Genomic DNA, 72,089 nt, shown 5'->3' on the forward strand with positions numbered 1-72,089 from the left:
TGCCATGTTGTATGATTCTATGACTCTAATTCTGGCACAGGCACCAATAAACTCGAGGAATTTGGGAGTTGCGTCACTCAAGGCAACTGCAGAGAGGATTAGTATCTATTTTACCTCTGTATTGGTCAGCATGTTTACCAATTCAACAGTCTTATAAAGAGCATGACATTTATGTATTTGTGCAATCATGGAACATCGAACATAGAACAGTACAGCACAGGAAAAGGCCCTTTGGTCCACAATGCCTATGCCCAATATGATGTTCAGACCAAATCTTATCCCTCCATATCCATATCCCTCCATTCCATTCCCTGCATATCCATGTGCCTATCCAAAAGCCTCTTAAATGCCACTATTATATCTGCCTCAACCACAATCCCTGGCAGCGTGTTCCACACACTCACCACCCTCTGTGTAAAAAACTTGCCCCCGCACATCTCCTTTCACCTTAAAGCTATACCCTTTAGTATTTGATTTGTCTATCCTGGGAAAATGTTTCTGATTATATATCCTATCTATGCCTTATACAATTTTATACACAAGGTGTGTTACAGGAGGAGCTGATAAGGATAGAATTTTTGTAGGTTTCTTGGACTAAACAGCTTGGACTGATTAAGAGTAAATAAAACTAAATAAGATTGCAAATTAACTGTTCACATTATGAATCAGCCAGTTGTTTATCACTTTTGACCATTCACATTTAATTTACATCTTGCAAATATTGACCCATCCAATTAATGGTGAGTATTAATGATTGGAGATAATATAGATATTAAACCCTTAACTACCACAGGTCATTCGACAGAAGAGATAACAGGAACATTCAGGACTGAATTTTTTTTAAAGCAAGGAATGTCAGCTTTATTGAATTAAGGTAGATGTGGCCAAAAAAAAGTCACAAATAAGCATCCAACTACATCAATCTTTTCCTGAACTGGACTGTTTGTAACATTGTTGCTAGCTCCAAACCTGATGTGAAATTTAGACCCTATCGGTTTTTTATTAAAAGTACGGCACATTTCCTTTTCTTAATATCACACACCTGCATACTGCCTCATATATTTAGGTAACTTCTAGATCTGATTATTTCAATACTCCTGGTCGGCCTCTGATCTCTGCATTAACTTAAGCAGAGGTGCTGTCCACATTGTACTGTGCATCCTTGAGTGTTTTATTCACTCAGCAACACATGAGTTCCTTCACCCACTTTAGCTCCTGGTCCAGAAGTACATTGCTCTTAAAAATGAGCTCATGTTCAAATTCCACCAGAGCCTCATCATTGACCAGGTTTCATCACTGCAATTTTCTGAGAACTCCACTTTCCCCCAACATTGGTCTCGTACCTCTACTTTCTTCGCTACTTTGGGGGTCTTAAAGCTATAATTTCCACTCTAAACGACTCAATTATTTTAAAGATCTTTCTGTGTTAGAGATGTTGGCTAAAACCTTTGGATCAAGCATTTGTCAAGCAATTTACTTATTTATCTAATTATACTATACATTGTGGTGTTTCCTTATGTTAAACGTGCTACATAAATGAAAATTGTTTGTAAAATAAACTGAACAATAACCAACAGATGATAGCTAACTGCTAATAATTGACTCAATTGGGATTTTTAGTCCACTGGTTTTAAATGTTTTACAGAGAGTTTTGTTTTATTTGTTGTCATATCCTTGCTTCCCAAAACCACTAGGCATTTTCATCAGGTGTAATACATTTTTGTAACAATATCCATGTTTGAAGTTATCTGTAATTGAGTGAATTGTCAGTTATCTACTTTTGTAATTACTGGTTCTACAACTTCATCAGTAACTGTTTTTTTGCTTGGCTGAGGAGTATCAAGGGATTTTTCTGTTTCTCCATCTGAAGGGTTTACTTCCTCTTCATCAAAGTTATTATAGTTAAGTGGTTGTACTTTATTTGATTTGTCCGTTGTAGGCTCTTCAACAAAGTTTTTAAGAAAGTCCAGCTTTGGAGGCAACATTCCATTATTGAAAAGATATGTGGTCAAATACGAAACGCTTAAGTTCATCAGCAAGGATGACAACATCGACAGTGTTTTGAATGGAAATCTTTGAACATAAATTGGCCCACCTGGAAACTGAATATCCAAATAACACCCGGCATAACAGATAAAGGGTTCTAGGCGCAGGTATGGCTCACCGCCACCAACACGCAGGAGCAGACCAAAGATGTAACCAGAGACGCAGCCATATGAATTACATCCCTTGATGAAGAGTACGGCCAACAGTTGTGGGAAAAGAAGAACAAAGATAAGATCCGAGCTCAGATACCACATTCCGTAGACGGAATTAGACAACCACGTCATTCCTGCCGCTATTCCTCCGAACAAAATGATAGCTCCTCTCATGACCCACACAAGTTCCTTATCCGTGGCCTGTAACACACATAATTAGGGAAAGAAAAGACGCTGATTAACAGTTCTTAATGAGTAAACATGAGAATGTTAAATTATATGATGTGATCATGATTGCTGAGTTGCTTCTACAAGGAAACAATTTCTACTCTGCTCCTCTGAGTTCCCTTCCATCCTCTAATCATAGAACTAGTCCCCTGGTTTAGAGATGTAACCTTTGGTAATATGATTCACAAAAGTGTCAGAAAACAATCTCCCACGTATTGAGGTTTCAATCCATCAAATAGAACTTATTTTAAAACATTTGCAACATTTTGTATGATTGAAAGTGTTCAAGGTAAATGAACAGGATACTTTAACTCTGAATGTTTTTGCTCATGAGATGTGGACAGCTGTACCAAGAGACAGTCCTGAAGAATAGACACTGCATGTTTTCATTTCTATGACTTGCCAGAATTGATTGGTCTCTGACCCAACCTAACATTAATTATTGCCAATGGACACTAGGAACTGCAGATGCTGCATTACCAAAAACGACACAAAGTGCTGGATTAACTCAGCGGGACAGACAACATCGCTGGAGAGAAGGAATGGGTGAAGTTTCAGGTCATGACCCTTCCTCCGACTGATGTCAGAGGAGTGGGCGATGCATAGATAAGGAAGTGTATAGATAAGGAAATGTAAGGTGTGAAAACAGGTCAAAGGGAATGGAGGTCAAGGAAAATGTAGAATAGATCATTGTTAGTTGGGAGAAGGTGACAACAAAGCAAACAGAGATAAAATGTAGATTAGTTTATTTATTAGATTAGATAATTCGATTATGGATTAGTTTGGTTTAGTTTTCTGTCACTTGTATCAGGGTACAGTCAATAGCTTTTTTGTTGCGAGCTATCCAGTCAGCAGAAAGACTGTACATGATTACAATCAAGTCGTCCACTGGGTACAGACACAAGATAAAGGGAATAATGTTTAGTGCAAGTTTAAATCCAAATAAGCTCTGAGCTGCATAGACTATTGCACTATTATTGTTTGTTTGTGTTTCATGTGTACGTGTGTGTGTATTTATAGATATGCATGTATATATATATATATATATATATTTCCACACACACTGACATTTTTTTTCATGTTTATTATATTGTTTACAGTGTAGTATGTTTACATATTCTGTTGTGCTGCTGCAAGTAAGAATTTCATTGTACTATCTGGGACATGTGACAATAAAACACTCTTGATTCTTGTCCAGTACAGTCCGATTAATGACAGTCCAAAGGTCTCCAATGAGGTGGATAGTAGTTCAGGCCCACTCTCTAGTTGGTAATAGGATGGTTCAGTTGCCCGATAACAGTTGGGAAGAAAACCTCCCTGAACCTGGAGGTGTGCATTTTCACATTTCTGTACCTCTCGCTAGATGGAAAAGGGGAGACGAGGGATTGTCTGGGGTGAGACTTATCCTTGATTATGCTGGTGGCCTTGCCGAGGCAGTGTGAAGAAGGGTGTCAATGGAAGGGTGGTTGGCTTACGTGATGGTTTGGGCGACATTTCGGGTCATGTTCTCCAGAGGTGCTGCCTGGCCCACTGACTTACTCCAACATTTTGTATCTTTTTCATTGATCGTTGCCAGCATGATCACTATTAATATTACCTTGGGTTCCAAGGAACAAATTGACTGGTGTTCAGTCTCAAGATGCTGACCAATTGAGAATTTAATTTGACATTAAACAAAATAATATATATTGAAACAGTTCAGCGACCTTCAATCATAATAATTAATACATTTGAAAGTTAACATGATTGAATAAGTTGAATTAATTTCCCGTATTCCGAACTGAACAATCATTGCAAACTTAATGAAAATGTATTACTTTGTGAAATATATGAAACATCATGAAATAAAATAAATAAGTGCAATACATAAATTTGAAGACTTGTAGGTTAAGGCATGCTCACTTCAAGCCGAAATGCAAATTGATAAATATTCCGAGTAAACATGGAACTTGCTGATAGGATGGAAGAATCAGCTGATGACATCACCGCAGCAGAGATGGCTCCGAGGCCAAAATATCCAATATAACTTGGACAAAGGTACCGTAGAATTAAAGGCAATATCATCTGAGTCTGATTCCTGCCTGTTGGGTCTGGAAGACCATAGGAAGTCTTATTCCAATCTGCATTAATGTATTTAAAAAAAAGAATTTAATTTAGCAATTTACATTGCTAATAAGTATAATCCTCCATTTAGTAGTATCATAAGTGCTTGATATTCAAAATTTTATAAATTTAAACTTGTTTAGTTTAGTTTTATTTTAGTTTTAGTTTTGTTTAGTTTCGTGATACAGTGTGGAAACAGGGCCTTCGGCCCACTAAGTCCGAGCTGACCAGCAAACACCTGTACACTAGCTTAATCCTACATATATAGGGACTATTTTATAGAAGCCAATTAACCTACAAACTTGCACGTCTTTAGAATGTGGATGGAAACTGGAGCACCCGGAGAAACCCATGTGATCACAGGGAGAACATACAAACTCTGTACAGACAGCACCCATAGTCAGGATCAAACTGGGGTCTGGCGCTGTGAGGCAGCAACTCTACCTCCGTGCCACTATGCACGATGTCATTTGTGTACAAAATCATGAGAGGTATAGATAGGGTGAATGCACAGTCTTTTATCCAGAGTAGGGGAATCAAAAACAAGAGGACATATGTTTAAGGTGAGAGGAGCAAGATTTAATACAAACCTTAGGGACAACTTTATCAGTCAGAGGGTGGTGAGTATTCGGAACACACTGCCAGAGGAAGTAGTTGAGGCAGATGCTATAACAGCATTTAAAAGTCAATGGGACAGGGGGATGGATGGGAAAGATTTAGAAGGTTATGGGCTGAATGTGAGCAAATGGGACTTGTTTAGATGGGGAACCCCCTTGGTCAGCATGTTTCTGTGCTGAATGATTTTATGGTTTTATTCCCAGCTTCAATATTTTAAGACAAAGACAGTAGGCTAGTGTCTATCTTCGGTTTAAACTAGTATCTGCAGTTCCTTCCTATGCAGGCTAGTTCCTACTGAAATTGGCCCATGAAATAAACATAGCTGCACTATTCTGATGTAAATGCAGAGGGCTGCTGGCTCTTCATAGCTAAAAGTCATCGTGCCAAGCGGATTGGGGTGCAATGGATCCAAAAGCCACTCCCTTAGGACAGGGCCGTTTTTACAGCATTATGGGCCCCCGGGCAAAGCAGTGTACTGGGTCCCTACCGTTACTCTCCCCCACCCCCCTTTCCCTACCAGCCCCCCCCCTGTCGTGCCGGCGAAAAGCACTTACCGAAAAGCACTTAGCGATGGACTTAGGGTGCTAGATTGTTGCGACAAGCACTTACAGATCGCTGTGAGGAGCACTTAGTGACCGAAAATGTTGCGAAAAAAGCACTTATTGAACCTACATTTTTAAAGTAGTATTTATTTATTGCAAGTCACTTAACATACACAGATCAGCATGGGGCCCCTATGCTCGTGGGCCCCCGGGCAAGTGCCCATCAGGCCCATGCGTTAAGATGGCCCTGCCTTAGGACCCCCTGGCAGCTAGCTGTTGTCAAAGGCTTTCTGAACATGGTGAAATAATTAAAAAATATTTTAAGATGAGTTTAACTAAAAATACCTGAGTTTCATGAAAAAAATATAAAAAAAATATAGAGTAGTTCAGTTTAGTTTAGTTTAGCTTAAGAATACAGTATGGAAACAGGCCCTTTGACCATCGAGTCTGTGCTGTAGTCTATGACTATGACTCTATAACTTTAAATTAATGAACGCGAGTCCTTTGTTAGTTTTCTGGTCTATAAATGTATATAAAACAAATCTAGGTGTATATGCCATTAAAAAAAGTATACCTGTACATTAAAAAAATCATATTACCAGTTGATACTCCTACGGCACCAAAGATTACAGATGGAATCGCTAGTCCTACTGTGCAGATAGAAGCCGAGATGGACATTACTTGTGCTTGCGCAGCAGTGGAGGCAGACAATACTCTCTGAAAATATGCTTGCCAAGGGATTCCTCCTAAGATCTAGATGTGGAAAAAAACAACAATTTAGGATTAATTTGATATCTTGCTTTTTATTAAATTGTTGACTTTTGGTACATAAATCTCTCATGCTTGACCAGAGAAATAATTTTAAGAAGGACATAACGTTTAAAGTTCCAACATTTAACTTTGACTCAAAAAGCAACTTTTGGTTGTATTTTAACACATTACATGTTTGTAGTTTTATTGTACGCCATACAATGTTATTGTACCCTAAATGAACAATGGCAGATTGAGAATGTATGTCTTTAGTTTGGTTTAGTTTTGGAGATACAGCGTGGAAACAGGCCCTTTGGCCCACCAAGTCTGTGCCGACTGACCATCATCCCATACACTAGTTCTATCCTACATTCTAGGACAATTTACAGAAGCCAATTAACCTACAACCCCACACGTTTTTGAAAGGTGTGAAGAAACCAGAGCACCAGGAGAAAACCCACCCGGTCACAGGAAAAATATGCAAATCCATACAGACAGCATCCATAGTCAGGATCTAACCCGGGTCTTTGGCGCTGTAAGGCAGCAACACTACCACTGCGCCACTATGACGCCCATCTGCTGTCATTACAGTGAAAATCTAAGCTTGTAAAAGTTCTAGACTACATAGATTCTTACTGTGCAAAAATTGCTAATTTCAAACGAACTGAGTCAAAACCAGCATTTCTGCCACCAAAGAAATAATATTTCTGCCACAACCTACTTCATCTAACTTGAACAAAACATGTTCCTTTCTCCCTTATCTTGCATTCTCTTCAATGCATTTTTGTTGGTCATCACTATTAATGCATCTAATTGAGAGTTCTATGTCCTTGCTATTTTCTGAATAAGAATTTCTTAATTTATTGTTTTCTCAGGATTTGGGTGTTGCTGTCAGGTTATAGAATTATTAAGCATCCCTCATTCCCTTTAGAAGATTATGGTGAACTGCCTCCTTGAACCCCTACTGTTCTTTTAGTGAAGGTAATTGCGTCATGTTGGGTAGAGGATACATCTAGTGATGATGAAGTATCTCCCATATTTCTGTTTGTGATTATGTTACAATTGAAATCTAAATTTTAGTTTTCTCCCCGAAAAAATAATGTTTCTTCTCTATCTCTAGTCCTCACTAATCCACTGATAATTTTAAAGAACTCCTTTGAACCATCTCTTTTCTGGCACACACCTTTCACTCTTTTGTGTAAGAAAATAACTGCAGATGCTGGTACAAATCGAAGGTATTTATTCACAAAATGCTGGAGTTACTCAGCAGGTCAGGCAGCATCTCAGGAGAGAAGGAATGGGCGACGTTTGGGGTCGAGACCCTTCTTCAGACTTTTAGTAACTTCTCACAATGGATAGTTTATTTTCATCTTTTCCAGTGCCTTTCTATCCTTCTTGTCATATTGTGACAGGAACTGTATTTTAACTGTAAAGAGAGGCGTATTTTTAAAAGTTTGCACTATTTCTAGAAAGGATAGAAACTAACTTGAAAACACTGCAGTCTGAATAAGAGTCCTGACCTGAAATGTCACCTATTCATGCCCTCCAGAGATGCCGCCTAACCCCCTAAGTAATTCCAGCACTTTTGATTTTTTTTGTTGTGGAAACTAACCTATCATCATATAATAAAAAAGCTGCAAAGTGCTGGAGTAACTCAGCAGGTCAGGCAGCTTCTCTGGAAAACGAACGGGTGATGTTCCAGGTCGGGACCTTTCTACAAACTCTTCTCAAGGTTCAAGGTTTCAAGGTCAAGGTCAGTTTATTGTCACATGTACCAATTAAGGCACAGTGAAATTTGAGTTACCATACGGTCATACTAAGTGAAAAGCAACGAGACACACAGCCACATAAAAGTTAACATAAACATCCATCACAATGGGGATTCCACATTCCTTACTCTGATGGAAGGCAATAAAGCTCAATCCACTTCCTCTTGTTCTTCCGCAGTCGGGGCAGTCAAACCAGCTGCAGTTGGAGCGATTAAAGCCCCCGCAGCCGACGATCGAATACTATCATATAATATGAATTGAGAGGCACCTGACTATTCTCTGACATGAATTGGGTGCATCTGGCTTCCTGGTCTCTTTTAGACTTTAGTGAGCAACACTTTGATGAGAATGCTTCACTAAAGAGGAAATTGCACTTAACACTGCCCAAATATTTGTGGTCAAGAACATCTGCCCAGAGGACCTCACCTCCAGCTTTTAGGATTGTGACTGTACTCGATTATTATGGCATGAGATTATTTAAAGCAATTAATAGGAATCTTGACTGCAACAGACAGGGCAGGTAACTGACATACTTCCTGGGAACATGTGAGACAGGGTGAGGAACGACTAAGGTGGATAGAGATAGAGCAGACATATCCTCTTGTGGAGAAGATTAAAGCAAGGGTCATGGCTGTGAGATATATCACTGTTCCTTCATGGTTGCTGGATCTAAATCCTGGGATTAATTTTCAAACTTATCTGTAAACACAAGAGAGCTGCCAATCCTGGAATGACAGCCAAGTGAGGTCACTCAATGAGTGGCGTCAAGCATGACCTGGGATGGATTAAAGCCGTTTAGATGAATGGATGTGAAAAAGTTCCATGTCTGCTCATCCAAGGGTATCTTAAAGAGGTATTAGGTCTTGATTAACATATTTAAAGGACCCAACACTAAATTATGGACACTGAATTTAACAGTGACATTGATATCTGTATAGATTGACTCTGGCATTCATCCTACGGTTTTTATATGTATTTATCCATTGCAAACTTTAAGAACATGCACAGTGTATACCATTTTCCATGTTTGTGTACTGTATAAAGTCTATAATCCAAAATGGCCTAGAAATGGAGATTCCTGGAAATACACAGAAAATGCTGGAGTAACAGCGGACAAGGCAACATATCTGGAATTATTGGAATTACCAATTCATTTTCTCTAGAGATGCTGCCTGACCCGTTGGGTTACTGCAGCATTTTGTGTCTATCTTCAGTGCAAACCAACATCTGCAGTTCCTTCATAAACATACCTGAAAATACAGCCTTTTACTGGCAACGGGAAGCTTTAGGATGACAATTATCCCAAATTGAGTGGCAGATGCGAAGACTATCAGAATATTAAAGATGTCCCTTCAATGTTTAGCTTTCATACCAATGTCCCTACATCTTTGTAATAAAAAGGAACTGCTGGTTTAAACCAAAGATAGACCCAAAATGATGGAGAAACTCAACTCTGCTTCCCCAGGCAGCATCTGGACAAAATGGATAGGTGACGTTTCGGGTCGGAACCCTTCTTCAGATTATCTTTATTTCCTTGTACACCTATACTGCCCTAGCATTCCACATGGATACACTCTTTTAAACCTATTCTCAAGCCCTTTAACAGAACCCTGCTTATGCTCGCCAGTAATGATTATTCAAAAGAATATGCCAGTTTGGGGGAATACTCTTCTCACCACATTGAGGCCAACATGGTGTGGGTAATGGATTGGATTGACTGTGATCCAGCCCATTATCTCATTGCAATATTATGTTCCCTTCAAACCACTTACAATGTAGGCTATCTCCCGTGCCAACAGCAAACTTGATAAAGCCATTTTCTATACCAAATATTGAATCAGGTAAAGAATGGCAGGCTGGAATTGGAGAAGCCCAGCCCTCTCAAGAGGGTTATAGAAGTGGCAGAGATTAGCGAAGCCCTGAAAAGAAATTAATACAATGAACAGAATTTTAAGATGGGATAGTGTTAGACTGAAAAGCTCGCAATTAACAGGGGCAAATCTGAGGTGCGGATCACGGCATTAGGGTAAAAATTAATGCTGTGCGTGAAAAAGCAAGTAATTGTCGGAGAGGAAGACAGAATAACATGACAGCCTAATCCAGGACCAGTTTTATTGGAAATCTCTGGAGTTAAGACACTGCACAGGAAAACTTGCACTCATGCATCAGGCAAGTGGGGATGTTTGTTAGAGAATAACATGGTTAAAGTCCATGCTGAAAATAAAAATGCTCAAAATAAAGTGAAAAGTGAACCCAAGAGGCAATCCTTTTAGTGGAAACAGTTTCACATACTTGGTTGACATTGGCAATCTTACTTGTATGCTTCAGGACCATCCATGTCACATTTAAAAATAATAGGGAAACTACAAAATTACTTTAAACCACCATCTTTGTGTATTGTGGAGAGTTATAAATTGTAATCTGCAGTTGAATGTCATGTCAATTGTTCTAGAAAAACTGCCACGACATTGGCCTGTTTTTAGATTGCATAATGTAATTTATGTAAGACCAAATCACAAGCACAGCCAGTCCGTGTTACAAGGCATTCTAGATCTAAACATCAAACAGTCGAGGAAGATAGCTACATCTATTGGAATGGCCTTTAAAATCATGAAGGGATTCCAGCCAGCACTGAACATTATGTTCCTGAAGTACACTGATCGATAGCAGTTGTTCTGACATTGAGTCCAGTCACATAAGCCTGAAAGGCATGTGATATTTTTATCAGAAACAATTGTGCTGTCACCAGTATCTTTCTTTACGTGTAGACTTTAGACATAAAGTGCGGAAACAGGACCTTGGGCCATCGCGTCTGGCCAAGCAGCAATCACCCCGTACAATAGTTTTAGTTTTGTTTTTTAATTTTAATTTTGTTTATTGTCCCGTCTCCCGAGGTACAGTGAAAAGCTTTTGTTGCGTGCTAACCAGTCAGCATTAAGACTGTACGTGATTACAATCGAGCCATCTGAAGTGCACAGATACATGATAAAGGGAATAACGTTTAGTGCAAGATAAACTCCAGTAAAGTCCAATTAAAGATAGTCTGACGATCTCCAGTGCGGTAGATAGTAGCTAGCACTATCCAACACACTAGGAGCATTTTTCAATCTTTACCGAAGCCAATTAACCTACAAACCTGCATGTCTTTAGAGTGTCGGAAGAAACCAGAGCACCTGGGAAAACCCACGCGGTCACAGGGAGAACGTACCAACTCCGTACAGACAGCATCCGTAGTCAGAATCGAATCAGAGTCTCTGGCGCTGTAAGGCAGCAACTCTACCACTGCACCACTGTGCTACCTCTGACCTCTAACCACAGATTACAACTTAAAACTCTCCACAGTACCTAACGCTGCTCCCTTCTCAATGGCAATAGTTTAGCAAAAGTGAGCTAATCAGAGTACCATATCCCCTATGTGTAGAGGCAAAATGTTCATCGCAAGACGAGGGGGTGGCAGTGAAATAGTGCTCCGCACAGGTGGAGAGCCAGAGAAGAAATATATATATAACAGGACTGAAGGATGAGCAATGCAAGGTGCACAGAAAAGCGCACATACACCGTCATAGAGACTGAGAACAGAAATGTCAACATTGCACTTTCATGATCCAGATATCAACTGATCTTGCTGCTGCTGCTGCTGCTGCTACACCAATCAATTATGGGAAGGGATTATATAGTACATTGTCATTATTAAGAAGCAGATGAATACCTATTCTGCTGCAATGCCGAGTCTATTAGGACAAATTAATGTGCAGTAATCTCAGGAGTTGTAGAGTCATACAGCACGGGAACAGGACCTTCACCCCAACTCATCCACGCCTACCAAGGTGCCCCATCCAAGCTTGTCCCATTTGCCCACACCTGTCCCATATCCCTCTAAACCTCGATTATGGGCAAACATTGGGTCTTCTGGTAATAGTGGCTGATTATATGAATGATTCAACCCTACTCGGAAGAGTTTGGATGAAAGTGTTGAGGATGGAATAAATCAATGTATTTGGCTTTAATAAACCATGACCACATTTAAACAAAATCTGTAACAATATGAGGAGATATTCAAACATTCATACATGGGCACTAAAGTTGGGTTTAGTTTATTGTCACATACACCAACGTACAGTGAAAAGCTTTTTTTGTTGCATGCTATCCAGTCAGCGGAAAGACTATACACAATTACAATCAAGCCACCCTCAGTGTACAGATACAGTATAAAGGGAATAACGTTTAATGCAAGATAAAGTCCAGGAAAGTTAAATTATTAATAGTCTGAGGGTCTCCAATGAGGTAGATGGGAGGTCAGGAACGCTCTCATGGTTGGTGATAGGATTGTTCGGTTGCCTGATAACAGCTGGGAAGAAACTATCCCTGAATCTGGTGTTATGCATTTTCACACTTTTGTATCTCTTGCCTGATGGGAGAGGGGAGAAGAGGGAGAGTCCTTTGTGAGACTCATCCTTGATTATGTTGGTGGCCTTGCTGAGGCTGCGTGAAATGTGGATGGAGGCAATGGACACTAAAGTGGGTGAGTAAGAAAGGAGAAGCAGTAGGAGTGGGACAGGAATAGGCCACTTGGCTTCTGATGCCTGTCCCACCAAACAATATGATTATGGCTGATAGAAACATAATGCTGGAGTATCTCAGCGGGTCAGGCAGCATCTCTGGTGAAAAGGAATAGGAGGCGTTTTGGGTCAAGACCCTTCTTCAGACGCCTTCTAAAGTGATCTGAAGATGCCAGTCTGAAGAAGGGTCTCGACTCGAAACGTCACCTGTTCCTTTTCTCTAGAGATGCTGCCTGACCAGCTGAGTTACTCCAGCATTTTGTATCTATCTTTGGTGTAAATCAGCATCTGCAGTTCCTTCCTACACATATGATCATGGCTGATCTACGCCGACCTCAGCTCCTCCTCTGTGCCAGTTCCCTTAATCTCCCGATCTTTCAAAAAAATTATATACCTGCATCATAAATAGTACCCACGATCTCACCTCCACAACCCTCTGGCATAGAGAATACCAGAGTTTCATCACCCTCTGCGAAAGGAAAATTCTACTACTTTTATTTTAAATGGCCTATTTTCAGAAAACAAAAGCCAAATGCATGAGTGTGTGCTTAAAGTCATATATAGGTCAGTGTAGAAAAAAACATACTTAGAACTTATTTGTCCCGCATACTATACTATAGTATTTGAATAGTATAGTCTCTTCCACATACTATACTCGACATACTCGAGGCCATAGTCTCAGAATTAAAGAACGTTCTTTTAGGAAGGAGATGAGGAGAAATTTCTTTAGTCAGAGGGTGGTGAATCTGTGGAATTCTTTGCCACAGGCCATCAGTGGATATTTTTAAGGCAGAGATAGATTCTTGATTAGTACAGGTGTCAGGGTTTATGGAGAGAAGGCAGGAGAATGGGGTTAGGAGGAAGAGATAGGTCAGCCTTGATTGAATGGTGAAGTAGAGTTGATGGGCTAAAGGGCCCAATTCTACTCCTATCACTTTTGACCTTATGACCTTATTTTAAATGAAGCTAACGGGATGCTGCAATAATTTGGAAGTTTCTGAATGGTACTAACCTTTTTAAATTCCACATTAGGTAATTAATTGTCTGAATTTAAGTCCCCCCACAAGTGTTGCCGCCCCAGATAATTAGTTCAGCCTCTGCATTATTATTCCAGTAACGTAACCATCCACGCTGCCCATGTCTACGTGAAATATATATAGCCAGTAATTACCCTATAGGTTACCATTGACTGTGATGAAAAACAGTTTCATACTTAACTGTTCATTTGCAGTTTGCCTCCCTATATCGTGTTGAGAAATGTAGAACAATTTGGAGTCATTTGGAAACTAAATTATTTTACTGATAAATAAAATTGGTTCCTAAAAAAGGTATTAATAAAATATTCTTAAATCTTGAAACATAAATTAAATAATTATGCGGCACATAGTGGTACAGCTGGTAGAGCTGCCGACTGACCGTGCCAAAGAATCGAATTTGATTCTGACCTTGGGTGCTGTCTGTGTGGATTTAAACGTTTACCCTGTGACTGCATGGGTTTCCTCCCACATCCCAAAGATGTGCAGGTTTGTCGTTAATTGGCTTCCCTAAAATTGTCCCTAGTGTGCAAGGTGGATGATAAAGTGCGATAGAACTAATGTGAATGGGCGATTGATGTTCAGCATGGACATGTTGGGCTGAAGGGTCTGTTTACATGCTGTATCGCTAAACTAAACTCTAACACATTAACTAAAATAAATTCAGAGCCTGCTGTTTTGATTTGTGCTCAGGCAGCATCTCTGGATAGGTGATACTTCGGGTTGAGACCTTTCTTCAGACTGGATAGTTGACATTTTGGATTGAGACCCTTCTTCGACCCAAAACGTCACCTATCCAGAGATACTGCCGGACCTGTTGAGTTACTCCAGCACTTTGTGTCCATTTGTAGATTAATTGGCCACTGTAAATTTCCCCCTAATGCGTAATTGAGCAGTAAAATTTGGCCGGTTGGGGAGGGGTGAGGATGTGATACGGAGAGAATAAAGATGAGATTAGTGTAGGATTATTATAAATGGGTATTTGATTTTCTGCATGGATTCAGTGGATCTGTTTACATGCTGGATGACTCTATGACTCATAACATTGGTAGCCCAGTTTTCATGGGAATAAGGCTCAAGGTTGGTTGTAGGCAGTTGTTTGCTCCGTAGAAGTTAGAGGTTATTGTGGTTAATTGTGGCAGTAATGTTACCAACCCTGTCTGCTACTTTTGTCTGCAACCCTGTCTTATACCTTCGATTTGTACCAGCATCTGCAATTATTTTCTTACACTACCTGTCTGCTACTTTCCTACATAAACAAATTTCTCAAGTGAGAATCAGCTCCATATTGTTGTTTTAGCCATTCAAGATGGGTCTGTGAAGGTAGGAGATAGTGTTAGCACCACAGCCAGGAATTAGTGTCAAGTGTGGTCGACAGGAAAATTGAGGGCAGGAGGAATTTAGTGCAAAATGTAGCGAATGCTTGCTCTTGCTCAGTTTTTCAATATACATGCACCAAATTTGCACCTGTGCAGTTGTTTTTCTGTTCTCAAAATGTACCTTATTATGTCATTCAGAAAATGTGGGTAATGCACCACAGACCAGTCAATATCTGTAAGAGAAAGATAGGTTAACATTTTGGATGTAATTAACCTGAGAAAGAGTTTACGTATGAACCATTAACTCATCTTACAGATTCTGACTGAGCTGTAGTGGATTTATGCTCCTTTTTATTTTACCTCTGAATCATTTTGGTATAATTTTAGTGTAAAAGTTTTGCAAACCATAAGCTTTAAGGGCATTGCCTTCAAACTCTTGCGTAAATGAGATAAGGAGATCTGGGATTGAGGATCTCTAATCTGCCAATTCAGAGAATGGGCTGAGGTTGGCAGAGGGAGGGAAGGAGAGAGGAAGTCAGGGGAAGAAGGGGAAAGGGAGAGAGGAAATGGGGAGAGGGCAGCAGGAGAGAAGGGGAGGAAGAAAGGGGCAGAAGAGAGAAAAGGAGAGAGGAGAGAGGGAGATGAAAGGAAGGAGGGACAGAGAGGGAAATGAGTTGGAAATCTTGAAGATAGAAGTAGTTGGGATGGGAAGACAATGAACTTACTATTTTGTTTCCGGGTTTCCCTAGTGTCAGCCGACTGAGGTGGCTGCCTTGTGGTAAACAAATGTTGTATGGGGAAATCAAATAAAATTTGAGCCATTGCATTGCATCCACAAACAGACCTGTGCCCTCTGGTTATAGGCACCTCTGCTAAGTGGAGTATGTCTTATTATGCCCCTCATAAATTTGTATTTGTAAACTAGCTCCTGCATCATGCCTTGTTGACCACTTTATCCAGCTTGCTGCTGTGTTCAGAGATCACCTGCATTCAGTGCTCCCTTGGGTATCATCTTTCATTCTCTATACCTTAGTATTATTAATCCTCCCAAAATACACCAATGTATATTTTACAATTTATGTCTCAGCTGCTTATCTTATCAATTCATCAATATTGCGCAAAACACAAGACATTAGTGCAAAAACATAATTAGAAAAAAACAAGTAGAGTGCAAGTTTGAATACTTGTGTCGTGGCTGGGAGTATAAACATATAAGATAATTAGGGGATTGGACACATTAGAGGCAGGAAACATGTTCCCAATGTTGGGGGAGTCCAGAACAAGGGGCCACAGTTTAAGAATAAGGGGTAGGCCATTTAGAACGGAGATGAGGAAGAACTTTTTCAGTCAGAGAGTGGTGAAGGTGTGGAATTCTCTGCCTCAGAAGGCAGTGGAGGTCAGTTCGTTGGATGCTTTCAAGAGAGAGCTGGATAGAGCTCTTAAGGATAGCGGAGTGAGGGGGTATGGGGAGAAGGCAGGAACGGGGTACTGATTGAGAGTGATCAGCCATGATCGCATTGAATGGCAGTGCTGGCTCGAAGGGCTGAATGGCCTACTCCTGCACCTATTGTCTATTGTCTATTGTCTATTGTCTATTGTCTACCTCCTTTACTCCCAGCCACGACACAAGTATTCAAACTTGCACTCTACTTGTTTTTTTCTAATTATGTTTTTGCACTAATGTCTTGTGTTTTGCGCAGTTTTCTTCCTTTAACAATTTTATGTGTAATTCATGTATAATCTACGTATAATTTATGTTTGTGTGGTTGTCTGAGTCTGTGGCTGTGATGCTGCTGCAGGCAATATTTTCATTGTATCTGCACTTCACCATACACATGCATATGACGATAAACGTGAGCTTAAACTCATTCAGAATGCCTTCCATTTTCAGATGCAGATTGTTTTGTATATAGCAGATAGGCAAGGCTCCACCACAGATCCATGCAGTATATGGAGACACATGAAACTGCAATGCTGGACTCTTCAGAAAAACAGTGTGCTGGAAGAGGTCAATGGATCAATGGAGGGAATGGACAGATGGTGTTTCAGCTTCGGACCTTTCCTCAGACTCAGTATTTTACAGGTCAAAGGCCTCCAATTGCAGTGGTCAATGAAAAGAGAACAAAGTTTGCAGAGCATCATTGACCTAAGCAATGCTGCAGTGCAAATCAAGGTGGGGGAAAAAGGAATAGATCAGTCTCCAATGTCTGGATAGACCTTGCGAACAGGGCGCAGGTGTGGGCAACACAGGGGCTAGTCTGAAGAGGAGCCCAAATACTTACACCAAATTTGGTAGACCATACTGAACCTTTGCTCACCTGGAAGTGTTGTTTTTGATCCCTGGATGGTGGTGAAGGGGATGGTGAGGAGACAGGGGATGGTGAGGGGGCAGCGCGGTGGCACAACAGGTAGAGCTGCAGCCTTACAGCGCCAGAGACTCGGTTCCAATCCGAACTATGGGTGCTGTCTGTATGGAGTTTCTCCTGCTGACCGAGTGGGTTTTTTCTGGGTGCTCCAGTTTCCTCCCACTCCAAAGACATGCGGATTTATAGGTTAATTGGCTTTGGTAAAATTGTAAATTGTCCCTTTTGTGTTGGATAGTGCTAATGTATGGGGATCGCTTGTTGGCATGGAGTTAGTGGGCTGAAGGGCCTGTTTCCACATTGTATCTCCAAAATAAACTGCGCTATACCTCCTTTGGTTGTGGTGGAATGTGCCAGGGGTTAGGGTGGGATGAGAGGGGAGGGATGGTGCTACCTGGATTCATAGAGCTACACAGAACAGAAACAGGCCCTTCAGCAAAAGCAATGATGGCGCAGCCAGCGCTGCCTGTGTGAAGTTTGCACGTTCCATTTGTTTTTCTCCCACCTCTCATCTTGTAGGTTAATTGGCTTCTGTAAGTTGCTCCCCCGGTGTGTAGGGAGTGAATGAAAAAGTGAATAACATAGAACTAGCGTGAACGGGTAATCGATGGTCTGCATGGACTCGGCTGGCCCAAGGGCCTGTTTCCATGCTGTATCTCTAAACTAAACTAAACTAAACTAAACTAAACTAAACTAAACTAAACTAAACTAAACTAAACTAAACTAAACTAAACTAATCTAAACTGTATGAAATATGTGCATACTGCTGTTGCTTGATGTCGTTAGCAAACACAATGCCTGAATACATTAGTCCCATTTGCTTATGTTTGATCCATTTCATTCTTAACACCTTTCCTATTGACGCATCTCTCCAAATGTCTTTTAAATGTTAAAATGTCCTATTTCCCATATACTCATCATGGGCTGTGTAAAAACCTTGTCACTCAGGTCCCTTTTAAAACTCTCCGCCTCCCCAGCTTTTCCAGTCTCTTCTTATAACTCAGTGCTCCAGTGCAGGCATAATTCCTGTGAATCTTTTTTGAATCCTCTTTAACTAATGCTTCCTATGTCATGCCAGTCTGAGCTGCACACAATATGACAGGAGTAACCTAACCAACAATTTGTACAACTATACCATGATGTCCTAACTCCTATACTCAGCGCCTTGTTCGAAGAAGGCAAGCATACAATATGAATCCTTCATTACTTTTTCTATCGCGGTCACCACTTTCAGGGAACTATGAACTTGTTCGTGCAACTGAATCATCCTAATACAACCAGAGAACAGTCCTGAACTACTATCTACCTCATTGGAGACCCTCGGACTATCTTTGATCGGACCTTACTGGCTTTATCTTGCACTAAACGTTTTCACGTCATTCCCTTCATCACGTATCTGTACACTGTGAATAACTCGATTATAATCATGTGATAGACACAAAAAGCTGGAGTAACTCAGTGGGACAGGCGGCATCTCTAGAGAGAAAAAATAGGTGACGTTTCAAATCGAGACCCTTCTTCACTGACTGATTAGAGACTGAAAGACCCTTCTTTCCACTGGCTGATTAGCACGCAACAAACGCTTTTCACTGTAGCTTGGTACACGTGACAATAAACTAAACTAAACTAAACACTTAATATCATTCCCCAGGGACCCACTGTGTAGTGACACTGACTGGATTAACTTCCCAAAAGACATCAAGGTATGCACGTGTCCGAGTTAAATCCCATTAGGCATTCCCTTTCCCACTTTCTCAATTGATCTACATCCTATTGTCACCTTCTTCTCTGTCCTCTATACCACCAATTTAGGTGTGGGCTGCAAATTTACTAATCACGCCAACTACATTATCTTCCAAATCATTAGTATTTATGGCAAACAATAAAGGGCCCTGCACTGATTCCTGCAACATATCACTAATTACAGGTCTCCAATCTGAAAATCAACCCTCTACTACCAACCTCTCTGCCCCTTACCACCAAGCCAATTCTGTATCCAGTTTGCTGTCTTATCCCGGATCCCTAGTATTTAAACCTTCTAGACCAGACTACAATGCAGGATTTTGTCCAAGGCCAAATAGATAACATCCACCATCCTTGCCATGCCAATGCTCTTGGTCACATCCTCCTAGGAATTAATTCTATCTGGGGATTGCCATAGCAGTGACTACTGGACTTTCTTTTGTTCTACATAACCAAAACCAAATTGGCATGGAGCAGAACAAGGGGAAGGAAGATATACGGAGATTTTTACCATTGGTATTCAACCTAATCCTCAGATATGCCATAATTTACTCTTTCACTGCCACTCTTACAGGGTAAAACTACTTGATAATTGCAGAGTTTTTGTTTTCAGTGAGCAAGCCACAATTCACAAGGTTCTCGAGCAGTAAAGGTGAGAGCAGAGAACAAAATTCATCAGGCAGCACAAATATAACCTTTGAGCTTAGAAAGGATGATAAATTTCATAAGTTCATAAGTCATTGGAGCAGAAAGAGTCCATTCAGCCTATCGAGTCCACTCCACCATTCAATCATGGCTGATCTATCTTTCCCTCTCAACCCCATTCTCCTACTTTCTCCCCATAATCCCTGTCATCCACAGGGAAGTGGCGGCGCTGCGCAAGCAGCTGCGGCTCACCTGCAGTCCGTTTGTCTTTTGTGTTTTTTGTTTTTTTTTGGTCTTAATTGTAGTTTTTAGATGTGATGTAGTGTTTTTTGTGGTTGTGTACTATGTGTGGGGGGGGGGGGGACTGTAAAATTGTCTCTTCCAAACGGAGACCGACCTTTTTTCTGGGTTGTGTCTCCGTTCCCGCTGCGGCCTACCATCAGCCAAACACCTGGAGCTGGCGGCCTCCTGCTGGGACCACCTGGGGCTCTGGTTCGCAGAGTCCGCGGACCGGACTTACCATCTGCGGAGCTGGCTGCCTTCGGAGGCTGTGGTGGCGCTGCGAGTGCGGCTGCGACTCGCCTTCGGAGGCTTTGGCGCGGGCCGCGTGGATACCGGAAGCTCGCAGGCCCCTGGGTGGGAGCCGACATCGGGAGCTCCGGCAGCGTCAGCATCTTCGCCCGCCCCGAATCGCAGGGCTTAGCTCGGCCCACTGCGGACCTTTCACCATCCGGCGCGGCATGGAACAGGCCACGGGATTTTCTCCATCCGGGGGGGCTTCAATGCCGGGAGTCCCGACCGCCGCGACGTGGCAACTTTAACAGCCTGACCGCGGGAGAAGACGGCAAGAGAAGAGAAAAGACATTCTGGCCTTCCATCACAGTGAGGAGGTGACTGGAGGAGACTCACTGTGATGGATGTTTCTTTTTTTTGTTTTTTGTTGGTTTGTGATTGTGTGTGTTATTGCTTATTTTTATTGCTCTTATTGTTGGACTGTGGGTAATGGAATTTCGTCCAAAAGACTTGTTTTTTTGGATGACATTAAAGGGTATTCTGATTCTGATTGTATTCTGATTCTAATCAAGAATCTGTCAATCTCCGCCTTAAAAATATCCAGTGACTTGGCCTCCACAGCCGTCAGTGGCAATGAATTCCACAGATTCACCACCCCTTGACTAAAGAAATTCCTCCTCATCTCCTTTCAAGGAGTGTGTCCTTTTATTCTGAGGCTCTGCCCTCTGGTCCCAGACTCTCCCACTAGTGGAAACCTACTTTCCACAACCACTCCATCCCGGCCTTTCACTGTTCGGTAAATTTCAATGAGGTCCCCCCTCATCCGTATAAACTCCAGCGAGTACACGCCCAGTGATGTCAAACACTCATCATATGTTAACCCATTCATCCCCGGGATCATTCCTGTAAACGTCTTCTGGACCCTCTCAAAAGGCAGCACATCCTTCCTCAGATATGGGACCCAAGGAGTTCAGTGGGGGGAAGAAATGGCAATTGTAATTTGTTGCAAAATGAAATTAATTTTGCATTTGAAGTTCAATATTCGTTTGTGTGTGTTCTTCAGTTTTGCATCTCAGAGGGTGCTCAGTGTTGAGTTTGCAGCATACCACACGTAACATTATTGAATCTTTTCCTTTTCGATCTGTAACCTTAGTGTTAACTGGGAACCTGAAATCAGAATCCACGAAACATGCGCATCTTGACAAACAATTCTTTGTGCCTTTCCCCTCTGGGAGCAGTGAGGAATATGCTCACATTGTAAGCATTTATATGTGTCCACACTGGCTGGACACCCAGCAAAATCGGAAGGGGAAATCACAACTCAGTCTCCGATTTGCAACATAGAAACGTTAAGTTTAGGTTTAAGATACCCTAATCTAAGCTCATAGCATCAACTGGCCTTTGCCAGGATGCCAATGGACATCTATCCATTTCTGGAAGTTCCCTGCTAAACTGCATGTTCCTCCAGAAATATTTTTTACACAGATCCTTGGAGGAAGTAGGTTGTGTCTACCTTCGATTTGAACCAGTATCTGCAGTTATTTTCCTGGAGGAAGTAGCAACTTTCATTTACTTTACATTGATATAATAATTGATGTTGTATACATACCATTAGGCAATAGTTGTCGATCCAAATCCAGACCCTTTTAGTGTGGATTTGTCCAACCCAAGGCTCACGGTAAACGTAATGGGTAGAGGTGGTACTGATATCTGTCACAGCAGGATGTGTAAGGGCAAAAGGCAAGCTTACATACTGAATGGAGAACCAAAGAAACAAGTTTCAATCTACCACTAAATGTTTTGTATATGTAAAATTTTTAATTTTACAAATAACTTAAAAACTTCAAAGCCTCACCATTCCGAAAAAGATGCAGATAAGCTGAACCATATCTGTGTATGCAACAGAGTATAATCCTCCAATCAAAGTATACAAAATTGATATCAAGGCAGAGATAATAATTGATAAGTTAACATTGATGTCAAAAATCACAGTCAGGGATGAACCTAGAGGAGAAAATATCTATTAGTATCAACTTGGATGTAATGTGTGCCAATAAAGTAATATCTTAGTTTATTCAACTTTAAGCAACTATGGGATAAAATATCAATTGATATTTAGGATACTATTTTTCATGCTAGGTAAAAGATTAAGAGTACAGTAATTTCAGTCAACAGCAATTTTGCAAGTCATTTCCTGGAGAAACATATAGAACATAGAACAGTACAGCACAGTAACGGGCCCTTTGGCTCTAAATGTCAGAGCTGAACATGATATCAAGTTAAACTGATCCCCTCAGCCTGCTTGTGATCCATACCCCTCCATTCACTGCATATCCATGTGCCTATCTAGAAATATGTTAAATTCATACACCGATCAGCCAAAACATTATGACCTGATGAGCCAAAACATTATGACCACCTGCCTAATATGCTGTTGGTCCTCTGTGTGCAGCCCCATACGCAGCAGGGTGCGATACACTGTGTATTGTGATACATTCCTCCTGTGACCACCATTAAAATTTTCTGTGACTTGTGCCACGGTAGACCTTCTGTCGGTTCGGACCAGACGGGATAGCCTTCGTTGCCCTCACGCATTGATGAGCCTTGGGCGCCCAACACCCTGTCGCCGGTTTGTGGTTTGTCCCTCCTCGGACCACTGTCGGTAGGTATTCACCACTGCTGACCGGGAGCACCCCACAAGCCTTGCCGTTTCAGAAATGCTCTGACCCAGTCGTCTGGCCATACAATTTGGCCCTTGTCAAAGTCGCCCAGGTCTTTACTCCTGCCCATTTCTCCTGCATCCAATACATCGACTTCAAGAACGGACTGTTCACTTGTTGCCTAATATATCCCACCCCTTGACAGGTGCCATTGTAACAAGATAATTAATATTATTCACTTTGCCTGTCAGTGGTCAGAATGTTTTGGCCGATCGGTGTATCTGCCTCCATCTCCACCCCTGGCAGCGCATTCCAGGCACGCCACTCTAACAAAAAAACCTGCCCTGTACATCTCCTTTGAACTTTATCCCTCTCACCTTAAATCTATGCCCTCTAGTCTTTGATGTTTCTGCCCTGGGGAAAAAGATTCTGTCTATCTTATCTATGCCTCTCATCATTTTACATATTTTTCTTGGGTCTTCCTTCAGTCTCTGAATCTCCAGAGAAAATATTCCAAGTTTGTCCTCTCTCCATATATCCTCCATATATCTCCATATATCCAGTCCTCTCTCCATATGTCCAGAGGAAGATGTATTCTCTCTCCATAGCTAATACCGTCTAATCCAGGCAGCACTTTGATGAACCTCTGCTGCACCTTCTCCAAAGCCTCCCCAGCCTTCCTGCAATGGGGTGAACAGAACTACATGCAATATTCCAAATGCGGTCTAATCAAAGTACTATAAAGTTGCAACATAACAATTGACAATTGCAACTGCCAATACTCTAAATGAGCTTTGGACTATAGAGACCATATAAGAGTGGCATGGTGATGCAGTGGGAGAATTGCTGCCTTACTACACCAGAGACCTGGGTTCGATCCTGACTATAGGTGCCATCTGTACGGAGTTTGTACGTTCTCCCCGTGCACTGCATGGGTTTTCTCCATGGGCTCCGGTTTCCTCCCACATTCCAAAGACAATTATTTTTTGGTTAATTGGCTTGGGTAAAAAATTGTAAATTGTCCCGAGTGTGTGTGTAGGATAGTGCTAGTGTACGGGGATTGCTGGTCGGAGCAGACTCGGTGAGCTGAAGGCACTGTTTCCGTGCTGTATCTCTAAACAAAACTATCTCTAATCTCCATACAATGACATATGACATGTCCTCTTATATTGTGAAGGCTCCTCATAGTTAAGCTTGTCACCGGCCTTGGTTCCTAATTAGTGGTCAAGGCCGTGCTAGGATTACCCTCTTCACTTTAGGTCTAAAGCTGGTGAGCAGCCAGTTAACTAACAGTACACATCCTGCCGAAGGATTTGTTTCCGCGCTGTGTGACTCTGACTCTATTGATGTATGTAAATCTTAACACCCATCCTGGCATGGACAGAATGGTGTGAAAGGCCTCCTTGTACTGTAATGAAACACAAGGGTTCAGACCAGAGTTCTGCATAACTGTGGCAGGAATTCCATCCTTTTAGCATTTTAGTTCCTTTGGGATAAAGGCTAACATTACATTTAGCTTTAGTTTTCAAGATATAGCATGGAACATGCACTTCGGCCCAATGAATGCATGCCGACCAACAATCACCTGCACACTAGTTCTATCCTACACACTGGAGACAATTTACAGGAGCCAATTAATCTACAAACCCGCAGGCCATTGGAATGTGGGAGGAAATCGGTGCACCCAGAGAAAACCCAACACAATGACAATGACAGGGAGAACATGCAAACTCCACACAGATAGCACCCGAGGTCAGGGTCAAACCCAGGTCTCCAGTGCTGTAAGGCAGCAACTCTACTGCTGCGCCACTGTGCCGCCCCTTATACATGACCTATTAATTTTATTTTATCGATTGCCAGCTTTCAATTATATTTTTATTCAGATGTCTAATTCTTTTCTTCTATAGTGCTGAGTTTTCCCATTGAGAAAATATTTTGACCTAACCTTCACAGTAGATTTAGATTCTATGTGCCATAGTTCTGGAGCCTCATAATTAACATCCCTTTACAAATTTCTGCTCCTGTCCAGACATTGTTGCTTATATCTCTTACTTGCATCACTTACCTTGGTTTTGAGAACCAATGTGGATGCATTGCTCTCTGCTTCTTCTAACCCTAAATGAACACTTGAGGCAGCAGTACAGATTGTACATTTCCACTAATCTTTGTTTCCTACCTCCCATCTGTTTCCTATCAATCTTAAATGGTAACTCTGGATGCTGCCTGGTTTAATGCGAATTTCCAGCATTTTCATATCTTTATTTTGAACTTCTGTTACCTGATGTCCCTTGCCTTGGTGTCCCTGTGCATGTCAATATATTAGAACAGATCACATTGAATCATCTAAGATCATAAGATCTTAAGACATAGGAGCAGAATTAGGCCATTCGGCCCATTGAGTCTGCTCCACTGATCGATCACGGCTGATCTATTTTTCCATCTCAACCTAATTCCCCTGAAATTCGTCCAGTAACCTTTGACACCCTTACTAATCAAGAACCTATCTATGCTTTAAAAATACCCAATGACAGCCTCTCCTGCCAAATGTGGCAATGAATTCCAGAAATTCACCAAGCTCTGGCTAAAGAAATTCATTTTTATCTCCTCTCTAAAGATACATCATTTATTCTGAGGCTGTGCCCTCTGGTCCTAGGCTTTCTAGATATGTCCCATGTTTGCCTCTCCTTGGATGAGTTGCAGTGCCCTTTGTGGCCATGTGGTGTTCAATGTTCTGCCGGCCTCTTGCAAATTGCAAGGGCTGCATTTACATGCCATATCTGGAGCCTCAGTTCAACTTATTGCTGAACTCAGCTGATGGACTCAACAATGCAGTCCAACAGTGGGGAGGGGAGTCAGGTTGTGCAGGATGTCAGAACCACCACCTTGTGTAATTTCTACTTCAATGCTGCAGTGTTCCGGCACAGAAGCCTGGAACGTATCGACATGTGCGCTGCAGCTAACTGGGAATTCTTATTAGAACTAAGTGCAGGTGCACTGGCACTGCAGTAGAGTTGCTACCTTGCAGTGTCAGAGACATGGGTTCGAACCTGACTACTGGGGCTGTCTGTACGGAGTTTGTACGTTCTCCCTGTGACTGCATGAGTTTTCTCCAGATGCTATGGTTTCCTCCCACACTCCAAACATATACAGCTTTGTAGGTTAAATGGTCTCAGTAAAATTGTAAATTTTCCCTAGTCGGTAGGATAGTGCTAGTGTATGGGGTGATTGTTGGTCGGCGTTGACTCTGTGGGCCGAAGGGCCTGTTTCCGCGCTGTATCTCTAAAGTGTAAGTCTAACATCTAAATTACAGGGTAGTCGCCAGAGTATTCTGGTCTCTAACTCGATGGTCTCTATGCTCTAACATTTGAACAGTTGTCAAATTCCCAAACAATGTTCCCGCGGTCACTATTGACCAGAACTGGATCATCCCCATAAAGTTGGAAGTTGGATATCCTATGGTGAATGACTTTACCTCTGACAGCCCCAAGCCTTTCCACAATCTACAAGGTTCAAGTCAGGCGGTACAGAGTCGTACATCAAGGAAACTGGCCCTTCGGCCCAACTTTCCCATGACGACCAAGATGCCCCATCTACACTAGTCCCACCCGCCCACGTCCGGCTTATAACCTCCAAAATCTTTCCTAGCCATGTACCTGTCAAAAATGTTGTTAATCTTTTGAATGGTGTTATAGTACCTGCCCCCTTTGGCAACTGAAGTGTGCAAAAATACTATTATTTCCTTCTTTACTGAAAAGCATAAGTGTTTTTTTGGCATTTTTATTGCCATAATTTCTCACCAAGGGCTGACAGAACAGCTCCTGTCCAGAAGAGCTCTCCCATGGCAGCAGGAATGAAGAACAAGCTACCTATCCGATTACCATAGCTTTGCTGAATTGGGTCCAGCATTGTCACATATTTTTTCGTACGCATTGGTTTTGCAAAGAACAAACCACCTGCAAAGATAACATCAAACAACTACATTTTTATATAAGATTTTACCAGTATAACTATATGTAACACTGAATTTTGCAAGTATTTGTGTTGGAAACCATTCTGAAACGAAGTATGTCACCATCAATTACACCATCAATTTGTTAAAATTATCAATAACAAAAAAAACCCCGAAAATGCTGTGAGTACCATGCAGATCAAAAAGTAGTAAAGCAGAGTTAACAATCTAGGCCGATGACCTTTTATTGAAATTGTAAAATATTAAAGACAAAGCTAGACCGAATAATCATAGAAATGGCAAATGGAGAATAGAAGAAAGGGGAACATTGGTGAAAGGGTTGAAAGCAAAAAAATAAATAATAAACCGGAACAACTGTACGGAATAAAAAGTGATAATTGGTAAGTAAAGGGGCAGAGCAGGATCTATGAAAGCTGTATGTTTGAGTAGAAAATGATTATTGGATGTTGTGAAGTTCCTACGGCTGCAACATTCACCGTCAAAATCTCATGAGTCATGAGTTATTACTCATGCTTAAATGTAACATTGCTGGAAACATATGGGTCAGAGTGAATGTGGAGAGGGAGGAGAATGGGGTTGAGAGGGAACGAGAGATCAGCCATGATTGAATGGTGGAGTAGACTTGATGGGTCGAATGGCCTAATTCTGCTCCTAGAACTTATGAACAGAGGTTTGAATGGTAGTGGTATTAGAAATGGCCATTACATGGTCCAAAGTAATATGCATATTGATGACTATGCAATGTTCCTTTGCACATGCATCTCCTCAGTAGAGGAATGTAGCATGACCTGAGTAACCATGGGTAGAAAGGCAGTAGGTCACTTTCATGTAATGGGCTTGCCAGATAATGGCCATTTCCAATAGAGTCTAACCATCTACTCTTGACGTTCAATTGTATTGCCATTGCTGGATTCCCCACTGCAAATCCTTGGGGTCAATGGCCAACGACCAGAAAGCCAGTCTTGGGATAAGTGCAGCACAAACAACTCTCAACATCATCCAGGAAAAGCAGCACATTTGATCAGTACACCATCCAACATTAAAAACATTCATTGCATTCATTCCTTATGGACAGTATGCCCCCTACAAGAAGCACTGTGGTCACACATCGGTTTGACTGCAAAAGCACCTCCCAAATCTGCAGCTTCTATCACCAAAAGAACAAGGGCAGCAGGTAAACGGGAACATTATGCCTGGACTTTCCCCTCCAGCCCTCTGTCAGGGAGTTTGCAGAGACAGAAATCATCGCCATACTTAAAAATTGCTTGCATATGTGCTTGAAGAGCAATGTCCTGTAGACCAAAGGATCAACTGCTTGAAGGCTAAATACTATTGTGTAACCATTTTTCATAGTCATAGTCATAGTCTTAGAGCACTGAAACAGACCATTTAGCCCAACTTGCCCTTGCTGAAGAAGATGGCCCATCTACATTAGTCCCACCTGCTTGCATCTGGCCCATCTCCCACTAAACCATTTCTATCCATGTACCTGTCCAAATGTCTTTAAAATGTTTTTTTGCCTTGAGAATGGAGTGGTGATCCATTTGCTCCTTTCTGTAACAGGAATTGTCTACGACTTCAATAAAGAGAAATTGAGATGCATAATATTCTGAGGGAGTTTCACTAAGGAGATGCTAGGAGGATCTTTCTCCTTATGGGAGAGTCTACAACGAATGGCAAAAAGATGAAGAGACACTGTTCTGCTGTCAAATTTTCAAGCCCCGAGAGAGAGGTGAAGGTTGAGTTAGTGCACACATAAGTAGATTTTTGTACTACATTGGAGTCATGGATGATGGTAACAGGCAGGTAAATTCACAACAAAATCAATGTTGGCTGCTTTCCTGAAGCAGCAGGAAGTGCAGATAGAGTAATTACTTAGATTGAGGCATTATTTAGTTGGGGGAGACATTATTTTTTAAAAAATAACATTTTTTTGGTAATTCTATTTCTTTTGATAACGAAGTACACAAATGCCACTGTACATTACAAAGAAAACAAAAACAGGATTAACAGAAGGCATGTTAACAGAAATTGAATTTTTGTACTGCATTGGAGTCAAGGTTATGTTAAAGTGCGCAATAAAGGCAGGAAAGGGCGCAATAAAGTAGATTGGGAGATGAGGAATTCATCCTAAGCAGATGAGAGATCCAATGCATCGGTTAACCAGAACATTGACATGCTTTCTTACTCTAAATTACAATTTTCAATTCTAGTTTTGCATCAGAAATTCACCCTAAGCAGATGAGGGATCCATTCATTGGTTAACCACAACATTCACACGCTTACTCTAAATTAATATTTTGGAATCAAAAACAAACTGCAAAGATTCGGAAGAAAGTAATTCTGCTTACCAATGGTGAGACTCAATGCAAATCCAACAGGAGCCTGCGTCCAAGCAAGACCATGTCCAATAAGATAGACTCCTTCCGCTGTGCCATTGATGTAAGCTCCACCAACCCAAGTGGCTGAATGACAGACATGCAATGCATTACATTTTATCTCATTGCTCTTTATGCAACAATACACATACATAAAAATAAGGGTACAATTTGTTGCTTAGGGACCAACATTAGTGTTACTGCTTCAAGAACAAGCATAGATACTTTGAGTGTTTAGTGTAGTTTATTGTCACATGTACCATGTACAGTGAAAAGCTGTTGTTCCGTGCTATCCAGTCAGCAGAAAGATAATACATGATTCCAATCGAGCCATTTACTGTGTATAGATACATGATAAGGGAATATCGTTTAGTGTAAGGTAAAGCCAGCAAAGTCCGATCAAGGAATTCCGAGGGTCACCAAAGAGGTACCAAAGACCTGTGGTAGGGTGATTCAGTTGCCTGATAACAGCTGAGAAGAAACTGTCCCTGAATCTGAAGGTGTGTATTTTCACACTTCTAGACTGGAGCGACTAGGCTTGTATACACTGGAATTTAGAAGGATGAGAGGAGATCTTATCGAAACGTATAAGATTATTAAGGGGTTGGACATGTTAGAGGCAGGAAACATGTTCCCAATGTTGGGGGAGTCCAGAACAAGGGGCCACAGTTTAAGAATAAGGGGTAGGCCATTTAGAACTGAGATGAGGAAAAACTTTTTCAGTCAGAGAGTTGTGAATCTGTGGAATTCTCTGCCTCAGAAGGCAGTGGAGGCCAATTCTCTGAGTGCATTCAAGAGAGAGCTGGATAGAGCTCTTAAGGATAGCGGAGTCAGGGGGTATGGGGAGAAGGCAGCAACGGGGTACTGATTGAGAATGATCAGCCACGATCAGATTGAATGGCGGTGCTGGCTCAAAGGGCCGAATGGCCTCCTCCTGCACCTATTGTCTATTGTCTATACCTTTTACCTGATAGGAGAGGGGAGAAGAGGGAGTGGCCAGGGTGTGACTCACCCTTGATTATGCTGCTGGCCTTGCCGAGGCAGCGTGAGGTATAAAAGGAGTCAATAGAAGAGAGGTTGGTTTGTGTGATGGTCTGGGCTGTATCCACAATTAGCTGCAATTTTTTGCGGTCTTAGATGGAGTTGTTCCCAAACCAAGCTGCACTGGTAAAATGCTTTCTACGATGCATCTGTAGAAGTTGGTGAGAGTTGAAGGGGACTTGCTCAACTTCCTAAGTGTACTAAGGAAGTAGAGGCGTTGGTGTGCTTTCGTGGTTGTTGCTTCAATATGGGTGGTCCAGGAGACATTGTTGGTGATATTGACTCCTAGGAATTTGAGGTTTCCAACCATCTCTACTTTGGCACCATCAGTGCAAACTGGGGTATGTGTACTGCTTCGTTTCCTGACGTTGATCACTATCTCATCGTCTATATCCCTCATTTCCCTTATCCCTAACCAGTCTGAAGAAGGGTCTCGACCCGAAACTTCACCTATTCCTTCTCTCTAGAGATGCTGCCTGTCACGCTGAGTTACTCCAGCTTTTTGTGTCTATCTTTGGTTTAAACCAACATCTGCAGTTCCTTCTTGTTGACATTGAGAGAAAGGTTGTTGTCACGACACCAGGACACGAGGTTCTCGATCTCATTCCGGCTGACAATGGTGGTGTTGTCTGAAAATTTGAAAATTGAATTAGATTCGTACATGGCTGCAAAGCCATGGGTGTACAAGGAGTAAAGAAGTGGGCTGAGAAGCATCCTTGCGGATCTCCAGCGTTGCGGATTATCATAGAGGATGATTTGTCCCCTATCCTCAATGATTGGGGTCTATTGATCAGGAAGTCGAGGATCCAGTTGCAGAGATGAGTGCTGACACCAAGTCTAGCGAGTTTAGTGATAAGCTTGGATGGTATAATGGTGTTAAAGGCAGAGCTGTAGTCTATGAATAGGAGTCTGGAGGCATGCGTTTTCACACCTTGCCTTATGGGAGAGGGGGGAAGAGAGAGTGGCTGTGGTGAGATTTGTCCTTGATTATGCTGGTGGCCTTGCCGAGGCAACGTGAAATGTAGAAGCAGTCAATGGAAGGGAGGTTGGTTTATATGGTGGTCTGGGCTGCATCCACAATTCTCTGTAATTTCTTGCGGTCTTGGATAGAGCTGTTATGTTGTGGGAAAAGACAATGCTGAATATGCGGTCGACACAAAATGCTGGAGTAACTCAGCGGGACAGGCAGCATCTCTGAAGAGAAGGAATGGGTGACGTTTCGGGTCATGACCCTTAATATGTGTTATCTTTTAAATAGCAGAGGTCAATCAGTGTTACTGTTGCAAGCTTCCTAGTTGCATTGCCAGCTGAGGTAGACTGCACCAAAGGAACACAAAATGCTGGAGTAACTCAGCGGGTCAGGCAGCATCTTTGGAGAACACGGATAAGTGATGTTTTGGTTTGGGACCCTTCTTCAGAATGATTTGGAGAGGGGGGCAGGAGAAGAAAACAAGGCAGGAGGAGAGGCAGGACAAAGCTTGCCAGTAAATAGGTGGAGAGATAGGTTGGGGGGGGGGGGGGGGGGGGAGGGGAGGGTATTGATAGGCAGATGGTTGGAACAAAGGCCAGATATTAAAGCAGAAGGTTTGGGACAGAAGGATTGAAGAGCTGCACCAGCCATACAACAATCCGTGAATCGACTTAACACATCACATTTGGACACAATGAAATCCAGGTGGCATGCTTTGAGAATGTGTTATGTATTTTGCACATCATTTTTTATGTTGACCAAGTTGCTATGAAATTTCAGCAGTGAACAGAATAGTGGTACAATTATTCGGGATAAATTTTAGCACCAGTAAATACATCTGACCCCCATCATACCAAAGATCTTGGGCTCCTAATTCAAGCATTAGGAGCATGAGTTACAACTTGAGAATTGGCAACAATCAAAGGCAAGTGTGATGGATTTTAAATTCAATTATGGGTATCGTAAGTTTGAGATGTGCGAGTGTTTAATATGGACACTGGGACTGTGGAACTGACAATGTTTAGTTCCTCAACATACACAATCCTGAGCTTAGTAAGAAAAATTAACTGGGGGTGGCACAGTGGCGCAGTGTTTGAGTTGTTGCCTTACAGCGTCAGAGACCCAGGTTCAATCCCAACTACGGGAACTGATGTAAAGAGTTTGTACGTTCTTCCCGTGACACCATAGGTTTTCTCCGGGAGCTCCAGATTCCTCCCATGTTCCAAAGATGCACAGGTGTGTAGGTTAATTGGCTTCTGTATATTGCCCCTAGTGTATAGGATGTGAAAATGGGATAACATAGAACTAGTGGACAGATGATTGCTAGTCGGTGCAGACTTGGTGGGCTGAAAGGCCTATTTCGACTAAACTAAAGTGATAACAAATAGTCTTTTGACACATTTTTCATTCTAGTGCAGTTCTCATTAACTTGTCAATATAAGTAAAAAATTTCAACAATGTGAAAGGTAAAGGTAAATTTAAATGAACAAACTCACCAGTCATTGTAAAAATTCCAAGGAGAAGACCAATGTCTCTTCTTCCTACCATTATAACCTCATTTTGCAGTATTTCAGCTCTGCTAGTCCTTTTGTGAGTTTTCCAGGCAGCCCATAGTCCAATAGCCAGGATTAACAAATAGAATAGGACAATAGCGAGAATGCCTCCTATACTGGCAGTCATTTTCAATTAAAAATGCACTTAGTGCAGCCGCTTGTCACTAATGGCTGGATAAAATAAATATATTAATTACAAGTCGACATCTTAAAATAAACATGCTAAGATTCATAACAATGTTTATTCCTGAAGAGCATCAAGGACGAGTTCAAAATTAAACCTTGGGTAATGTCCAAGATTCTAACTATGCCTTGATAAGCTAGTCAACAGGAATGGAGGAAAAAAACAGACATTGTGGCTGTAAATGTCATTGTCCTCTTCTGGGGAAACAAATACCTAATCGTAAGTAAATATTTTATAGAAACCTTTGAGAGAAGGAATTCTCATTATTATTTGGTACCAAGGAGGAGGAATAATCTATACATTAGAGCATCTACAGTAGCTGAAAAGATAGTGCAGAGAATCATTGACATATGCAGCCCTCTAGTGGTGTTTTAGTATAGTTCTTGGCCATCCCCATTCACATGTGAATCTCTTGGAATAAAATTAGAATAATTGTTATATGGCAAGGAGAAGTTCCCACTTTATTAATGTGGAAGTCCTCTGTATACTTAAAAAGTCCTTACAAATGTTTGGCACTATTCAAGTCTGGTTACCTAGTATTACAAATACTTTATTGTATTAGACGCAAAAAGCTGGAGTAATTCAGTGGGACAGGCTGCATCTCTGGAGAGAAGGAACGGGTGACGTTTCGGGTCGAGACACTTCTTCAGTCTGAATAATGGTCTCGACCCGAAATGTCACCCGTTCCTTCTCGCCAGAGATGCAGCTTGTCCTGTTGAGTTACTCCAGCTTTTTGTGTCTACCTTCGGTTTAAACTGGAGATCTGCAGTTCCTTCCTACACATACTTTATTGTATTATTGATTATTAATTTTTTATTGGTTGTGTTATTGGTTTAATGGGCAGTAAAGGTGCATCAAGTAAAAATGTCATCGTTCTGTGCCTGTAGCATAGGAAAATTAAATAGTCTTGGCTCGTGGTTGCAGTTTGAACTATCTTGCCTGACTTTAGCAATAGGTTTCATTAATAAATAGTCAATATTTATTGGGAAAATACCAACTCAGCTTGTCTCAATTGTGGGATGCGGTGGAACATGGACTTGATTTAAAAGTCGCCGCATAAAGAAATGGCGTCTCTTCAGAAAAGTGTACATAGCATGGAGCTTATACTGCCAAAGAAGGTCGGTTAAGACTCAGGCCCCAAAGGTCATTGCATAGAGAAGCAAGACTACGAATGTGTGTTTTTTTCTCCAATTATGTCGTAAAATTTAGAACAAGTTATTTTACCGAGCCGTAGTTTAGTTTAGTTTAGAGATATAGCAAGGAAACAGGCCCTTCGGTCCACTGAGTCCATGCTGACCTCAATCACACGTAAACTAGTTCTATCCTACACACTGGGGGACAATTTACTGAGGGCGATTAACCTACAAACCCACAAACTCTATACAGACAGCAGCTGTATTCAGTATCTAACCCGGGTCTTTGGTGCTATAAGGCAGCAACTCTACCAATGCGCCACTGTGCCGCCCCAAGAAGTGCCCCAAGAACTCATACAAAATCATGAGAGGAATCGATCGGGTGGACGCACAGAACCTCTTGCTCAGAGTAGGGGTATCAAGAACAAGAGGACAGAGGTTTATGGTGAGGGGGGGAAGGATTTAATAGGAACCTGGTGGGTATATGGAACGAATTGCCAAAGGAGGTAGTTGAGGCAGGAACTATCGCAACGTTTAAGAAACATTTAGAGCGGTACATGGATAGGACAGGTTTAGAGGGATATGGGCTGTAGGCAGGCAGGTGGGACTAATGTAGCTGGGACATGTTGGCCGGTGTGGGCGAGTTGGGCCGAAGGACCTTTGTTTCCACACCTGTAAGACTGTATGACTCTGACTCTATAACTGAGAGGGTGTTGGGTTAAATGGAGTAAATATGATAGATTGTGAGGTTATTCAATTTTGTAGTAGGTTTATAAAAAATAAATTTAAATTTATGAATGAAGCAGCAAGTATGCATGAAGGCAAAATAAGCACTGGGAAGTCAAGTGATAGGAAGGCCTTTTTTGCAGACTGATTTGTAAACAAAAGCTCTCCTTGGAGTGGCTGGAATTGTAAATGCTTTGTTGAACTAGAGTAATGAATTAAGTTTTCATTTTCCTATCAATGGATGGATATGTGGCACCTTCACACCCACGTTGGTTTTGCATACAGCCTGTCACCGCTGGCGACTCGCCAGCAGCCTCACGAGAAGGTCCAGCCACAAGAGCTCAATAACAACTCCAAGGTCAGATGCACTAATTGGCCTTATCTGCACACGGGTTGTGATTGGTGAGAATGTAGGTAAAAGGGGCTTCTGGAATAAATGTGACACAAGGTGTCTTGCTCGGTAAGTGTCGTTTGTTCTTTGCTTTCTGTTGTGGGATTCAAGTGATCCTACAGAGTTACTCCAGCATTTTGTGAATACTACAGATATACCTGCCTTGATGTCAGTGGAACATGGATTGAATACCAGAATGATGATGCCATCCTAGGAAAAGGGATTGAGTGAAATTTGCTTATACTGCTGGAGATTAACATAATGAGGAGTGACTCGTTGAGACTAAATAATTCTGAGAGGTTGGTTCCACAGACAGAATCTAAAAGCCGAGGCCTAGACAGAGGAAAGAGATGTATTTTATGGGACGAAGATGCTCATATTCTTCTTTACGCAAAGGATTAGAATTCTTTGAAATGATCAGTCATTGGGTATATTGAGGTTAGAAGGATGAAGGAGAATCTCATTGAAACTTACCGAATAGTAAAAGGCCTGTATAGAGTGGATGTGGAGAAGATGTTTCCACTAGTGGGAGAGTCTAGGACCAGGTGCCATAGCCTCAGGATAAAAGAATGGACCTTTAAAAAGGAGATGAGAAGAAATTTCTTTAGTCAGAGGTTGGTGAATTTGTGGAATTTAGTGGATATTTTTAAGGCAGAGATTGACAGATTCCTGATTTGTACGGGTGTCAGGGGTTATGGGTTGAAGGCAGGAGAATGGAGTTGAGAGGCAAAGATAGATAAGCCATGATTGAATAGCAGAGTAGACTTGATGGGCCGAATGGCATAATTCTGCTAAAATAACATGAACATGTTCAGGGCTGACATCAATAGACTTTTAGACGTAAAATGAATCACCTGGAGCTCGTTCAGCGAAGTGTATTTGATTATCCATGATGGTATGGAACAGGAGAAAAGCCCCTGAGGATGTCTTTTTCATACTTTTATTAATGCATATTTTCCTCTTATTTTTTAGATTTTGAAATGATTAGGTGCCTTGATTGAGGGACAGGTTTGAACGACAGCTGGTCTTCTGCCTGTGGCTTTATTTGTTCAAAAATAACATATTCAACTGAGCGGCTCGGGCTGCATCTCTGGAGAAAAGGAATAAGTGACTTTTCGGGTTGAAACATTTCTTCAGACTCAGGGGGGAGGGAAACTAGAGGTATAAAAAGGTTCAGAACAAATTTGAGCCAGAACCGATGACCAAGGAAAGATGGAGCCCACAATGGTCCATTGTTGGCTGTGGAAGAGGTGATAATGTGTCTATCTTCGCTGTAAACCAGCATCTGCAGTTCCTTCCTGTACATATTCAACTGAGATTCCGATCCCCACCATCTTCAATCAGCTTGGTCCAAACCAGTTAACATTACCATTCAAATAAAATTGTTATTGGAGATAGAATATTTTTCATATGGAATAAAACTTCTGTATGCTAAATTTAGTCTAAGATATAATTATGTGTGGCAGTTGTCCTTTCTAGAGGTCTGTTTAGTTTAGTTTAGCTTAGTTTAGATTAGTTTAGATTAGTTTAGTTTAGTTTAGTTTAGTTAAGAGATACAGCAGCGAAACAGGCCCTTCGGCCTAACAAGTCCACGCCGCCCAGCGATCTACGGACACTAACACTATCCTACACACTTGACACAATTTACAATTTTACCAGAGCCAATTAACCTACAAACTTGTATGTCTTTGGAGTGTAAGAGGAAACCAGGGCTCCCAAAGAAAACCTACGCAGGTCATGGGGAGAATGTACAAACTCCGCACAAACAATACCCATAGTCAGAATCAGACACAGTCTCTGGCTTTTTAAGGCAGCAAATCTATCGCTGCTCCACTGTGCTGCCCAAGGTCTAAGTCCTCAATGTGTATGTACAGCCTTTGCAGCAAAGGATGAACATTTTAAAAACAAACATTGCCCAAGCAAGGGTCGGGGTAATGGAGCAAATAGAGGAAATATCTTTGGCATTTTACATGATAGAATGTTGGTGCTAGGGGGAGGTCTCATACATAATTGGCAGGAAATCTCTACACAGCATCACTTTAATATGTTGTTTTAAATACTAAAGAATTTCTAGGTCAGGAGGTTAACATTAATATTGTGCAAGATTGAGCCGTAGAAAGTATTTTTTCGAGTGCATCGCAACATAGTTTGGGAACATCTCCATCCAACACCGCAAGAAATTGCAGAGAATCGTGGACACAGCTCAGACCATCGCACAAACCAACCTCTCTTCCATTGACTCCATCTACGCTTCCTGCTGCTTCAGCAAGACCACCAGCATAACCAAGGGCGAGTCTCATCACGGTCACTCCCTCTTCTCCCCTCTTGTACATCAGGCAAGAGGTACAGATGAGTGAAAATGCATACTTCCAGATTCAGCTGTCATCAGACAACTGCACCATCCTATCAACAACTAGAGAGCGACCATGAGCTACCATCTACTTCATTGAAGCTAATGTTATCCCACTTTTCAAGAAAGGAGCGAGAGAGAGAAAACGGGGAATTACAGACCAGTTAGCCTGACTTCGATGGTGGGAAAGATGCTGGAGTCAATTATTAAAGAGGTAATAACGGTGCATTTGGATAGCAGTAAAAGGATAAGTCCAAGTCAGCATGGATTTATGAAAGGGAAATCATGCTTGACTAATCTTCTGGAATTTTTTGAGGACGTGACAAGTAAAATGGAAGAAGGGGAGCCAGTGGATGTAGTGTATCTAGACTTTCAGAAAGCCTTTGATAAGGTCACGCACGGGAGATTGGTGACTAAAATTAGAGCACATGTGTTGACATGGATAGAAAATTGGTTGGCAGACAGGAAGCAAAGAGTAGGAGTAAACGGGTCCTTTTCAGAATGGCAGGCAGTGGCGAGTGGAGTGCCGCAAGGCTCGGTGTTGGGGCAGCAACTGTTTACCATATATATTAATGATTTGGAAGAGGGAATTAGAAGCAACACTAGCAATTTTGCGGATGACACAAAGCTGGGTGGCAGTGTAAACTGTGAAGAGGATGTTAGGCGGTTGCAGGGTGATCTGGACATGTTGAGTGAGTGGGCAGATGCGTGGCAGATGCAGTATAATATAGATAAATGTGAGGTTATCCACTTTGGCGGCAGAAACAAGGAGGCAGATTATTATCTTAATGGAGTTAGGTTAGCTAAGGGGGAGGTGCAGCGAGACCTAGGTGTCCTTGTACACCAGTCACTGAAAGTTGGCGTGCAAGTACAGAAGGTAGTGAAGAAAGCTAATGGAATGGTGGCCTTCATAACAAGAGGATTTCAGTAAAGAGGTTCTTCTGCAGTTGTATAGGGCCCTGGTAAGACTACATCTGGAGTATTGTTTACAGTTTTGGTCTCCTAATTTGAGGAAGAACATCCTTGTAATTGAGGCAGTGCAGCGTAGGTTCACGAGATTGATCCCTGGGATGGCGGGACTGACATATGAGGAAAGATTGAAAAGACTAGGCTCGTATTCACTGGAGTTTAGAAGGATGAGAGGGGATCTTATAGAAACATATAAAATTATAAAAGGACTGGACAAGCTAGATGCAGGAAAAATGTTCCCAATGTTGGGTGAGTCCAGAACCAGGGGCCACAGTCTTAGAATAAAGGGGAGGCCATTTAAAACTGAGGTGAGAAAAAACTTTTTCATCCAGAGAGTTGTGAATTTGTGGAATTCTCCGCCACAGAGGGCAGTGGAAGCCAAATCACTGGATGGATTTAAGAGAGAGTTAGATGGAGCTCTAGGAGCTAGTGGAATCAAGGGATATGGGGAGAAGGCAGGCACAGGTTATTGATTGGGGACGATCAGCCATGATCACAATGAATGGCGGTGCTGGCTCAAAGGGCCGAATGGCCTCCTCCTGCACCTACTTTCTATGTTTCTATGTCTATGTTTTTAAGACCCTCCGACTATCTTTAATCAGACTTTATTAGACTTTACCTTGCATTATACATTATTCCCTTTATCCTGGATCTGCACTCTGTGGGTGGCTCGCATGTAATCATATATGGTCTTTTTGCTGACTGGATAGCATGCAATAAAAAGCTTTTCATGTGACAATAAACTAAACTAAACTAAACAACATAGTTCTGAGGTATGGGGTTTTGTTTAACAGGTAGGCATTGTAGACAAATGCAGTTACATCCTCAAAGATTTATTTTGGATTTTTAAACGATACTTTCCCTGAAGAGAATCACACTGACTTTGCCTAATGGTAACATGACTTTCTGTTACTTATCTCTAAAGATGGATTCCAATACTTTGACCAGAACAGATGACAAGCTAATGGGTCTATAACCCGCTAAGATTTCCCAACTACCTTTCTGAAATAATGGGTTACATTCTCTACTTGCAGTATTGTGAAAAAATGGTTCCATCCAAAAATGTCCATTTAATACAAAGTTTAAAAGTTAATGTGGAGATGAGGAACGCAGAGCCAGATCTGTCCTTTTTGTTTGCTTCGACCACTGGACTCCGCATGGGCTTTGCAGCATTGTGTGCTAGGTTAAAGCACATGCTTGAGGCTCTCTCTCTCTCTCTCTCTCACACCTGCTTGAGGCTACGTAATCACAAAAATGCTAAACTGATCGGGAAGCCCGCCACCGGTTGGGTGTCTCAAAACCGGAGGGGGTGTTTGGCTACTAAGGGTGAGATACAATAGACCCTCGTCCCATATGGAGTCGTCATTACCAGAGATGAAAGTTGACTATATCAATAAAAGATGGGAATAAGAGCTAGAGTACTGGAAAAGGTGAATGAAGAGGAGAAGAGAAAAATGAAAACAGGACCTATGGAGGAAGATTCAGAAAGTGTAAGAAAATGAGTAATGGAACAATAAAGAGAAGTTACAATGAGTGTTACACTTAAAAATAGTGCTCTAATTCTAGATTAAGGAAGATCTGAAAATTGAGAAAGAGCAGCGACATAATTTTTACCATGGAAGTGTTCATTTAAAAGCAAAATATTTATTCCTACTGCCACAGAAGATCTGTTAATTTAGATTAACATTCAGAGGGCATTTCACAAATCATCCAAATTTTAAACAAAAATCAAATTTAGTGATTGTCAATATCAATATTAATATCAATAACATTAATAGCATCGACTGTATATACTGTACCTTGAGGCAAGGAAACAGGAGCGCCACAAGTGTGAGTCATTTACCCACAAACTTTTACCATTGTTCATGTAGGTCATGGGTAGCACCCAGACACAGCCGATTAACATATCTGCGATTACCACTGCCCTCAAATCCCATCAAATTAAATAGGCCTATAATGTCCCCTCCACAAATTCAAACAGTTCCCTGTTTTCTCCACAAACCACCGGTGACTTTACTTTATGCCTCTCTTACAACTACTTGCCTCTGCAACTGAGTGCTACAACACTAACTGCTACCTTTTGGTTAGATTCGGGATAAAAGAAACTGCTTGCCTGGGACTATGGTACAGGCGACTTTATGTGGGGCAGAAGGGAGCATCAGTCAGTAAAATCTGTGCCTCGCATAGTCTTGATTCTGGTTTCAATCTCCGGCCTTTGTTGGACACGTCTAGTGGATTTGAACAGGAATGTGCTGGAAAGCTCAAGATTTTAGGTCGTGGTTTACTAACACAGTTAAAAAGTTTCATTACATTAACCACCATTTACAATCTTTCCCCATTCTCTCTTACCCTTTCTAATATTCCATACAGTCCATTCTCACTTACTTCCGTATACCTCTCATTTCTTGCTGCTTTTTGTTCTTTTGTTTGATTTAAAAATATTTCTGTTTGGTTTCACTCTTTTTTGGACATTCCATCTCCATGGCAACATTTATCAGATTGTTCCAAACCAGGTTTCATCACCAAGGAGCCCTCAACAATTAAAAATATTCTCCTGAATAAAGTAAATAATTTTGACACAAAGCACTGGAGTAACATCTCTGGAGAACATGGGTAAGTGATGTTTCAAGTCGGGACCCTTCATCAGACTGATTGTGGTGGAGGGGAGGAGGGTGGGAAGGGGCAGAAAGTTGGAAGAGAGGAGAGGCAGGCAAGTGATTGGTGGATACAGGTGAGGGGAATTGTGAACAGGCAGCTGGTTGGACAAATGCGGGAGATGAAGGACAAAAGATGTGAGATAAGGATAGAAGAGGTAAATAGTGAAGCCAGATGAAGGAATATAGGTGGAAGGGGAGCCGCCTCGAAAGGGGAGGCGAAAGGGGAGGCGAAAGGGGGGGCGAAAGGGGGGGGGGTTGTTGTTATTTGTAGGTTAATCACCTAAAAGTGTAGAATTCAATGTTCATATCGTTAGCTTGAAAGCTACCCAAGTGGAATATGGTGCTGTTCCTCCAGTTTGCATGTGGTCTTACTCTTGCTGACAGAAGGACTTTAGGATTAAAGTCTATTGTTGTCTGAAAATGACAACACAGGCCGACAGGGAGGTGAAGAAGGTAAATGACATGCTTGCCTTTATTATATATGAAAGTAGAAACTTTATGTTGCAACATCACAAGACGCTGGTTACACAAAACTTGCATTATTATATGCAGTTTTGATCACCACACTATAGGGAGGATGTGCTTGCACTGGAGAGTATGCAGAGGATATTCAATAGATGTTGAAGGGTCTGAAGGATTCTTCAGACTGAAGAAGGGTTCTGACTCAAAACGTCACTCATCCGTTTTTTCCAGAGATGCTGTCCGACCCAGAGTTACTCCAGCACTTTGTGTCCATCTTCACCAGGAGGTTGCCTAGCTCAGAGGACTTTAGTTTTGGGAAGAAATTGCAAGCAGTTAGTGTTAGCATCATGTTCGGCATGGACATTGTGGGCCGAAGGGCCTGTTCTGTTCTGTTCTGTAATGTGCTGTAATGTTTGCATGTTTACATTTCTCCCAATAGATACCATCACGACACCTTTGGAGTGAAATTTATGAAGGAAGATGATTTTTACAAAGTCTCTGATTGTTTTGTCTATGACAAATATGATTTATGAAACATGCTTGCTATTTTTTATTTGGTTTTCATACAAAAAATATTGGTACCAATAATACTATGTTTCTAAATAGGCTTCAGTCAGGGTAGTGAACTGCATCAGCAGTACCTATAACTTAGCATACAGGCCATGTCCAGCAGGTGGAGAGACATACCACACGATTATTACTGATGATACTTCCTCAATCAGGTGCTTAAGTTTCTATTTTGCTGAATGCATTTAGTATAGAGATACAACGCAGAAACAGACCCATCTTCCCACCAAGTCCGTTCCGACCAGCAATCACCTGTACACTAGTTCCTAAACACTAGGGACGATATGCAAAAGCCAATTAACCTACAAATCTGCATGTCTTTGGAGTGTGGGAGGAAACAGGAGCATCCGGGGAAAACCGATGCGGTCACGGGGAAAACATCCAAACTCTGTACAGACAGCACCCGTGGTCAGGATCGAACCCGGGTCTCTGGCACTGTACGACGGCAACTCTACCACTGCGCCACTGTGTTACCCATGGATAGTGAATAGCATGGACATCATCTTTATTGCATGTCAATGCAGCGGAAGTATTAGTGTTTATTTAAGCATGTATTTTGATGTTGTTTGGTTTGCATTGCTTTGGGTTAAAAATATTCGTTTTGGGAGTTTATTCTGTTATAGACAATAGACAATGGGTGCAGCAGTAGGCCATTTGGCCCTTCGAGCCAGCACCACCATTCAAAGTGATCATGGCTGATCATTCTCAATCAGTACCCCCTCCCTGCCTTCTCCCCATACCCCCTGACTCCACTATCCTTAAGAGCTCTATCCAGCTCTCTCTTGAATGCATTCAGGGAATTGGCCTCCACTGCCTTCTGAGGCAGAGAATTCCACAGATCTACATCTCTCTGACTGAATAAAATGTTTCCTCATCTTTGTTCTAAATGGCCTACCCCTTATTCTTAAACTGTGGCCCCTGGTTCTGGACTCCCCCAACATTGGGAACATGTTTCCTCCTCTAACGTGTCCAACCCCTTAAAAATCTTATATGTTTCGATAAGATCCCCTATCATCCTTCTAAATTCCAGTGTATACAAGCCTAGTCGCTCCAGTCTTTCAACATATGACAGTCCCGACATTCCGGGAATTAACCTAGTAAACCTACGCTGCACGCCCTCAATAGCAAGAATATCCTTCCTCAAATTTGGAGATCAAAACTGCACACAGTACTCCAGGTGCGGCCTCACTAGGGCCCCGTACAACTGCAGAAGGACCTATTTGCTCCTATACTCAACTCCTCTTGTTATGAAGGCCAACATTCCATTGGCTTTCTTGACTACTTGCTGCACCTGCATGCTTCCTTTCAGTGACTGATGCACTAGGACACCCAGATCTCGTTGTACATCCCCTTTTCCTAACTTGACACCATTCAGATAATAATCTGCCTTATTATTCTTACCACCAAAGATAACCTCACACTTATCCACATTAAACTGCATCTGCCATGCATCCGCCCACTCACGCAACCTGTCCAAGTCACCCTGCAACCTCATAGCATCTTCCTTACAGTTCATACTACCACCCAGCTTTGTATCATCTGCAAATTTGCTAATGGTACCTTTAATCCCTTCATCCAAGTCATTAATGTATATTGTAAATAGCTGCGGTCCCAGCACCGAGCCTTGCGGTACCCCACTAGACACTGCCTGCCATTCTGAAAGGGACCCATTTATCCCCACTCTTTGCTTTCTGTCTGCCAACCAATTTCCTATCCTTGTCAGTACCCTACCCCCAATATCATGTGCTCTAATTTTGCCCACTAATCTCCTATGTGGGAACTTGTCAAAGGCTTTCTGAGAGTCGGGGTAGACCACATCCACTGGCTCTCCCCTGTCAATTTTCCTAGTTAGATCCTCAAAAAATTGCAGAAGATTAGTCAAGCATGATTTCCCCTTCATAAATCCATGCTGACTCGGAACGATCCTGTTACTGCTATCCAAATGCTCCGCAATTTCGTCTTTATAATTGACTCCAGCATCTTCCCGACCACTGATGTCAGACTAACTGGTCAATAATTTCCCGTTTTCTCTCTCCCTCCTTTTTTAAAAAGTGGGATAACATTAGCTACCCTCTAATCCACAGGAACTAATCCTGAATAAATAGAACATTGGAAAATGATCACCAATGCGTCCACAATTTCTAGAGCCACCTCCTTAAGTACCCTGGGATGCAGACCATCAGGCCCTGGGGATTTATCAGCCTTCAGTCCCATCAGTCTACCCAACACCATTTCCTGCCTAATGTGAATTTCCTTCAGCTCCTCCGACACCATAGGATCTCTAGCCACTAGAACATCTGGGAGATTGTTTGTATCTTCCTTAGTGAAGACAGATCCAAAGTACTGGTTCAACTCGTCTGCCCTTTCCTTGTTCCCCATAATAAGTTCCCCTGCTTCTGTCTTCAAGGAACCCACATTTGCCTTGACTATTTTTTTCCTCTTCACATACCTAAAAAAGCTTTTACTATCCTCCTTTATATTATTGGCTAGTTTACCCTCGTACGTCATCTTTTCTCCCCGTATTGCCTTTTTAGTTATCTTCTGTTGCTCTTTAAAAGAGTCCCAATCCTCTGGCTTCCCACTCTTCTTTGCTATGTTATACTTCTCTTTTATTTTTATGCTGTCCTTGACTTCCCTTGTCAGCCACGGGTGCCTCTTACTCCCCTTAGAATCTTTCCTCTTCTTTGGGATAAATTGATCCTGCAACTTCTGCATTATTCCCAGGAATACCTGCCATTGCTGTTCCACCGTCTTCCCTGCTAGGACCTCCTTCCAGTCAAATCTGGCCAGCTCGTGCCTCATGCCTCTGTAATCCCCTTTGCTATACTGTAATACTGACACTTCTGATTTTCCCTTCTCCCTCTCAATTTGTGGAGTAAAGCTTATATTATGACCACTGCCTCCTAATGGCTCTTTTACCTTGAGTCCCCTTATCAGATCAGGTTCATTACACAACATTAAATCCAGAATTGCCTTCTCCCTGATAGGCTCCAGTACAAGCTGTTCTAAGAATCCATCTCGGAGGCACTCCACAAACTCTCTTTCCTGGGGTCCATTACCAACCTGATTTTCCCAGTCTACCTGCATGTTGAAATCTCCCATAACCACCGTAGCATTACATTTGCGACATGCCAATTTTAGCTCTTGATTCAACTTGCACCCTATGTCGAGGCTTCTGTTTGGGGTCCTGCAGATAATTCCCATTAGGGTCTTTTTACCCTTACAATTCCTCATTTCTATCCATACTGATTCTACATCTCCTGATTCTATGTCACCCCTTGCAAGGGAGTGAATATCATTCCTTACCAACAGTTCTCAATAGCTACAGGGTTAGCTGTCATCTAGCTCAGTTACAGACATGGTATGCTACAAACTGGATCAAGAATTGGTAAAAGAAGTTCATTTGAGTGGTGCTCACATGTACAACATTTTCAAAATGAAGGCAAATGGATTTTCTTAATCCTTGTTGCCAATATAACTCATGACTCATCAGGCTTCTTCTCTGTACTCATTTATACAAACTGTCCGGTGTGGCTTAAACAATGGCTGCTTTCTTTCCTTGCACTCAAAATGAAAACTTTCTTAATATAAGCATAGGGTTAAGATGAGAGATGAGAGATTTAAGGAGGACCTCCAGGGCGACTTTTCAACTCACAAGGTAGTCCGTATCTGGAATGAACTGCCAGTAGAAGCTATACGAGCCGATGTGATTTCCCAAACCCAGTCTCAGGAGAGGAGAGATAGACACAAAATGCTGGAGCAACTCAGCCGGTCAGGCAGCATCTCAGGAGAAAAGGAATAGGTGATGTTTCGGGTCGAGACCCTTCTTCAGAAAAGGGAAAAGGAAAACGAGAGATATAGACGGTGATATAGAGAAATACAGAAGGAATGAATGAAAGATGCAAAAAAACAAAGATGATCAAGGGAAGAGTGTGTTGTAAGAAAATGTGGAGCCCACAATGGTTTATTGTTGGTTGTCGGATAATGAACCCGCTGGCATGTTTCTGAATGCAAAAAGTCACAACTTTGTTGTGCTTGACAATTTTTTATGACTTATTCAACACCATTCTAGCCCATCCTTCCGTGGGCACTTGAATATCTAGTCCATTTTATTTTAACAGCATCCACCTGTTTTTAGGCAGCTACTGCCTCTGGGTTATTTGCAATCTTCCAGGTTGTCTTTGGCAGGCAGATCAGATGCAGCCTGTCATCACAATTCTGAAACCAGCTGTTATCAGTCGTTTGTAAGGCAAGAGATCAGTTCTGTTTCAAAGGCACTCCTATGTACAGTCCAGCTGCCTGCCGCTTTCACAAACAGCGCAGCCTTTGCGACTTGGAAACGCTCATGAAATCACCCGCACTGCTGCAGAAATTTGAGTCACTTATTTCCCCCTTTATGTTTTTAACATTTGAAAGGTAGTCTGAAATTGCCACTTTAAATGTACAAGTGCACAGTGGGAGGATGAGCATGGAACAGAATAGTTCAGAAGCAAACAAGTCTGAAGAAGGGTCTCGACATGAAACGTCATTAAATCCTTTTCTCCAGAGATGCTGCCTGACCCGCTGAATTGTTCCAGCACTTTGTGTCTATCTGAAGTTTGAGCAGAAGTCTACTTTGAAAGACCTCATGGGTGACCCGTATTCTTTAGCTCTGATTATACCTGTGACTCTTGAAATAAATGCAGAGGATGAATCATGCCTCTTTCTACTAATGCCATTTCTCACTTTCCATTAGAGATGAAAAAAATCGTGAAATAACACATTTTTATCTTCAATCTAATTTGATTCTGAATAGCAGACCAGGGCTCTGCGGTCATCATTTATAAGGCATATAAATGCAGATACATACCACATGCATCTATCTGTTGTAATCCTGGTTGGCTGGTGAAACAAGTCCTATATCAACTTTGTTACTTAATAACAACAATTGTGACTTGACTCTGGGAATTTGTGTTAGGATTTTTAGCAGATGCTTTTATACAGTCTATGTGATCAGGCTTGTAAATAACCTCAAATGTGATCAGGCTTGTAAATAACCTCAAATGGCTGTTGATGCATGCAAGCTTTGTCTTAATGCTAAGGATTTTCCTTTAGGATAAATGAAGAACATGACTGTTGCTTAAGGGTTTTAGGTGAATTAGTATCACCAAAACGAATATTTTGCAATGGTTTTCTACAAGCATTTACACATTCCCAAGGTTTCAGTAACATTAGCGCAGAGTGTTCAGAGTAATGCAACAGACATAAAGTATAATAAAAAGGAACTGCAGCTGCTGGTTTATACCACAGATAGGCACAAAATGCTGGAGTAGCTCAGCGTGTCAGGCAGAGATAATAGATAGGAGACGTTTCGGGTCGAGGCCTTCTTCAGACTGATCAGTACGAAGAAGGGTCCCAACCTGAAACGTCAATTATCCACTTTCTCCAGAGACATCGTGTGGCTACCCATTATTATCTAAATCCTCCCCATGTACCAAGAAACATGCGGGCACTGCAAGCCATTGTGGCAAGAGGCAACAGCATTGACTTATCACTGGACTGTTATGTGCACCAAATTCAACTGCATCATTATTGAATAGAAATGGGGTGAAATGATTGCCACAATTAGCTTAACTTGAACCTCAACATGTCTGACAAAGCCCATGAACCATTTGGATTGTATGTCAAATGAATGAACGTGTTCTTTACAATGGGTTCTCTCTTGGAAGCTGAAATATAACTGATAGCATTGGAGCCCAAAAGGATGTGACGTATAAATGTCAAACAGCAACACACATTAGGCTTAGTGTACGAAGGAACTGCAGATGCTGGTTTACACTGAAGATAGACTCAAAATGCTGGAGTAACTCAGCTGGTCAGGCAGCATCTCTGAAGAAAAGGAATAGGTGCCATTTCAGGTCAAAACCTTTCTGAAGGGTTTCGATCCGAAACATCACCTATTCTCATTTCTCTAGAGATGCTGCCTGACCCGCTGAGTTATCCAGCATTTAGTGTCTGTATATATGAGGGTTAGCATGTTCAAACTGGATACCTACACTGCAGGGTTTTAGAATCTTTATGCCAAATGGTGTTCAGAGCAATACAATGGACAACAAGCACAGCTTCTGATTATAGCTGCAAGTTATGAAAATGACAGACTTTAATGCAGAAGGACTACATGACATTACTCAAGTTAATTTGGCAGAAAGATTTCAGAATCAATGCTGCAAGAATGTGTCTTGGCACATTGTTGGAAATCTATAGCAATCTGTTTGAAGATAGCTACACTGACTGATCAAAGTAGATGAAAAGCAAGCATCATGCAAGTCCTCACCAGCTTTGTATGTTCTAAAGAGTCAAGTTGAAAAGAAAAGTTGACAAGAATTTGAAGAGTATACTGAGAAGGAACTAAAACCATCCCATTTCATCTTAATAAGTTGCAATCATAGAATGGCCATACTTAATTAATTTAGTTTAGTCTAGAGATACAGCGCGGAAACAGGCCCTTCGGCTCACTGTGTCTGCGCCGAACAGCGATCTCTATACTAGCACTATTCTGCAGATAATGGCTGATGTCCACAGGTTATTGATTGTGGACGATCAGCCATGATCACAATGAATGGCGGTGTTGGCTTGAAGGGCCAAATGGCCTCCTCCTATACCTATTTTCTATGTCTATGTCTATGTCTATAATTTATAATCTTTACGAATTAATCATATCATATCATCATATCATATATATACAGCCGGAAACAGGCCTTTTCGGCCCACCAAGTCCGTGCCGCCCAGCGATCCCCATACATTAACACTATCCTACACCCACTAGAGACAATTTTTTTTACATTTTTACCCAGCCAATTAACCTACATACCTGTACGTCTTTGGAGTGTGGGAGGAAACCGAAGATCTCGGAGAAAACCCACGCAGGTCACGGGGAGAACGTACAAACTCCTTACAGTGCAGCACCTGTAGTCAGGATCGAACCTGAGTCTCCGGCGCCGCATTCGCTGTAAAGCAACAACTCTACCGCTGCGCTACCGTGCCGCCCTACAAACCTTTATAATTTTGGATTATGGAAGGAAACCAGAGCACCTGGGGAAAGCCCACGCGGTCACGGGGAGGATGCACAAACTCCATACAGACAGCATCCGTAGTCAGGATCGAACCCGGATCTCTGGCGCTGTAAGGCAGCAACTCTACTGCTGTGCCTCTGTGCAGCCCATTTTTTTAATGCTTTAATGCTTTCAGAAAAATGGCTTTGGTCAAACTTCATACTGAACACAGGAATACTCAATATGAAAACAATTACAAGGAGCTTTTTTTAATTTGTTAAACCAATGACCATAAATCATCGACATGTAAATGCAGTCTTTTCTGAAGTTACGGGAACAAGATACCAAAACCACCTGAACTACTTCATGGAGTACAGATACTGATCGAATAATCACTCAAACTGGATTAAAATGCCATATTTGGATTTCTGTATCACTATTATGCATGAGGTCTACCTGTATATTTCCTGACCTACTGGTAGAATTTGATTCTGAAAAAGATCTTCAGATTCTATCAAAGCTGCTTGCAAATAAAATGCTTTAAATTGCACTCCTTCTTATTGTTCTGCTTCACATATACTAGGCCAGAGGTCAGTCAGGATAGTTAAGAAAGCTCTCAGGAAGCAAACATTGCATGGATATTTAAAACGCAACATGAAAATGGCCTGTGATGGACACAAAAACCTGGAGTAACTCAGCGGGTCAGGCAGCATCTCTGGAGAAAAAGGATGGGTGATGTTTTGGGTGGGGACCCTTCTGCAGACTTAAAGTAGATGGTGGGGGGGAGGTGAAGAGTTGGAGATGAGAAAAGACCAGGACCAATTAGGGCCAGCCACAAGTGACCTGCCTGGGGTCATTTGTGGCCAACACCACTCCTTTTGGTCATTTGCAGCTGGCCCTGATTGGTCCTGGTCTTTTCTCACATCCAGCTCTTCACCAGCACCCCCTCCCCCCACCTCCTACTTTCAGTCTGAAGAAGGGTCCTGATCTGAAACATCACCCATCCTTTTTCTCCAGAGATGCTGCCTGACCCGTTGAGTTACTCCAGCACTTTGTGTCCATCTTTGGTATAAACCAGCATCTGCAGGTCTTTGTTTCTACCTGTAAATGGCCTGGCCAGTTTCTTCCTTAAGTGCATTATGACTCCACATATGGTGAAAAACTGATTAAGAATATCTTTGAGATGTGTTCAACCATTATGACACTTTTTATAAGGCAAATACCTTCAAGCAAAACAAATGCATTCAGACCCATAGCCCCTTCAGCATGTTGAGCTTACACGTGGAAAGTACTACTCATTTTGCAACAAAGTGATACTTGGCTAAAATTGGTGACAAGTCATGTGATCACATAGACAAAATATTCTCTGCTAGAGATTAACTTCGTTTGATTGGTGAACCAATTCACAATAAAGTTGTGTCTGAGCTGAATCCAGAGCAGAATTCAGGCAGTGAAATAAACAATTGCAAGCAAATCTGATAAACACAATAAAAAATTTGGGTTTAAACACACAAATTCTGTGAAGAGACCAGGAACTCTCGAAAATGAATTGCTAGGTCACAGTGGCGCAGTGGTAGAGTTGCTGCCTTACAGCGAATGCAGCGCCGGACCCGGGTTTGATCCTGACTGCGGGTGCTGTCTGTACGGAGTACTGTACTGTCTCACCATGACCTGCGCGGGTTTTCTCCAAGATCTTCGGTTTCCTGCCACACTCCAAAGATGTACAGGTTTGTAGGTTAATTGTCTTGGTAAATGTAAAAATTGTCCCTAGTGGGATAATGTTAATGTGCGGGGATCGCTGGTCGGCGCAGACTCGGTGGGCCGAAGGGCCTGTTTCCGCGCTATATCTCGAAACTAAACTGAATTAAACTAGAAGTATAATTAATTTTCTTTTTGTTTAGACTTTAGACTCTGGAGATACAGTGCGGAAATAAGCCCTTCGGCCAACTGAGTCTGCACTGACCAGCGAGCGCCCCATACACTAACACTATCCTACAAACTAGGAACAATTTTAAAAGTTCCCGAAGTCAATTCACCTGCAAACCTGTACATCTTTGGAATGTGGGAGGACCTGAAGAAAACCCATGCGATCACAGGGAGAATGTACAAACTCATTACAGATAGCGCCCATTGTCAGGGTCAAACCCGGGTCTCTGGCGCTGTAAGACAGCAACTCAACTGCTGCACCACCATGCCGCCCTTAAAGTGAGCTTTGTAGCTCATCTATGTAAACTCTACAAGTACATAGGTTAATTGGTCTGCCGTAACAATAAACCACTATCACTTTTGAAATATGTATGCTGTGCGTAGATGCCTTTGTGAAATCATCATAGTCTACATCTCCTCCAATTTTACTGTAGATTCCAATAGGAAAATTCCAGAGACAATTACCTTCTGTTACTCATTCTATTTATTTAAATCATACCCCATTATGATTATTCACACATAACAGTAATACATTCCATGCATTCAAGCAAGTACGCATAATTGCATCGATAACATACGACTTGTGTTCGATTATCATTTTCTGACTTATTCAGAATGCATCAAATAAATTAAATACAGTGCATATGCTTAAAGTATTGGCCCAATCAACCCAGTATCCAGGTTTATGGAAGAAACACACCAAGAAATTCATCTCTAGTCAATAGTTTTAAAGATGTGGGCAGCTCAATTGTACTCATGCATCGTCTTTCTGCTGACTAGATGGCACGCAACAAAAAGCTTTTCACGGTACCTCAAGACACGTGACAATAAACTAAACTGTGAAAATATTCACATGCACTCTTCTCACCAGACCCTATATTATTGTAAAACACAAAGTGCTGGAGGAACTCAGTGGATCCGGCAGCACCTGTGGAAGGAGTGGACAGTGGATGTTTCAGGTCGGGATCCTTCTTCAGACACTTCTTCAGATGCTCCCTGACCTGCTGAGTTCCTTCAACAATTTTACTCAAAATTCCAGCATCTGCAGTTCTTTGTGTCTCCTAAAGTGCATTCAGAAAGTATTCAGACCCCTTCATTTTTTCCACATTTTGCTACAACTGAAATATCACATTTACATAAGTATTCAGACCCTTTACTCAGTACTGTGTTGAGACACCTTTGACAGCGATTACAGCCTCAAATCTTCTTGGGTAAAAAGCTACAAGCTTGGCATACCTGTATTTGGGTAATTTCTCCCATTCTTCTCTGCAGATCCTCTCAAGCTCTGTCAGGTTGGATGGGGAGCATCGATGCACAGCTATTTTCGGGTCCCTCCAGAGATGTTCGATCAGGTTCAAGTCCGGGCTCTGGCTGGGCCACTCAAGGACATTCACAAACTTGTCATGAAGCCACTCATGCATTGTCTTCGCTGTGTGCTTAGGGTCGTTGTCCTGTTGGAAGATGAACCTCCGATCCAGTCTGAGGTCCAGAACGGTCTGGAACAGATTTTCATCAAGGATCTCTCTGTACTTTGCTCCGTTCATCTTTCCCTCGATCCTGACTAGTCTCCCAGTTCCTGTTGCTGAAAAACATCCCCACACCATGATGGTGCCACCACCATGCTTCACCGTAGGTATGGTATTGGCCAGGTGATGAGTGGTGACGCTTGGCATTCAGGCCAAAGAGTTCAATCTTAGTTTCATCAGAACAGAGAATCTTGTTTCTCATGGTCTGAGAGTCCTTTGGGTGCCTTTTGGCAAACTCCAAGTGGGCTGTCATGTGCCTTTTACTGAGGAGTGGCTTCCGTCTGGCCACTCTACCATAAAGGCCTGATTGGTGGAATGCTGCAGATATAGTTATCCTTCTTCAAGGTTCTCCCATCTTCTCAGAGGAACTCTGGAGCTCTGTCAGAGTGACCATCGGGTTCTTGGTCACCTCCCTGACCAAGGCCCTTCTCCCCCGATTGTTCAGTTTGGCCAGGTGGCCAGCTCTATGAAGGGTCCTGATGGTTCCAAAGTTCTTCCATTTAAGAATGACAGAGGCTACTGTGCTCTTCAGGACCTGCAATGCTGCAGAAATTGTTTTATACCCTTCCCCAGATCTGTGTCTCAACACAATCCTGTCTCGGAGGTCTACCGACAATTCCTTCGTCTTCATGGCTTGGTTTTCACTCTGTCAACTGTGGGACCTTATATAGACAGGTTTATGCCTTTCCCAATCATGTCCAATCAATTTAATTTACTATTGGTGGGCTCCAGTCAAGTTGTAGAAACATCTCAAGGATAATCAATGGAAACAGGATGAACATAAGCTCAATTTTGAGTGTAATAGCAAAGGGTCAGAATAATTAATTAAATGTGATATTTCAGTTATTTCTTTTTAATTACTTTGCAAAAAAATTCTAAATACTTGTTTTTGCTTTTTTGTTACGGGGTATTGTATGTAGATTGATGTTAAAAAAAAAGAATTTAATCCATTTTAAAATAAGGCCGTAACATAACAAAATGTGGAAAAAGTGAAGGGGTCTGAATACTTTCTGAATGCACTGTATATAAAAGTAACTGGTCTGAAGAAGGGTCCCGACCAGAAACATCACCTATCCTTTTTTTCCAGAGATGCTGCCCGAACCACTGAGTTACTCCAACACTTTGTGTCGATAGAAGGTATTTTTACTTTTGTACTCAAATCCTCTAACAATTAAGGCCACCACACTATTTGAATTCCTAATAACCTGTTGTAAATGCATAATAGTTTTCAATTATTGGTGTGCAAGGACACACAGGTCTCTTTAAACATTTCGCAATTCCTTAACATTTAACGTTAACAAAATTTTTTTAGATGGTTGATAAATATGTTGCTGTCAAAAAATTCAATAGAATTGGACCAACTGCCTGAAAACTAATATGACGTTAACTTAAATGAGGTGCTATAAAATCATTCACGATCTCTTTACTAGCATTCTTTAAGAGGTCAGTTGGGATGGAGAGTTAAGAGCTGCAACTTGTATCCTGACACCAATTTTTTTTAGTTTACTTGAATAATGTCATGTATGGAGTTACAGTGAAAAGCATTATACATGAATCCAATCAAGCCATCCACAGTGCACAGATTAAGGATAAAGGATATAATATTTAGTGAAGTACAACATTCAGTGAACATTGAAGTCAGATAAGTCTGAATAAAGATAGTTCAAAGGTCTCCATTGAGAGGACCATTCAGTTGCCTAATCCCAGCTGGGAAGACTCTATTCTTGAATCTGGAGATATGTTTTTTCAAACTTCTGTACCAATGGGAGAGGGGAGAAGAAGGAGTAACTGGGGTGAGACTGGTCCTTGATTACACTTGCAATTTCAAAAAGATCTCAAATCTCTCTATTTAAATCGATAGACTGCAAAATGGGGTATCCACTCTAATCCTTCTTCAATCCCCATATCACTTTTTGCCATGTTGATTAAATTAGCTTCTATGTTTGAAATTGACACTGGAACTGGAGTAACTCAGTGGGCCAGGTAGCTTTTCTGGAGATAAAGGATGGGTGACGTTTCGGGTCGGATCCCTTTCCCTCATGTGATTACACCTTCCCTAACCAACGATTGGCCTTCCAGTCTGAGGCCATTTGTTGCCAGCCCTAATTGGTCCTAGTCTTTTCTTGCCTCCAGCTCTCCCACCCCATCCCCTACTTTCAGTCTGAAGAAGTGTCCAACTGCCCCCCCCCTCGCCTGTGTCCACCTATTAGGTGGGAAAGGATCCAAACCCTTTACCCCCTCGCAAAATCAGTCTGGAGAAGGGTCCGAAACCAAAACGTCACCTATTCCTTTTTCTCCAGAGATGCTGCCTGACTAGCTGAGTTACTGCAGCACTTTGTTATATGTTCGGTATAGGTCAGTTCCTCTAAACTTGACCAGCCAAAATTACCATTTTGGGGGGAGAATGGCCAAAAAATAAATGATATGTTAAGGTGAAAATTTACAAATCAAAGAAGGAAAAGTTTCCAAAAATGGTTGTTGTAAATGCTATGCTGCAAATAACTGGTACTTGGCAATGTAGTAACAAATGCTATGCTCTCGATCTATTTATACTGAGTTAGCTTTTCACTGGTACTTCTAAAGATTTTCTGGAATGTGCTTTCCTTTAATTTTCTCCTGTTTGGTTTCTGGGCATTCATTTAGGTCAATGCATACAATGTTTATCCACTTGAAGGACAGCACGCACAAAGAAGCGATTTTTGTAAATCAATAAGCCCATTGGTTAAAGAAAGTGACAGCGCTGCTTTGGCAAGGCTAAATCAATTAATTTTTTCCACAGGACAAACCACTTACATAGTAAGATTCTGAGGCCTCATTAATTCCCGATCAGCTCAGTTACTCTGATTTCTAATGCACGGCTCATTTGATTTTCTTCTCCACGACTAGAGGAACAGGCGATGAGATATTCACAAGCCCGGCTGAACAGAACTCAGTCACAGTGACCCTAAGTTATTAACAGCAGATGACAAGTGGGATGCAGATTTGAGTGGGTGTGGATAATATGGCTGGCCCATTAATGATGCAGCAACCTGCTTTATATGGTGTGCTAACTCAGCAGAACGGTTTGGCCGTCAAATGAACCCAGACGATTGGAGATATTTATGCGTTATTAATCATTCTGGGGCACATTTCTTCTTATCTCAAGTATATTACGGGCGGCACAGTGGCGGGGAAGTAGAGTTGCAACTTTACAGCTCCAGAGATCCAGGTTCTGGGTGATGTGCAGGGCAGTTTTTTTTTACCATTCCGAATAAGGGTCTCGACCTGGAATGTCACCCATTCCTTCTATCCAGAGATGCTTCCCTGTCCCGCTAAGTTACTCCAGTATTTTGAGCCTGCCTGCAAGTTTTTTTACACGGCAGATGGCAGGTGCATAGAATACATTGCCTGGGGTGGTGGTGGAGGCTAATATGATAGTAGCATTTTAGAGGCTTTTGGATAGGCACTGATATGTAGAGAATGGAGGCATATGGATTTTCTGCAGGCAGATGAGGTTAGTTTATCTTAACATCATGTTCGGCACAGACATTGTGGGCAAAAGGGCCTGTCCCTGTGCAGTACTGTTCAATATTTTATGAATGTCATTGTTCATCAGTTTAGGATCAAATGCTTTGTTTCATATCAGGAGTTGTCCTTGATTATGCTGGTGACCTTGCCAAGGCAGTGTGAAGTGTAGATGGAGTCAATGGAAAAGAGGTTGGTTTGTGTGATGGTCTGGGTTGTGTCCACAATTCCCTGCAATTTCTTGCAGTCTTGGATGGAGCTGTTCCCAAACCATGCTGTGATGCATCCCAATAAAATGCTTTCTACGCCCCATCTGTAGAAGTCGGTGAGAGTTGTTGAGGACATTCCCAACAGTAATCATGTATAGTGTTCCGCTGACTGGATAGCACGCAATAAAAAGCTTTTCACTGTATCTTGGTGCATGCGACAATAATCTAAAGTAAATTAAACTATACTAAATGTACCGAAGATTGACACAAAATGCTGGAGTAACTCAGTAGGATACGCAGCATCTCTGGAGAGATGGAGTAAGAAGGGTCTCGACCAAAAACGTCACCCATTCCTTCTCTCCAGAGATGCTGTCTGTCCTGCTGAGATGCTCCAGCATTTTGTGTCTATCTTCGGTTTAAACCAACATCTGCAGTTCCTTCCTACACATAAACCAAATATACTCTTTATCCCAAATTCAGTTGTTTTTTTGTCCACTTCCAATCCATTGTCTATTCCGTCTCAGGGAAGAAACAATGGAGGAAAGAAAACTGATTATTTCTCATATGAAAACTAATTATTAGTATTCCATGGTACCAAATGTTAATTGTAGGCTTAAAACTATTGGAAATATTGAAAAATACAGAAAGTAGTGAATCTTCCATCAGGTCGCACTCCCAAAAGTTATAGAAAGAAGACTCTAACAAACTACCTAAATCCCACTACTGGCCACATCGTCCAATCTATCCTCCAACATTTCCACCACCTCCAACGGGATCCCACTACTGTCCACATCTTCCCATCTCCTCCCCTTTCTGCTTTCCGCAGAGACCGTTCCCTCCGTAACTCCCTGGTCCACTCGTCCCTTCCCACCCAAACCACCCCCTCCCCAGGTACTTTCCACTGCAACCACACGAGATGTAACACCTGTCCCTTTACCTCCTCCCTCGATTCTATCCATGGACCCAAACAGTCTTTCCAGGTGAGGCAGAGGTTCACCTGCACCTCCTCCAACCTCATCTATTGTATCCGCTGTTCCAGATGTCAACTTCTCTACATCGGCGAGACCAAACGCAGGCTCGGCAATCGTTTCGCTCAACACCTTCGCTCAGTCCGCGTGAACCAACCTGATCTCCCGGTGGCTGAGCACTTCAACTCCCCCTCCCACTCCCAGTCTGACCTTTCTGTCATGGGCCTCCTCCATTGTCATAGTGAGGCCCACCACATATTGGAGGAACAGCATCTCATATTTTGCTTGGGCCGATTTCTCTAACTTCAGATAGCTCCTCTGTCCCTCTCTTTCCCCTCTCCCTTCCCAGTTCTCCCAGTCTTTCTGTCTCCAACTACATCCTTTCTTTGTCCCGCCCCCTCCCCTGACATCAGTCTGAAGAAGGGTCTCGACCCGAAACGTCACCCATCCCTTCTCTCCTGAGATGCTGCCTGACCCACTGAGTTACTCCATCATTTTGTGATACCTAAATTGTATAGTCTTTCCGCTAACTGGATAGTGGGGTGGGAGCTGCTTTACGTCCTCATCGCCCACCCTGGGTAGTACTACAGAACTGGCAAAATTTGCAGCAAAGCATCAACTACTGTACTCTGAAGCACTAATTGCCATTTTTGATTGCTGTAGTTGACATACTAAAGAAAGAAAGACTGGATAGTACGTAACATAAAGGTTTTCACTGTACCTCAGTACATGTGACAATAATAAACTAAACTAAACTAAAAAGGCCATGTGGAGAATATAATGTGTATGCACCAATGATTTTCTGACAAGTTTCTATTTGTGACATTACACTGTTGGTGCAGGTTTGGGAATCATTTCTATAACCCACATGTAATGTTTAAATCAGCAGTTGATTTCACTTTTACTCGAGTTACACCATCACCGGTTCAGGCTCATGTTCTGTGTCATCGTTTTGGAGTGCTGTTTTGATTTTTATGTTTATTGTCCAAACTCTGCTTTCTCTGTTGAACCTGCAGATCTCTTTCACCCTTCCTTTAGTTGCCTTCGGTGAATAGACCTTTGCCCACTTATTACAGCAATTCACCTTCTCTGATCCAGTCATCAATATTTTTCAGCAAATGATTCTGGGGAATTAGTGGGATTCTGCATAGTGGCGCTGCTCGAACTGCACTTGAGACCCAGGTTCGATCCTGACCTCGGGTGTTGTCTGTGTGAAGTTTACACCTTCTCCCTTTGACCTCAAAGGTTTCCACCGGGTGCTTCAATTTCCTCCCACATTCCAAAGACATTGGCTTTGCAGATTAATTGGCCTCTAAACCATTCCCAGTGTATAGAGAGTAGATGCGAAAAGTGGGATAACATAGATCTACTCGGGAATGGGTGAGCGATGGTCGGCTTGGATTCAATAGTCCAAATGGTCTGTTTCCAAGTTGTATTTTTTAATTAAATTCAATAAAATTCAATTAAAAAAATCATATCAAAAAAGTATTGTTTTATATGAATTTCTTTATTCCAATGCTGCCAATTATATTTTATTCTGAGCCTGCTCTTTTTGGCTTTTGTTGCTCTCACATAAGTTTTTGAGAGATATTGGGGCAGCAAGCAAATAGTCCTATTAATTTCTGAGATCATTTGTACCACTCTCGCACCACAAAATGTAAGGATTGACATATGTGATTCAAAACTATCTTAAAAACTTGAATTTAATTAAAAATCTGCCTTCAGCTGAAACATCTTCTTTGATACAGAGTCTTTGACATTAAGGTCTTTCATATCAGATACGTTTTCAATTGTAATGTAAGGGTTAAAGAGACTGTGAGCTGGAATGGAGTTGTCAGCTAAATTAGCAGGACCGTATTTCGAACCCTGCTTAGAAAAACAAGTAGATGGTTTCGAAGAATGCTTAGGCTAATTCAAAGAGACCAGTAGATCATGAAGACGCCTGCGAGGTCATTGAGATAAGCTTTGCTTTCCCAGAAACATCTGAGACTAGCTTGGTGTCTGATAGGATTCATAACTCACGCCATTATGGTACCAAAGAGGAGAGCTTGCTAGACACATCACCTGTTATTCTTCGTGATAAAATTATTATATGAATAAATGCATCTACCATGAACTTCATCTTCGGGGAGAGAAAAGAGCTTCATCTTCGGGGAGACAAAAGACATTCACCAAGGAGAGAGAGAAAGAGGAAGAGCTTGGAATGTGGTGTGTGGTGCCAGCCAGTGCAGACAGGAGACTCGAATACGCAGAGGGGCATAAGAGTTATTTTGTATAGTTTCTTTATTGATAGTTGATTGTTTTACTTGTGTTTGCTTAGTTTTTGTGCTCTTAGTTATATGTGCTCTTCACCATGTGCTTCCTCCATTCATTGATCCTGCATATATTTCATTACATCAATGCAGGCACAAAATGCTGGAGTAACTTTTTCATGCAGTTTGCAGAGGTTTTGTTAAATACTTCACTCATTATTGATGTCTCTGTACCACTTCCCTCTGGCACATCAAACAGATATTATATATCAATGTTTTGCTTTAATGAGTTGTCTTTCAATTCATATCCAGAAGATGCTATTGACTATTAATATTTTTTACAATGTTTTTAAAAATTTGGGAACTTACCAGAAAACATATTGGGTAGTTCAAGTAAAATGTTGATGTCTTGGCGTAATCTATCAAAATAGAATATGAACGTTTGGGCTTTGTTCCAACTACTACAATAATCATTGAGGTAAAAAAAATATTAGACCAATAGATTTGGCACTTAGCCCCATTATATGCAAGAAAATGTGATTAGCTCCTGTGAAGGACTTAAGGTAAATTGTTTAGTGTTATATTTTTGGCTTCTATCTATTTGAGAATGTCAGAGAATCTGCTGATATTTGGCAGTAAAATGGATACTGGGGGAGGAATAATGCAGCCAAATATTTTCTGAGATTTCCCAGGATTATAATTTGATTTTGGCCACAATCTGGGGTAGAATGAGCATGATGAAATCAAAATATTTTAGACGTTTTACTCTATTTTGTTCCTTGGAGCACGGGAGACTGAGGGTCAATCTGATAGAAGAGCATAAAATCACGAGGGGGATAGATAGAGTGAATGCAGAGCCTTTTACTCAGAATAAGGGAATCAAAAATCAAAGGACATAAGGTCAGAGGGGAAAGATTTAATAGGAACAGGAGGGGCAACTTTTTCATAGTATATGAGTATATGGAACAGGTTGACAGAGAAGACAGTTGCAGCAGATACAAAAACAACATTTAACAGGCTCTTGGACAGGTACATGGATTGGAAATGTTTAGAGGGATGAGGGCCAAATGTGGGCAGGTGGGACTAGCATAGATGGGACATGTTGATCGGCATGAGTAAGTTGAGCCGAAGGGCCTGTTTCTATGCATGTTTGACTATGACTTTATAAATGATGTGAATTATTGTCTTAATTAATATAAAACACTAGAGAATACCAGTGCAGCCACATTGGTTGTAATATTGTTCAAAATGTTGTATTAATGTACAAATCCAGTGTTGTGGTTTTAAATTCAGACTTTGTAATTGCACATTTTTTATATTTTCTTCCATTTGTCCACTAATATTCATTTATTCACTTCTCCTTTGATGAAGCCTCTTATTTCTTCCTGGTACCTGGTTCTGTAGGTGCCATTTCTACTCTGTGTGATAACTATTCTTGCACATCTCCAGATGGTGCTGGCAGATTGCATGATTGCAGGAGGTATTAAATCCTCACTTCCTTGGCCAAATATTAGCAATTAACAAAGATAGACACAAGGTGTTGCAGTAACTCAGCGGGTCAGGCAGCATCTCTGGAAAACATGGATAGGTGAGGTTTCGGGACGGGACTCTTCTGTAGATGGATTGTAAGGTGAGTGGGGGGTGGGGTGGCGGAACTAAAAGCAAGAAAAAAACAGGACAAATCAGATCCGACAACAGATGACTTCAGGTAGGGAAGTTTCCTGATCGACTGATTGTTGGCAGGGGATGATATGATAAGGTTAATTAATGTTTAGTGGCGAGGGGGGAAGAGAGAGGGGAGAGGGGGGAGGGGGGAGGGGGGAGAGGGGAGAGGGGAGAGGGGAGAGGGGAGAGGGGAGAGGGGAGAGGGGAGAGGGGAGAGGGGAGTGGGGAGAGGGGAGAGGGGAGAGGGGAGAGGGGAGAGGGGAGAGGGGAGAGGGGAGAGGGGAGAGGGGAGAGGGGAGAGGGGAGAGGGGAGAGGGGAGAGGGGAGAGGGGAGAGGGGAGAGGGGAGAATGGAGAGGGGAGAATGTTTATAGAACTTAGTTACATCTAATTGGATAATTCAATGTTCATACAGGAGGTGCTCATTAGGAGGTGCTGGCCTCCTCCTGCACCTATTTTCTATGTTTCTATACCGTTAGGTTGTAAGCTACCCTAGTGGAATATACCCGTGTGGAATATCCTCCGGTTTCCATGTGGCCCCACTCTGGCAATGGAGGAGGAGGTCCAGGCCAGAAAGAGTGGGAATGGGAAGTGGAGTTAAAGTGGTGAGCAACCGGGAGTTCCAGTTGGCATTGGCTGTCCGAGCATAAGTGTCCAGTGAAACATTAACACCTATTCAAGAAAAAAAATGGAATAGAATCCAGGTCAGCTTTTCACTTGGGGGCCTGAAGGCATGATGAGCAATTACTGTGCCTCAGCCCCATCCCAGCTGACTTGGCCCAAGAACTCTGAGAAGAAATTAAAATTCAGGCTCACTCCAGTCCATGAGGCCTAAATATTTAGCGGGTACATTTAGTGAGCCCCCGGGGCTGCCATCTAATTTATTCTTCAGTGCATTTATTCATTCTCCCATCACAACTTGTACAATTACAACAATCAAATTGGTAAGTGAAATGAAAATGATGCATGGCCGATTGTTCTCCATCAAGAGTCAAGAGTGTTTAATTGTCATATGTCAAATTGACAATGGAATAATTATTTGCAGCAGCATATCAGGCCTGTATACACAGTACTCATAGATAACATAATAAATTAAAAAACAAACAAAAACAAAAGTTAGAGCAAGAAACCCGAAATGCAACCAAGACAGTTCATAGTTTGATTAGTCTTTGTAGTGTTCAAGAGCCTGATGGTTGACGGGAAGAAGCTGTTCTTGAACCTGGAGGTCACAGTTTTTAGACTCCTAGACCTTCTTTCCACTGGCAGGAGTGAAATGAGAGCATGGCCAGGGCGGTGCAGGTCTTTCATAACGTTGACTGCCTTTTTGAGGCAGCGCCTTCTATAGATCCCATTCGATTGTAAGGAGGTCATTATCCGTGATGGACCTTGTTGTCCCAGAGTAGTTAGACCAATGGTTAGATGCATCCTCAAATAACCATAATTTGCCCAAGTTTGATTATCCATTTTCTCCATTAAAACTAAAACCAGTTTGTGTCTGAAGATCACCATCTGTTTGGAGGTCACGACCTCTGAGAAGAGTCGAACGATACCAGAACAGTCTGTCTAGGGCGCTGGGGTGTGGAGATAACAGCCCACATAGTCAGCCACGGAAGATGGCAATGGGAGCAGATCTGCTGGTTCTGGCCGGGCCGGAGTTCCAAAGCCCCGGCCGTAGGGAGCAAATTTGACCCACCAATTGGCCGCGGAAGACCCAATGAGTTTGAGATCAGCCGCATCACCTGGCCTAGCCGCCATCTTTTCGGGGGGATTTCCGGGGAAATTTCAAGTGCGCTCTTGAACTTTGTATGGATTAAAGGAGGTGCGAGACCACCAGTTGCTGGAAAATCATTGGTGGACCTGTAAAATGAGGTACAACTTTGCAAGCGAACACTGTTCTTTTTGCACATTCTCACAATTCAGCTACGTTTGAACAGTGCCATTACATGAATAGACTTTGAGCACCAATTACATCAGGCATAAATTGATTCTCAATGATCTTACACTCGTATCTCAGCCCACTCACTGAAATAGAAATAATGAACATAGTGGTTTTTCATTGATAGACCCCTAGTCACGGCCATTCAAACCTTTGAATATTATAGCAAGATACAAGAGTCCTGCAAGATGCAATATAAAAGCAGGCCCTTCAGTCCACCAAGTCCACAGTGATGTGAATACAATTGCACTTTATATCACTTGAAGTAAAAATAAATTTATCTCTATTATATTGAGAATTATATTGAGAATAACTTAAAAGTTATTAGATACTGGCCTAGTTGTACTATACTTCATTGCTGCTGACACTTCCTCTGCAAGGTCTTCCTCAGTCAGTCTGGTCTTCATCACAAGTCAATCTGGTCCAGATTCCAGACACAAGTCAATCTTGGCATTGAAACATGGAGCTCGGAGATCAATTGGTGGCTAAATACTAGGATGGCACTTTGATTTAAAAGGTAACTGCAGACGTCCCTTACTTTGAAACAAAATGCTGGAGTAACAGAGGGACAGACAGCATCTCTGGAAAGAAAGAATGGGTGACGTTTCGGGTCGAGACCCTTCTTCATACTGAAACCAGCCTGAAACCAGCATCTGCTGTTCCTTCCTACACATTAAGTCCCTTACTTGTTTTCTTTAGTTTATATTTACTTTTTTAGCTATTTTAAAGATGTTTAAGATAAAATATTGATTAATGAATACCATAGACCCATAGAGCACAGACATAGGACCTTACACCCAACCATACTGACCAAGATGCCCCATTTATACGTCCCATTTGCCCACATTTGGCCCATTTCCCTCTAAACCTTCCCTATCCATGCACTTGCCTTTTAAATGCTGTTGTAGTACCTGCTTCAACTATCTCCTCAGGCAGCTTGTTCCATACACCCACCACCTTCTGAGTGAAAAGGTTGCTCTTCAGTTTCCTATTAACTTTTTACCCCTCTCACCTTAAACATGTGTCCTCTGGTTCTTGATGCCCTTACTCTGGATTTTAAAAAACTGTGCATTCACCCCATTCATTCTTCTCATTATTTTATACACCTTCATTAGATCACACTTCCAAACATGTCAGTGAAATTATTTTTAATCATTTAAACCAAATCAGTCTGAAGTTGGGTCTGGACCCGAAACATCATCTATCCATTCTCTCCAGAGATGCTGCCTGACCCGCTGAGTTACTCCAGCATTTCATGGATATCTTCATTTTGGTAAACATTTCAATTCCAGTTTGTGCCCTCATTGATGACTATAACAAGTGGGCCGAAGTGCCTGTTTCCGCGCTGTATCTCTAAAACTAAACTAAAGTACCTAGAGGATGGAAGTAATTCTTCTATTTCCAAGGCAAGATGTTAATCATTAATACCTTCTCATCCTGCAGCAGGTGAGGATAATAAAGAAAGGGAATTTCCTTCTGGGGCGGGCTTCCTCCATTCACTGCCTCCAGCATCACCTCTGCCTGGTTTGGAAACCTCTGATTGTGCAGCTACAGACTGCTCTTCAGCATTGAATTTGGATCAAGTGGTGAACTGTATTTACCACACCATTACGAGAAGAAATTTACTACACAATTACCCAAAGAAAGTACTTTTTGAGGAAATTAAATAGGAGACATGAATAATATTACACTTAACTTCCACCAAACATATAGAAACAGATGCTAATAAACAAATAGTACCATGGAAACAGAAATGTTATTTGCGCTGAATAATAACAGGGTATGAAAAAATGCTGCTGACTAAAGTAAAAATAAAAATTCTAAGATGTTCGAAAAAGAGAAGGAGCATAAAGAGCAAAAGAATAACAAAAGAAAGAGTGGAGGCTATTAGGGACCAGAAGGGTAAGCTATTTTTGGGGTAGAGGATCAGATTCTTGACAAAGGTTTTAAGGCAGGCCTTGTCAAAAAATGACCACTGAATTCACTCAGGTGATGATTTGGTGAGTTGGCAATTGGAAAAAAGTGGTCCTTTTTCTACTAAGATATTCAGAAGCATTTAGCTCTGATGGCTTTGACAGCTGGTTCAGCCTTGGGGCATGGTTGGCTGGTTGTCAAAGCAGTTTGTATGCTACAGAAAGCCCCATGATCAGGTCAGAGCTGGGCTTCCTGTCAACGTGCATGCTGGGAACCTGCTCACTAGAAGAGTGAGCTCAGCAGATAGGCAAGTAGTGAATGGAGGAAGCCCGCCCCAGAAGGAAATTCCCTTTCTTTATTATCCTCACCTGCTGCAGGATGATAAGGTATTAATGATTAACATCTTGCCTTGGAAATAGAAGAATTACTTCCATCCTCTAGGTACTTTAGTTTAGTTTTAGAGATACAGCGCGGAAACAGGCACTTCGGCCCACTGAGTCGATGTCGACCAACGATCTCTATACATTAACACTATCCTACACGCTAGGGCCAATTTACAATCCTTACCAAAGCCAATTATCCTTTAAACCTATACGTCTTTAGAGTGTGGGAGGAAACCGGAGCATCCGAGGAAAATCCACGCCGTCACAGGGAAAACATACAAACTCCGTACAGGCAGCACCTGTGGTTAGGATCGAACATAGATCTCTGGCGTGATAAGGCAGCAACTCTACTGTTGTGCCGCCGTGCCACCCCTTATTGGCATACACGCAGAAGATTACTGTTCACTGAGTTATCCCTGCATTGAAATGTAATTAAACAGAATAGCTCCCCTGGTGTATAGATTCCTTGTCCTGTGGCAGATTTACAAGGAAAGGATTTTGCCAGTAAGTGGATTCTGTCCATCAACAAGCTTATTTCATAATGCAGGCTTGCTCAATGGATGTTTCTGCTGTTTTCAAGCAACAAAGGAATCTCCAGAATGGACCAAAAGGAAATTAGATCATCTTATCAGATGACTCAATACTAGCCAAAAAGAAATCAACACCTGCTAATATGTTTCCAAATACACAGGACAAGATGTTAGAAATCCAAAGTGCCAAATGTCAACTTGCTCCCGGTGGTGATGGGAGGCTTATGCACTCACCTATGCTCCTCCGATGTTGAGAAAGGCTAGGCAGACACGTCATTGGGGTTATCAAGTGGGCACCTACTTTCATCGACGTTTCGCTGATTGGACCCACGACGTCTCCAGTAGGCTCAGCGGTGCATTCTGGCGTCCCAGAACCACCCCCCTCTGCATCTGTCTAGCCGGTTTATTTGGGAGACCAAATGGGGTCTTTCCTCTTCAGCCAGAGCCACTGGCTACTCTGCTCTGCCACCCGTGATATTTCCTTGATGGCCTGGCGTAGGGCTTGTCTGCTGATCCCCAGGTCCTTCATTATTCTTACGGTAGATGTTGCCACAAATCTATTAGAGTTCATATTTAAAGTTTTTAAAGATGCTCGGCTTAAATTTAATGTTATTTAAATTTCCCGGTGAATGCTAATTTTCTTTCTTTATGACATTTTCATGTTATGACATTAGGAGTTTTGGAGTGCATTTGGAGTTGATCATTTATACATTAAATCATTTATGAAAATAAATTAGTGCTAACTACTCCTGTTTTCCAGGCCGAAGATGAAGAATGAAAGAAACAAGGGATCGAGAAGGAACACTAAGCAATGGTGGAGCTGCTGCATCACAACGCCAGAGACCCAGGTTCAATCCTGACAGAAGGTGGTGTCTGTATGGAGTTTGCACATTCCCCTTGCGACCGCATGGGCTTTCTCTGGGTGCTCTGGTTATCTCCCACATCGCGAAGGCGTGCAGGTTAATAGGTTAATTGACCCATGTAAATTGCCTTTAGTGTGTAGGATGCGAAAGTGGGATAACACAGAACTAGCGTATGGGTTATCGATAGCCAGTGTGGTCTCGAAGAGCCTGCTTGCAGGCTGCATCTCTAAACTGAATGTCACAGGATTTGTTATCGAGTTTTCTTACAGCATGAAATTAGTTTTACTTATAGTAATATAAAGTAATTGTATTCACGTCAGGAAGTATTTTGTAGACTGTTTTGTTTTACGATCCACAAAGAAACACACATGCAAGAACACTCCTGAACAATGTAATTAAACCTATCCTTCCGATGTGACTTCTCATTAGCAACATCTTTAACAGGGGTATTCACCACTTTGTGTATGTGAAACAACTGCCTACGGAAGGACTTAGAAGATGAATCCCCTTCATGCTCCATAGCATCCCCAAGTAATGTTGAAGTTAACAATCACTTACTTCCCTTTTTCCTCCCAATCTGGACCAAGGTCTGGGCTGCACAGTGATGCAGATAGGAGAGTCACTTCCTCACAGAACTAGAGACCTAGGTTTGATCCTGACCATGGCTGCGATCCATGTGGAGTTTGCAAGTCCTCCCTTGATCTGTTTGATGTTCCTTAAGTTTCTCTAGTTTTCTCTAACGTCCCAAAGTTGTGAGGGTCATGTGGCTGCTGCAAATTGTCCCTAATGTGTGGGTGTGTCGGTGCTCATCCCTCTGCAAACCACTGAGGGCAGCACAGACTGTGTTCGATTATCTTTAATTATTTTTACCTGTGCATCATTTGTGTTACCTATTTCCTATTTAAGTTCTGATGTTTATTTCTTTCTTGCTTGGTTTTCTGGCAAGGATTGTCAGGATTTTTTTTTCTTTGTCAGGATTTCTAGTACAAGCTGTTTGAGTTTAGTTTGCTCCTGTGTCTTCTCTGTACTTGGGTCTACTCAGCTCTATACATGTTACAGAAGGTGAGTGTAGAATCTGGGGCGAATTGATGGGAGAGTGGGAAGACCGTGCTTAAAAAAAAAAAGAGATTAAATGGGTGCAAATCAATGGCTGATGGTCAGTGTGGACATTGTGGGCCGAAGGGAGCTTTTTTCCATCTGTATCTATGTTAACCTGCTTTCTCATCCACGTCCTACACACAAAGGGAAATTTACAGAAACCAATAAACCTACATGTCTTTGGGATATGGGAGGAAACTGGAGATAACCCAGAGGGAACCTGTGTGGTGTCAGGAACAATTTGCAAACTGCACATAGAAAGCACTGGAGGCCAGGATTGAACCCGGGTCTCTGGGACAGTGAGGCAACTGCTCTACCAGCTGTGCCACTGTGGTGCATAGGATCTTGCTTTGAGTGTAACTGACGACTATATCTGATGATATAAAAATCTTGTCTACAGCAGACTGCATTGGTGGAAAAAGGACAAAGTCAATGTTTCAGTTTGATGACCTTCAGAAAAAGAATTAGGAGGGTTGTTAACCTGAAACATTGCCTCTGTTTCGTTCCCTAATTATGTGTTTTACCAGCTGAGTGTTTCCAGTACTTTCTGCTTTCATTTTAGATTTCCAGTGCCTTCATGTGTTTTTCTTTTGCCTTTCAATGGTTTACTTGATGACTGCTGCTGACAAGTCGGGCTGATCAAATTAGATTAACCAACATTATTCTGATTAGGCCCGCAGCCATATTTCAATTGGACTTGAGGGCTCCCTGCAATGGTGAAGGGATCAACCCACAGCTTATGTTTTTTACAAATGCGTTTCCATCCTAATAAATTCTGCATCTATGCCATCCAGATCTGCAGATTGATTGATGCTATACCACATCTTCTCAAAGATCATTAATTAATAATTAACTTTATAATAAAATGTGTCCAATGATTTATGAACAAGATTTTGCAACACAATGCAAAGAAAATGAAGGTCCCTGGAACATAACTCAAAGGAATGATTCCAGCAAGGTAAGCGATTTGTTGATGGAAAACTAAGACCGAATATCTTTTTTCAAAACTGAGGTGCCAAAATAAAAAATGTATCATTTAAAATGTTCATGCTAATGTGGGTCAGAATTTATAAATGAGGTATTTAGAAAGAAGTAAGGAAGGTAAAATTGTTTTCCGAGACAAGGAACTGCAGATGTTGGCTTACAAAAAAGACAAACTGTTGGAGTAACTCAGTGGGTCAGGCAGCAACTGTGGAGAACATGGATAGGTGATGTTTCGGGTCAGGACTTTCTTCTGAAATGTCATCTATCCATTGTTCTCCAGAGATTCTGTCTGACCCCGCTGCGTTACTCCAGCATTTTATGTCTTTATTTATCCAAGGAATGCTGGAGTAAAAATTCTACTTGGAGTCTTTGTTTGAGGGAAATATCCCTTGAAATAAATTACAGATTGATACAAAATGTATAAAAAGGTTTTCAGCACCATGAGTGAATTGGAGTCGACAGTGATTAGGTGTGTGAGATCAAATAAGAACGTTTTTAGCACATCAAGTTTATGTCCATGAAACATCTTTCTTTGTTCTATGAATTGCGTATTTGCTCACTCAAAGATGACCATATGACATAGATCTTATCGAAACGTATAAGATTATTAAGGGGTTGGACACGTTAGAGGCAGGAAACATGTTCCCAATGTTGGGGGAGTCCAGACCAAAGTGCCACAGTTTAAGAATAAGGGGTAGGCCATTTAGAACTGAGATGAGGAAAAACTTTTTCAGTCAGAGTTGTGAATCTTTGGAATTTTCTGCCTCAGAAGGCAGTGGAGGCCAATTCTCTGAATGCATTCAAGAGAGAGCTAGATAGAGCTCTTAAGGATAGCGGAGTCAGGGGGTATGGGGAGAAGGCAGGAACGGGGTACTGATTGAGAATGATTAGCCATGATCACATTGAATGCGGTGCTGGCTCGAAGGGCCGCATGGCCTCCTCCTGCACCTATTGTCTATTGTCTATAGAAGCAGAATTAGACCATTCAGCACATCAACTCCACTCCATTCTACTCCATTCGATCATGGCTGATTTATTTATCCCACTCAACCCCATGCTCCCATCAATCCCCACTTTAAAAATACCCAATGTCTTGGCCTCCACATTCGGCTGTAGCAATGAATTTCACAGATTCACCACTCCCTGGCTAAAGAATTTCCTCTTCATCTCCATTCTAAAGATCTGTTCCTTTATTCTGAGGCTGTGCCCTCTGGTTCTAGACTCTCCCATTACTGGAAACATCTTTTCCATGTCTATCCAAGCCTTTCGTTATGACAAATGCTGGGCTTTCCCTCTTCATCAAGTCCCACCAAGCACAGGAGTTACTTTAGTAACAGGATACTTGAGGTGGCACACTGTGCAGCAGTAGAGTTGCTGCCTTACAATGCCAGAGATCCGGGATCAATCCTGGCTGTGGGTGCTGTCTGCATGGAGTTTGTACGTTCTCCCTGTGACTGGTTTTCTCTGGGTGCTCTGATTTCCTCTCGCACTCCAAAGAAGTTCAGGTTTGTAGGTTAATTGGCCTGAGTACATTCATAAATTGTCCCTAGTGTGTAGGATAGTGCTAGTGTACGGGGTGGTATGGACCCGTGGGCAGAAGAGCCTATTTCCTCGATGTATTTCTAAAGTAAGGTCTAAAGGCCACCTCCTTGCATTGTAAATGTTCTCCTTCTGACCAAGTAAATGAGTTGATTCAAAGCTGACGGTCACTGGATAGGGTAACCTTGCTTTACTCGCATCCGCCCAGCTAATAAAATGTTTGGGAAATAATGGAGTTAACATCAAAAGTACCACTTCAAAATGCTCAGCAATTTTCAATGTAAAGTGAGGTTTTGGCTCCCATCTCTGTCTTGATTTGGTAAACTTGTTTCCTCTTGTACCCATGACACAGTACAGATGCAGGTTTTACTGCACCATTGTGTTTTAAGCAGTGTCATGAAAATCAATTGCTAAAATTATTATCAATGTGACTTTATAGCTGGCTGTGCTAAGAGCACTTCACAGATTAAGCTGATCGCATTACTGGAATGAGTGGGGTGACAGACGATCTCACTAATTTATTCTAACATTGAGGAAAACAGCTGAGAAAGAAAATCTCAGTGGCATTTACGTACCTTCAAATTACTCCTGAATCAATGCTGCCCTAGTTTCTGAGCTGCAGATAGTGTTGCTGACATAGAATAAAACAAGATATTTACTTTACATTTGATTTCCTAGAAAGAGTAGATTTTAGGTGATTTCATGCAAGATAGTGCCCGATGCTACATTTGGCAAGATTCAATGCGTGGTTTCTTTCTCTGATGTATGTTACAAAGGTTAAGGGTATCAGTGTAACAAATCTGTTTTTCCACAGCTCTTTTAGGTAAAATCCCACATTTCATTCCTTCAATATATTGCATAGTTTCCGTTGAAACTATGCAATATACTGAAGGAATTAAATGTGGGATGCCAATGGTGCCAATTTTATTGGTGACCTCAATTTCTCAGAACAATTGAAAGTTAAACAATTTAGCCCAAATTTTCAATCTTCATCAAGGAATTTGTATCTGATAGTGAGTGACCATCAGATCAGGCTTGCCATCTATAATCCATGATCAAAATGTCCCACCACCCTTCCCTACTTGTTCCTGCACTTGGAGAATGGATGCTTGGGTGATGGAACAGCCTTCTATCTTTATCTCATGTTAAAGTATCACTTCTGCATCATTCTCCAGGAAATGGCCACTATGGGACTTTTTATATATCAGTCGGATCTGGATATAGAAACATAGAAACATAGAAACATAGAAAGGTGCAGGAGTAGGCCAATCGGCCCTTCGAGCCAGCACCGCCATTCAATATATTCATGGCTGAGTCAAGTGTTTTATTGTCATTTGTACTGAAATGGAACAATAAAATTCTTACTT

General features: G+C 41.8%; 1 protein-coding gene across 1 annotated transcript; it reads right to left on the reverse strand.

Annotated features, from left to right (window-relative positions):
- Positions 1 to 1,737: 1,737 nt before the first annotated feature.
- LOC144595555 (high-affinity choline transporter 1-like) lies at positions 1,738 to 33,083 on the reverse strand. The gene is made up of 8 exons (XM_078403097.1): positions 32,900 to 33,083; positions 29,366 to 29,479; positions 26,858 to 26,997; positions 22,240 to 22,404; positions 21,994 to 22,137; positions 6,289 to 6,442; positions 4,329 to 4,546; positions 1,738 to 2,399 (listed from the first exon to the last, which is right to left on the reverse strand). The coding sequence occupies exons 1-8, from the start codon at positions 33,081 to 33,083 to the stop codon at positions 1,767 to 1,769; spliced, it is 1,752 nt and encodes a 583-aa protein (XP_078259223.1). The 3' UTR covers positions 1,738 to 1,766.
- Between the last annotated feature and the right edge of the window lie 39,006 nt (positions 33,084 to 72,089).

Source organism: Rhinoraja longicauda, chromosome 7 (genome assembly GCF_053455715.1).
Source record: "Rhinoraja longicauda isolate Sanriku21f chromosome 7, sRhiLon1.1, whole genome shotgun sequence".
In the NCBI taxonomy this organism is placed as follows: Eukaryota; Metazoa; Chordata; class Chondrichthyes; order Rajiformes; family Arhynchobatidae; genus Rhinoraja; species Rhinoraja longicauda.

Coding starts and splice junctions, on each gene's coding strand:
- LOC144595555 (XM_078403097.1), bottom strand. CDS start 33,083: ATGACTGCCAGTATAGGAGGCATTCTCGCTATTGTCCTATTCTATTTG. Junction 26,998..29,365: donor TGCATTGAGTCTCACCATTG/GTAAGCAGAATT, acceptor TTATCTTTGCAG/GTGGTTTGTTCTTTGCAAAA. Junction 22,405..26,857: donor AGCTCTTCTGGACAGGAGCT/GTTCTGTCAGCC, acceptor TGATACTAATAG/ATATTTTCTCCTCTAGGTTC.